The sequence below is a fragment of the Erigeron canadensis genome, chromosome 5 (genome assembly GCF_010389155.1).
Source record: "Erigeron canadensis isolate Cc75 chromosome 5, C_canadensis_v1, whole genome shotgun sequence".
Classification (NCBI taxonomy): Eukaryota; Viridiplantae; Streptophyta; class Magnoliopsida; order Asterales; family Asteraceae; genus Erigeron; species Erigeron canadensis.
Genome location: NC_057765.1, coordinates 22,685,196 through 22,746,117, shown reverse-complemented (window position 1 = coordinate 22,746,117; position 60,922 = coordinate 22,685,196). Strand labels below are relative to the sequence as shown.

The window sequence follows — 60,922 nt, the reverse complement described above, 5'->3', positions numbered from 1 at the left end:
GATTCAATCAATAAAAAATAGGAAAATGATAATGACAGCCCTAAGGGTTGTCATTAACAGTTTATTACATGCATAAAAAGTAGTACTTTATATATCAATAACCGCCCCCCTGAATTTTCGTAAGACAAAGTACAAATTTTAATGCATCAAATTAACTCATACTGACAGCCCTAAGGGCTGTCATTAACAAAACTCTAAAAAATATATTATATTGATTATTTCTATAGAGCGTTATTGTGTTTTGTTAATCTTGATTTACAACTTGGGACTAACAGTTAGCCTAGAAGTTTTTATAGGGTAGTACATATAGCCATAAACAGTTGATCAAAGTTTAAATAATTCAGAGGTAAATTTGCCCATTTGAAAATTGAAATAACAACCTTTTTATGGGTAAATAAAGAATGTAAACTGAAAAAGTCAATTGGCATCTAGCTCATTGTCAACATATTGTTGCAACTCATATCCATGAACATAAGTGTTTGTCACAAGTTCCTTATGTCTCCCTTATAAGAATTGAATAAAGAGGTGCTCATTATTTTTACAAATTTATACAATTAAGCTAATGGATCTAGCTAGCTAGGTTTTTATTCTAGAAAAATCTATTAAGTGGAGTTTGATTGAGTGTTTGAAATTATTATATTTGAAGATTTATTTTGATTACATTCAAATCAAGAATATAATATGACAAATGATGTTAAATCATTAAGAAAGTTAGTCATTTGAAATAAAACTATATATATACTTGGATTTTGTATAAACGAGAGAATTGTACCCATGCATTGCGACGGTATTGATGATGTAATGGCGACGGCGGGAACGGGTGGTGGTGGTGAGCGGCGGTGGCGGCGGCGGCGTCAGTGAATAGTAGAATTTATTGATGTAATGTAGCTATGATGTATGGTACATCATGCATTCTATTAGGAAAAAAAATATGAAAAGTGTTAAAAAGTAATTAAGGTCATTTTGGAAATAATGAAAAAATGCTTAAGGTGCGTTTAGTTCAAGAAAACTCCCTTGTTTTCCATTTTCAGTTTTTGTTTTCACTTTTCTATTTTCTAAACCTAAAATTAGAAAACAAGTGAATTTGAATATGTTTTCTAGTTTTCTAAAATGGAAAAATGAAAACTCCATCTTTTATTTTGAACGCGTTTTCAAAATTTCCAAGGGTTTTTTAAAAATGAAAAACCTTTTCATTTTCTAGAAAACTAGAAATGGAAAACTTAAAAACATATTTCTCCAACTAAACACGCCTTTAATTTTTTAATTCAATATGCTTTATAAGGGATTATAGATATAAATTAGTTAAACCACGTTTACAAAAATTTGGTTTTAATTCCACTAGCTGTAAAAATGTATAAGAATTATTCATGAAAACTAATATCAATATTAAATAATTAATTAATGAAAATGTAGAAAAACTGTTGTTGATTGGGAAATGATTACTTTGACCTTTGTATCATAGTTCAGGGTTTACATGCATCATGCAATTTGTACTCTTTAATCATTAATGTATCATGCAACTACTCTATATCCATTTATTAAGCACTATACTAGTAATTTCCTTTTCCTATATTCGAATTTTGAGATCCAAAAACTCAACATGTTCAACACAAGATACCTAATAAACAGAAACTAATTAACAGAGATCCATAGATACACATAACCATCTTTCTTGTATATATATATATAACATTAAGATTTTGTGACATTCAACGAATCAACATAAAGATCATAATACCTAAAGATAACCATCCGCGGTACGCGTGCTAACACAATTATTATTTTTTGAGACATTAATTCAACTTCTTGAGTTTACTCTGAAAAAAAAAAATTTAACGGCACAGCTAGTTGCTGGTTTGTTTTCTAGCTATTTCAGTGTAAGGTCCTGTTCCTTTTTTACTTAATGGACTTAATAATTGAGAGCTTTAATGTATTCAGTCAATTTTTTTTTTTTTTTTTAGTTTAATAAACAAAAATTACCGTCAATTAACTATTTTTTACTTAATACATACAAACATTATTTATACATTCAGTCACTTAATACATAAAACTAACTCACTATAATAACCAAAACCATATATAATACCTACCTTGTGATTCAGCCATTCAGGATTTCAATAAATACCTTTGGGTTCACAGAGCAATGAGAAAAAATGATGATTACAAAAGGGTTTGAAAGGAATGAAGCCTGGTCCGATGCCATCACCCTTTTATACATACGCAAATTAATTAAGGTAATAAGAAAAGGTAAATGCACCGAGCCAGCCAACATCCCTCACAAACCACTACTTGTCTTGATCCATCCATCCATGTACTCTTTAATTATTTCTTTCCTCTCGTACGTCTCCCTTCAAACACTAAGACACACATATATACAATATGTGTATGTATGTATATGTAGATGTATAGCTAGAGAGAGAGGGAGATTTGATGTGGGATGGAAAGTATGATATGATATTGAAAACCTTAGGCCAGAGGCAATTGATATATAGATAGAGTTTTGAGAGTTAGCTAGGGTTGGAGTGACACCCCTAAGTAAAACTCATCATCAAATTTTATGTTCTCTCCCACTTGCACCCTAAAAGGATGGACGTGATACTCACTCTCCTTAAATTTTTTTTAGTTATTTTGTTAATCTATTTATTTATTTAACAACATGTTAGTGAGTACGCATAGCTTGAATCACGCATGTTTGGAATCAGGGACAGCTCCACAATGGGGACAGTGTGGACAACTGCCCCCATTCCAATTTTGGTACAATGTAATTTTTTAAAGATATATTTGTAATTTTGTTCTTAAAAATATAAATAAACAGAAATACATACAAATGTCACCATCGTTGTTATACGCATCTTCTTTGGAAGTATATTACTTATGTTAGAAGCATTAGTTTTGAGATAAAATCCTCTATTGATAAAGTAAAAATCTTGAGTTATTTTGATTTTTAATAGAGTTTAAAAAGAGAAGTTGAAAAAAGTGTTGATTTTTAATAGAGTTTAAAAATAGAAGTTGAAAAAAGTGTTTTATTTGTTTGAGTTAATGTATCATACATTGATAAATAATATAGCTGTATGTAAAAATGATATTTTATTTTCTAATTATTATATAATAGTAATCACAATAGTTAGGTAAAAATTTATGTAGAGACTAAATTGCATATCATTGATTTCGATAAACTTATTTTGTGTTATTTAATATAATGCAACCCCTCCTTCTGCACATTTGCCAAAATTACAAAGATCAATGTTCAAGTTCCCATAACTTGTACTCACACGAAATTATTTTAAGAGTCTATATTTTCTAATTCTCATGTGAGGGTCAATTTTATTTATTTTTTTAAATTTTCCTTCAAAAATGACTCTAATAAATATAACAAGAGACTTTTAAATTTGCACCCTTACAAAATAAGTTCTGGTTCCGTCCCTGCTTGGGATGAAACTCCCAACCCCATTTCCCGTAATCCATTTCTATAAATTGTAGAAAGTGAGTGTGAGTCCCTACACAATATGTTAGTCGAATATAACAAGATAATACAAGTATATCAAGTAACCCGACTAGCAAGTAATTCTGATCTGAATAAAGACTAGTTCAGAATTATGATCCAGATATGGATATGAACACAAAGTAAATACGAGAAACAAGTGCTTGAAACTATATAAATAATATGTATAATCAAGTATTAGGCAAAGAGTCACAATGTATTTTATCAATGTATTTTATTCATTGATATAAATAAAATACAAAGGTTGTTGCGGAACAAAGATAATCACACTTGTGAAAATATTTAAACAACCTTGAAATACAAATGATTTATCAACTAGGAAATACTCGTAAGAATTACTTAGAGTATATCTCACAAGTTGCAATGCCAAAGTTCCAAGCATTTTGCAAGTTATGAGAAGCCTTGTATTTATAGGCAAAGTCCATGATGACGTGGACTTGGCCGTACAATACATGGCTAGGAAACATTTAAGGAAATAAACAATATTCCTTAAATCGTGTGTGTAACACCCGTGATTTTAAAATTTGGATTTTCAAAAATTTTAGCCTAACGGCGTTTAGAAATGCGGAAAACAGAATCATTAAAACACAACTAACCTTTAACGGATAGTTCATTTATAAAAGTGGTGTTACAACATACATATCATTAAAATAGTATAAGATAATCCAGATTTGGCACCAACATAAATGCCAACATAAACAATACATAAGTCATATTAAAAGTAGTCAATCATCATTAAGGCTAACATAATTGACTAGGCGGGGAAACTAAATGTCTTCTTCATAGCAACTATCCGCCTCACCAAGCTAAGTCTTTCACTAGCTCAACCTGCTTAACCTAAGGGAACAACGTTTTTCAAAAGAGCAAGTGTTAGCTTTAAAAGCTAATTAAGATAACATGAGTTATAAAAACATTGTCAATTCATTTTATATTAACAAAAACATTTCATAGTTGTTAATATCACATAACCATTACAACACTTTAAGATCACCACATTACTATGGTGTCTTTCACAACATACTTTAGCATATCATCATCATTATAGTAACATGCATATATTATTACATTAGGATCCATCAAAATCCTAATTGTGCCTAACCTCATAAAGCTTTACTTTTCGTCTTTCTTTTACTTTCTTTCTTTACTTTCTTTATTTCTTTACTTTTCTTTTGCCTAGACGTTGGTTATGTGACATTAGCCACACATACTTATAGATGTGGGGTTGTGTGTAGGCGGCCATAAGACCTTAGATGGGATCCTCACACCCGAATTGATGGGTAAACCTTACGGTGGTTCATCGTCGTCGTTGAAGAAAGACAAAGTCAATCCAACTGAGTATACTATTTGAACTTTGCGCATGTAGTACGTGGTTAGTTACTCAGTCCGGATACACTCAAACATAATTATGCCACGGGGAGATATCTAGATTCCCACACCACGTGACCACGTACACACTAGCTCCGAAGAACTAGCATGGGTTAAGCTTAACACAACTTTACTTATGCTCGAGACTTCTTTAATTATTATATTAGCTTAGGCTACACTTTAACCTAAACTAATCATATATATATTTCTTTACTTTATATTAGCTTAGGCTACACTTTCACCTAAACTAATCACATACATCTTTCTTTACTTTAGGGTCCTTAATCGTGCACGTGTCATGGCAAACTTATAAAAGTCTAGTGATTAGATGTTCAAGCCATGCAAGAAAGCATATGACATACATACATCATCATATCGTCATCACATTTTTATATTCATATCAACGTATCATTCATAACATCATATTGTTATTTCAAAATAACATCATAGTGTTATACCATAGTAACATAATATCGTCATGTTATATTAGCATCATATCTTTATAGTAACATAACATCTTATCGTATCATATCATCTTATCCTTGCATTCATAAACATTTCATATTATCACATACTTCATTCCATCATATCATCATACATGTTTCATTTCATCATAGCATGCATAAGATTACCATTCATCATCAATGGTAACCATATCAATCCCATAGTAACCTCTCAATCATTCCCGAATACATAAAAATATACAAACATTCATTTAGGAGAAGTTAACTTATGAAAACTATGTTTTGTTGTCCCTCATGTGATAAAAAAATGTTATCTTACCTCAATGGAGTACTCAACAATCACAAATGTGTTTACCGTGCTTGACAAGTGTTCCCAAAAACCTATGATAAAAGAAGGATGGAAATATAAGTCAACTAGACACTTAAACACGCTTAGAAACTTTCTTTAGGCTGATCTTGTCGAGCCCAGGGGTGGTCTCGTCTATTTCAAGCTCCAGAATGCATCAAAGGTGAGACCTGACCACGATCTTGTCGAGCGCACTAGTGGTCTTGTCGAGTTCAATTTCCAGAATCACACCCTTCATTTGCAGGCGACTTTTCGACCTCTAGACGACCAAATGAGTCAAACCTTAGTTCTTATGAAATGTAGAGAATTCAAAGACCTTTCCATAAATATAAAGTTTGTATCTTGAAGTTCTCTAATAAAGTTTGGAAATCGACACTTTTCGGACATCTATGGACAAAATCACCAGAAACTTTGTTCATATCGATTCAAGGGGACACATAGAAATTTTCAAAAATATAAGATTCATTTTTAATTGAAAGAGATATGATTTTTGCAATATTACTAAATTTTCAAATCTAGTAAACCCTTAGTTTTGTAAGCAATTTCGACCATCACATATATACCATGACCTCTACAGTTCATATACACCAAATTATGACTTAGTTATCCTTATGAAATCATAAATTGATTCATGAAACCATTATATTCATTTTACAATCAATTTGACACCCGAATGACCTAAATCGACTCACAAACGCAATCGAATCCAAATCAAACCTTAAGACCAAATGTGACACTCATATGAAATACATAATGTCATCAAAATATCATCAACATCACGTTTATACCTGTAGGAAATCAAAAAACCTCAATTGATCGAAATAAGGGTTACTGAACGACCTGTAATCACCGATTCTATCAATAAAACATATTCAGTTGATCAAGACCATATATGAACGAATTGAATAGATGAATATAACCAAAAACCAGTAGGGGATTACCATACTTACCTTAAAGATGATTAGAGATTCGATCTACAAGCGTTTAATCACTCGGATTCAACCTGAAATCAAAAGAATTGAGCAAGGAAGACAAAGGGAGGCACACCTTCAATTACACACACTTAATTCTGAAAAAATTTAGGGATTAGGGCTGCCTAATCCCCCTCAAAACCGTCCACTCCCTTTCACAATTACCAAAGTGCCCTTAACTTAAATCTAACGACCGTTAAGGCTCAAACTAACGATCCGGGAACTCAAATGACCAATGGAGCACCTTAATTAGTATTCGACAACTATAATAACATCTTATGACCATTAGTAACTAGTTCAAGTATTACATTTATCATTCAAACATCAATAGTTAATTACTTAGGCATTTAAGCAACTAGCGGTGTCAAAGTCAACTAACGGTCAAAGTCAAAGCAATGATAGAAAAGTTTAGGATGTTACAGTGTGTTTTAAGGTTAAGTGTGAAAGTCATTTGATGTGACAATTCACACTTTATTCCCAACCGTTTGACTTAACCAAAAAGCTTTCTAGAAACAATGTTATTGACTGGATAAAGCTTGGTAAAGTAAAAAGGCTTTCTTAGTAATCAGTGCAAAGTGGGGTAAGTACTTTACACTGAGCAGCTTTAGATCTTCAATCAGATAGAATCTACTCAGAATCTGCTTCTCAGAAGATTCTCTTCTTCAGTCTTCGACTTCAGAATAAATGTCTTCAGTTTGGGCTGATCTCGATCTGAAGTGAAGCTTCAGAGAACTAATTCTAAGAGGGTCCTCAGAATTTCTGTACAAGTATTTTCTCTGAACTTTAGGTATTTCTGAACAAATTACACTTGATCGATTTTCGGCCTAACAGTGACATTTTGAACTCTGGTGGATATCCACCAATAAGGTATCTAAAGCCGAGATAAAAATCCCTTTGATCCCAAGTATATAAACAAAATCATTTATATATAGTGATTAACGCTATAACAATAAATTATAAATATAACGAAATCTCAAAAAATCAAATCCAGTAACTAAAAAACAAATTCTTATAAAAGCAATTTCTAACAAGTTAGATAATAAACATCTTTATATATAAAAACTTTTAAAACTATACCCTTAAATCACAAACACACACAAAATTATTAGTTTAGATATATAAGGAAATCAACCTTCTATCTATAAAATACAATTTACCTATTACTGATAGCCTAGTAAAATTAATGATATATATAGTTTTGGAAAATGATAATGGTTGTCACTAACACTTATTACATGTGTAAAAACTTATACATTATATATTAAAAACCGTCTCCTGATTTCCAAACAGCAAGATACAAATTTTAATGCACCAAATTAGTTTTTATTGACAACTCTAAGGGTTGTCACTGACAAAACCCTATAGTTTTCTTATCATGATGAGCACATAGATTACTTATTCAGATAAGTAAGTTAATTTGCTCGTCTATAGTTAGAAAAACAATCAAATTGAAAAGGAAATATAAATCTATTAACTTGTTAATTCCACAAATGTTTGTTTGTGAAAAAATAATATATGTATTCAGTAGTAATATTGATACTTCAATGGATAACTTGTTAGAATATGATCACGTAAAATGAACATATGTCCAGAAAGTATTTAAGCCTACCGGGTCACACCTCAACATGAATGTAACTATAAATGTAATTTATTAATTAATTTGATCATGAAAAACTAACGGAGGTCCGTTAAAAGAGTTAATAGTTAACGGTACTTAACTAACGGACTTAACGAAGAAGAGTTGGAATTAGGAAATAATTAGGAAAACCCCTCTAGAATGTTCTAGGGGGGAACGGTCGACCAAGGGTTTCAAAACCCTAAACTTGGTCATCAAGTCTCCTAAACACTATATACAGAGACCTAACCTAATTGTTTTCTACACACACAATTCATTAGGTTTTCTAAAACCCTAAAAATCTCTTCTTCTTTCTCTCTTCTTTGGTTCGATCGACATCAACAAGAAAAAGGGTGGGGTTTTTGTTTGGGTCGAATTAAAGAGCTAGTAACAAAGGGTTGTTCGGTTCGTGATCAAGTACTAGCATACATACATTCCAACGTTGTATGTGCAATCGTAGAGAGGTTTAATTCAAACCTTCATATAAAGGTTTCTTGCTTTATTCTCTCCAATTTAAGGTACACGTTTTCTATCTTAGTTAATTAATTAAACTACATAGATCTTGTCTTCCGTTGCGTGCTTTATGATTCGATTTGATAATAGTTATAAAACCAACAGTGGTATCACGAGCCTACTATGTATGTTTTTTGATTACCAATAAATCAAAACTTGAAGGGGGGTTAGGGTTCTTGATTTTTAAAAATTTCGAATATATATATATATAGTTAAATTGATTTTGTAATTTAATTACATTATTTAAATTAAAAAAAGGTTTTATTTAAATATATATATATATATATGGTTCGAATTTCCAGAAAAATACAAAAAATTTGTTTTTTAGGGTTCCTAATCTAAGTTTTGATTAATTGCATGTTTATGTGATAAATTACATGTGTTTATGTGTGTACCTTTATTTTTAATTGTTAAAAAGAAATAAAAATCATGAATTTTTCATACAAATCATTCATGATTCTTACCTAAATATATTGATATGAAATCTTGGATCATTAGGGTTAATTATGCTAGATAATTGGATAATTAATTGTGTGACTATGTGAATTTTTCGTGTAAATTTTCTGTTTTGCGACTGTTTACTAAAAAATTCATATCTTTTAATCCGTAATGAGTTAGAGATCGTGCTTTGAACTGGAGATGCTCAACAAATAGGGCTAAAACTTTGTAGTTCTGGTCGAAGTCTGAATCGGACCAGAAACAGGTCTAAACAGGTTGTGAAGCTACTGGAATTTCCAGTGAGCAACTATGTGCTTATGTGATAATTGTTTGATTTGTATATGCTTAAGGCTTACGCAATCAAGGCGACTTGATGTATGTGGTCCTCTTCTTTGAAGGGGGAGCCTATTTAGACATAATTAAACCATAGTGATATATTTAGGTGGCCTACCATAACTCGTTGCATGCTTAATAGTTAATAGTTTATGATTTTGCATATTTATTGTGATATAAATTGTGATGTAAAATTGTTTTTAAGAAAATATAAACTTGACTAAGCAATATCGAAATAGAGATTTTTTAATAAAATTGGAGTCTTACAAACTTGAGATACACCGGCTCACCCATTTGAACAAACTCTAAGAGAAGTATAAGTCGGAGTGCGTTAGCCTTCTAAAAGGGCGGTTTTTTAATTGCGTTCATCGCAAACCTTTGCCCTTGCGCTCTTTGTGCGTTCAAATGGAGCTACCGAGCTCTCTTGTGTTGTTAAGACTATACAAATGATTTTATTAAATATTATGTTTAGAAGATATGCATGAATCTTCGAAACATAACTTTTTGATCACATATCAAATTGAATGACCGAATAAACTTAAGTCATTTGTCATCCAATTTTGGGATCGTTATTTTACTCACTGGTACACAGTGGTGAAATGGCGATTGCATGGCGAAACCATTCACTGGTACACAGTGGTGGTCAATTTTGCACGTTCTTAGTTGGACGACTTAAAGCGAGTTAAGCGGTGAGACCTTGACCCGTGGCAAAAGATGGGACAAAACATGACTACAAAAGATCACTTGATGAATCGAGTGTCTTACGTAGGCCCCATACTTTCTAGGAATTGCACTTGTAATGCAATTATTGTTCGTCACTTACCTTTTGAGTGCAATTATTTTTAGCAGATCAACTGATGAAATGGTTGCATGTCAATTGGATCCTGGCCTTAATGAAATTAATTGTTTATTTTATAAACATTGGATAATTAATTTCTTAAGGACTTATTATCGAAAATACTGATTTTTGAACTTAATCTGTTTTGTAGATGGCAATGAATCCCTCCGCAAACACCAATGCTTTTTGGCAAATGTTTGAAAGAGAAAAGCTTAATGGATCGAATTTCAATGACTGGTATCGTCAACTACGAATTGTTCTGCGAGTTAAGGAACACATGGATGTCATTGAAAGACAATGGCCTAATGAACCGGCTGCTACTGCTATAGCAGCTGAAAAAGCTGACTATAGAGTTCAGTACACTAGATTTAATGAAGGTTGTTGTTTAATGCTTGCGAGCATGTCTCCCGAGCTGCAAAAACAATTCGAACTTTACACTCCATATGATATGATCAGAGAGCTAAAGTCTTTATATGAGAAACAAGCCGGGGTGGAACTTTTCGACAATGTCGTAGAACTCCATGATATGAAACTTGAATCTGGAAAGTCGGTTAGCAGTCATGTGCTCAAGATGAAGAGCATTTTTGACAAAATGGAATCAATAGAGTATGCTTATCATAAAGATCTTAAAGTTGGCATGATTCTCAAATCTCTTCCTAAGGAATTTGAGAGTTTTGTGCAAAACTATAACATGCACTCTATGAAAAAGACTGTTAATGAACTCCATGCTATGCTCAATGAATTTGAGAAAACGATTCCAAAGAAGGCCAATGACTCAAATGTTCTTATGATCAAAGGGGGTCGAATCCAGAAAGCTAAAAGATCGCACCAAGCTAAAGGAAAGTCTGATGGTAAAGGCAAGGGTAAGCAAGTTGCAAATCCTTCCAAGCCAAAGAAGACTCCTCCGGCTAAGAAAGAGCATTCGGCTAAAGACCAGAGTTGTCATCATTGTAATGAAGTCGGGCACTAGAAGAGGAACTGTCCTAAGTATCTTGTCGAGTTGAATGTGAAGAAAAAGAATACTAGCGGCGCTAGTACTTCATGTATCTTAACCATTGAGTTATTTTCCTTAACTAAACGTAAATCGTGGGTTTATGACACTGGCTGTGGAACTCATATCTGTAATGAATTACAGGGGCTTAGGAAAAGGAGGAAACTGAAGCCCGGAGCTTTGCAGTTGATAGTGGGCAATGGTCTACCAGCACCTGTTGAAGCAATTGGAGAATTTCATTTAGTTCTTCCTTCCGGTTTAATTATTGTTCTAGACAATTGTCATTATGCACCTTCTATTACTAGAGGTGTTATTTCAGTTTCTTTGTTGAAAGACAACGGATTCATTAATGTTTTTAATGATATTGGTATTTCAGTTTCTAAAAATAATGTTCATTATTTTGATGTTATTGCTTATGATGGTATTTATGAAATTGATATGCGTGATTGTGTTTCAAATAATTCAATATATAATGTTAGCAAAAGAGCCAAAACGGACTTGGACTCTACTTATTTTTGGCACTGTCGTCTTGCACACATTGGCAAAAATCGCATTGAAAGACTTCAACGTGAAGGGATCTTAAAATTAAATGATGAATCATTTGATAAATGTGAGTCATGTGTTTCTCGCAAGATGACACGAAAACCCTTTAAGCATTCGCCAGAAAGGGCCAAAGATCTTCTTGGACTCATTCATACCAATGTCTGTGGCCCATTTAGACATGTGTAAAGGAAAGGAGCTAGCTACTTCATAACTTTTACGGATGATTTCAGTCGTTATGGTTATGTTTACTTGCTTAAACATAAACATGAAGTCTTTGAAACATTCAAAGAGTTTAAAAATGAAGTAGAAAATCAACTCGGTAAAACCATCAAGATTCTTCGTTCGGATCGAGGTGGTGAATACTTAAGCCAAGAGTTTAAGGATTATCTAAAAGCATGTGGAATTGTCCAACAGCTTACTCCTCCATATACTCCTCAGCATAATGGAGTGTCTGAAAGGAGAAATCGATCCTTGCTAGACATGGTAAGATCAATGATGACCCGTACAACTCTCCCATTTTCGTTTTGGGATTATGCTCTAGAGACTGTTGTACGCATTCTCAATATGGTTCCAACCAAGAAGATTGACAAGACACCGTACGAATTATGGCATGGAGATGTCCCTAATTTGTCTTACTTAAGAGTCTGGAGATGTGAGGCACTTGTGAAGCGCGATACGCCTGACAAACTTGAACCCATAACTACTAAGTGCGTCTTTGTCGGATACCCTAAGGAAACGATGGGTTACGACTTCTATGATCCCGCCAAAAACACTGTTTGTGTTGCTCGATATGCTGAATTCTTTGAAAAGAAATTAGTTCAAGAGAACAGTGGGAGGGTTGGAGAACTTGATGAGATTCAAGAAGAAGATGTGTCACCTTCTAAAGATACTAGCAATCATCAACTTGGGGGGGGAGGGGAAATGTTCAAAGTGATGAACCTCAAGTCGATGATAATGAAGCAATTCCACTTCGTAGGTCCGAAAGGACAAGACGTCCTACCGAAAGACTATGTCTGATGGTAGAAGAAGATGTTGTTGGAGATCTCAATGAGCTTCCGAATTTCAAAGCTGCATTATCAGATCCGAAATCTGACAAATGGCTTGAAGCTACGAAGGTGGAAATGAAATCCATGAAAGACAATCAAGTCTGGAGCTTGGTTGATCTTCCACAAAATGCTCAAACTATTGGGTGTAAGTGGATCTTCAAAAAGAAGACGGACATGGATGGAAATGTACACACCTATAAAGCTCGTCTCGTGGCGAAAGGTTATACGGTGTTGATTATGATGAAACCTTTTCTCCAGTCGCGGACATTAGAGCTATTAGGATTCTCTTAGCCATAGCAGCGTACTATGACTTTGAGATATGGCAAATGGATGTTAAGACTGCCTTCTTAAATGGTTACTTGGATGAAGAAGTCTATATGGATCAACCGGAAGGTTTTATTGATCCAAAACATCCCAACAAAGTATGTAAGCTTCAAAGGTCCATTTATGGACTAAAGCAAGCATCAAGAAGTTGGAATAAACGGTTTGATGAAGAAATCAAAAAGTTTGGTTTTGTTCAAAATCCCGATGAGCCATGTGTATATCGCAAAGCTAGTAGGAGTAATGTTACTTTCCTTGTCTTATATGTCGATGACATATTAATCATAGGAAAATACATTCCAATATTGCAAGATGTTAAATCCCATATTGGAAAGTGTTTTGCTATGAAAGATTTAGGAGAAGCGGCATTTATTCTTGGAATCAAGATCTACTGAGATAGATCAAGGTGATTAATTGGACTAAGTCAAAGTGCTTATATTGATAAGATCTTGAAGCGATTCAAGATGGAGAACTCTAAGCGTGGGTCTATACCTTTGTAAGAAGGACTTAATTTATCTATCAAACAAGGTGCTACTACACCTAGTGAGGTGGGGCGTATGAGTAGAATTCCTTATGCTTCGGTTGTGGGATCTATTATGTATGCGGTTAGATGCACTAGACCTGAAGTGGTGTTCGCGCAAAACATCGTAAGCCGATATCAACAGAATCCTGGTGAAAGCCATTGGATTGCTGTTAAAAATATTCTGAAGTACCTACGAGCTACTAAAGATATATTTTAGGTGTATGGAGGAAATCCAGATTTAGAGCTCAAAGTGACTGGATACTGTGATGCTGGATTTCAAACTGATAAAGATGACATGAAGTCTCAATCAGGATTCGTCTTCGTTCTTAATGGAGGAGCTGTGGACTGGAAAAGCAAGAAGCAAACCACAGTTGCCATGTCTGCAATAGAGTCTGAGTACATTGCCGCCTCTGAAGCCGCAACGGAAGCCGTCTGGATAAGGAAGTTCATTAGCGGGCTAAACGTGATCCCCTCAAATGACTTACCCACTGATTTGTACTAGTGATAATACTGGTGCATTAATCATTGCCAACGAACCCGGAGTTCAGAAAGGTGCCAGACATTATGCTAGACGATATCACTATGTTCGTGAGCAGATCGAACTAGGGGAAATCAAATTACTCAAAGTTCACACAGATTTTAACTTAGCTGATCCTTTCACAAAAGCTTTGTCTAGGCCCAAGCTTGAAAGGCATGCCGAGGGCATAGGACTTAAATTAGCTAGTTATTTCATGTAAATCTGTTGTTCGGTATTTGGATAAGGGATGTTAAACAATTTATATTTTCCATAATGAAATAAAGTACTTGATATGTTTGATTTCATTCAATATTAAATTGTGTCATATATTTGTATGTTTAATCCTTGAATATTTTATTTAATATTTTATATATATTATTAAATATTCTAAATTGTCCATTGTCGATTAATTATATGGGAATATAATTGAACTAAGACAAATGTGAGTGATTGGTTATATTCTTGGAATATGTAATGGATGGTTCCCACCAAACTCATATGGTATTCATAGCGGATGCATATCGGACTACCCCACTAACGAATTATTGCTTTATGGATCGTCGTCATTAAGTGAAATTCATAAATGGTTACTTTTATTGATCCTTTGACTTGAGATGCAAGTAGGTCAACATGTATGAATCGCACTTACTAGATGTAGTTCTAACTCACCTGAATAAGGGGTACATAAAGGGCTATTTTCAGAAAGTGTCGTGAAGTATGATGACTGACACGTGTAGTCAATACAGGATTTGTTCCTTCAAATTAAAAGTTGAAGCATAATACCATTGGCGCCCTCATTTGACTAATTAAGATGTTTGCATGGCCGTGCCCAAATAAATCCAGATGGTTCTCGATTATATTCGGTAATCATTAATTAGTTATTGAATGAGAAACATAATCGTTAAATTATGAAATGACCTTGATCCATATTCATATTTAACAAGGTATCTGAACACAGGGATAATAAATGCCTTAACCGTTTAAACATGCTTTAAGAAACTATACTTAAATTTTTTCATGAGCATTGGCGTGTCGCTAACCAATGTTATTACCTTCATTCATTACGAGCTCAAGTGGGAGCTGTTAGAATATGATCACGTAAAATGAACGTATGTCCGGAAAGTATTTAAGCCTACGGGGTCACACCTCAACGTGAATGTAACTATAATTAATTAATAAATTAAATGTAATTTATTAATTAATTTGATCACGAAAAACTAACGAAGGTCCGTTAAAAGAGTTAATAGTTAATGGTACTTAACTAAACGGACTTAACGAAGAATAGTTGGAATTAGGAAATAATTAGGAAAACCCCTCTAGAATGTTCTAGGGGGAGGGGGGAGGGGAACGGTTGACCAAGGGTTTCAAAACCCTAAACTTGGTCATCAAGTTTCCTAAACACTATATATAGAGACCTAACCTAATTGTTTTCTACACACACAATTCATTAGGTTTTCTAAAACCCTAAAAATCTCTTCTTCTTTCTTTCTTCTTTGGTTCGATCGACATCAACAAGAAAAAGGGTTTGGGGGTTTTTGTTTGGGTCGAATTAAAGAGCTAGTAACAAAGGGTTGTTCGGTTCGTGATCAAGTACTAGCATACATACATTTCAACGTTGTGTGTGCAATCATAGAGAGGTTTAATTCAAACCTTCATATAAATGTTTCTTGCTTTATTCTCTCCAATTTAAGGTACACGTTTTCTATCTTGGTTAATTAGTTAAACTACATAGATCTTGTCTTCCGTTGCGTGCTTTGTGATTTAATTTGATAATAGTTATAAAATCAACATAACTTGTCAACTTTACCTAGGTCATAATGTAGATCTTTTTTAGGATTCTATGAAAGCTAATTAGCTATGGCTCAACTTTGAAGATTATATGTGCATAAAAACAATGTTAGAGGTATAGTAGCTAGGATCACACTATTTTTGAAATAAAATTTAAATCCTAAATTATTAAGTTTTGCGTTAAATTAGTAGATCAACAATATATGCATTAAATCATTGAAGTACTACTGCATGTTGGGCAAACCATATATAATGCATGTATTTAGTGCAACATATATGCAACATTATTCAAACTATTCTGTTTGCAATATATATGGCACTATTTATTATAATTTACTTGTCTGTTTTTGACATAAATTCTAAAAATTAATTTTTAAAGCAGCGTAAAACAAGCTCACTGAGATCATCAAAAAGCATATCTAATTTACAATTATTTTTATTTTAAAAAAAAAATAACATCAATATATTTTGTTAAAATTTATTAATACTAATATTTGTTCAACTAACACAACAAATCTCAGTGATATCTCAATCCTCCTATGAAAGTTTTGGGCCTGGGGAAACTTAGGTTCGAATCGTGAGGGGCAAGATTTATTTTTATTAATTGCAGTGTCGTTTTGCAGATTAATAAAAAGTTTTTCTTCCTTTGTAGTACTCTGAAAATTCGAATGACATCCTGTCTGAAAGACGTAGGGGCCAATAAGTGAGACGAACACACTCTAAACATTCGAAGGTTAAAAAAAAACCACTATACATACTATATATGATGGATTAAATTGTTATAATGCCTTCTAGATAAAGGGCTAAAAGCGCAGATATAAAATTTAAATTTAAAATCATTACTCGTACAATTTATGTGTCTTTATTATATTTAAAAGTGTTTATTCTATTTGAAACAAATAATTTATAGGAAATGGAATGTTTGTTTTGTTTTACCCGGGGGTAACCCGGTAATTTCGGGTATGTCAGCGGGAGCGGGGGATCCGGGAATGACGCCCGCCCGTTTTTATAGCCCGAAAATAACCAAATTCACTTGAAACCTACACGCTTCAACTTGACGTTTAAACCACGCGCTGTGCTCTTCAAAATTTTAAAAGAGGAATGATCTAACGTCTAAGAGTGATTAGGTGTGATCTTAGGGTTGTTATATGGCCACGTTAGAATCCGAAGTAAATGAAGGTGGATACAAACACCCAACTACTTCCAGAAAAAGGTGGGGCCCATATTCATAGGAAAGACAACATCGAGCACTGGGCTGGGCCCATGATATGGAAAGGGCAATGATGTCTTAATGATATATATTCATACAATACACCCATATAACTTATTGCAGTCACAGTGAAAACAACTAAAATGGCATATATACCCTTTTACTGATTCAAAGTATATAACATGTTTTTTTTAAATATTTAATCGGGACACTGAATAAAGCTGAAATCTTACATGTAACCGAAATAATAAAATGTTGACCATGAAGCATTATAAGTATTAAAAAAAAATACTACATGACTTGTCATTCTTTAAGATTAAACTTATTGTCTTAGACAAAACCAAAAATACTTTTGACTAATTTGGCTGATCGTATATAGCATAATCAATTGTTAAAAACAATAGGTTAAAGTAAGAAATTGGATTCAAATTGTAGATGTCAAATATTTATGCATTTACAAAGTTTCAATATAACATACTCGATCCTTATTAGGTTAGTTTTAACTTCTAATTTAATTTTAAATAAAGAAGAAATGATCCGTACTACAGACTTTATCTAAGCTCTGTCATTTTAAAAAAAGTTACAAATTAAACTTTTGAATTTAATAAACATACATAGCCCCCTCTGAATTTTACATAACCTCCCCTTAAAATTTACATAATCCTCCATGCTTTACCTAAGATAGGTACTGCATGTTTTACCTAACCTTTTCCCTTAAACAAAACGAGTATTGTATGTTATTGATTTAAAAAAAAAGTGATGTACTTAATGCAAAAGTTAAGGGTAGGGTATTGTAAAGATATTATAAGTATTTCAGATATTTATACTATATTATAAAGCAAATAGTTTCTCTCTAAATTTTAAGTTTCAACATTTACTTCCTCAAAATGTCTTGTTATCTATTCTATATTTACCTAAAATAGTTATAATAGTCTTTCTCTCTGCTCAAATCTCAACCACTCATTTTTTTCTATCTTCTCCATAAATAATTTTATTCCTCTAATTTATTCAAAATCTTTTATCTTAAAAGCCGTACATCTATAAATTATAAAAATTATATGGGTATTCTTAAAATTTCACGATTTTTCATTACAAATGTCATTCGATAAACTTTTGATGAATTTTTAAATCTGATGGCGGAGCCCGTCAGGTAGGTCACCCCATCACCGCCATTACATCACCACCCCGCTATCACCTCCTTCACTGCTGCAACACGCGAATACCTTTCTCTCGTAATGTTTAAAGTGCACATGTTTAATATAGTTTTTAAGAAAAAGAATCAAAGAAATAGCATATGCAAAAGATTAAGTACCAACATTTTCAATTTCAAATTATTCGTTCGTACTCAATATATTTTTAATTAGCTGTCTGAAAATAAATATTCATCAAAGGTTATGCTATGTGTGCCAACAATTCATGCTTTGACATATTTATGACTACTTACGTACTAGAAAACAATCAAACAGTTAATCCTATTTATCACTAGATATAAAAATTGTAAGACGTAAACAGTTTCGATTTGATATATAGTTAGTCCTAATTAAAGATTAAGTACCTTTTTAAACTGATCAACTTCAAATATCTAGTTTTACAACAATGTTAGATACCATATAAAAGTCAATATTTAAGATTTTAAACACGAAATATGAACAATTACTCGCTTTCTATATATATATATATATATGTTAACTAGTGTTCAGACCCGTCCAATGGACGGGTAGTTGATAAACGCCTAATTAGTCTAACTTTAAGATATGAAAGTGACATGTTTTGTGAAGATTAATAGACAATTAGGATGTGTTTATGTTTGTTTAAGTGTTTCAGGTCATAAGTTGCGATTTGTAGTTAAAAGGATCAAGAACGGGTCAAAGAAAGTCAAATCTGGAAAAATGCTTTTCTGAGCCACCATAAGCTACGCCAGTTTTGGAGTTGGTTACGCCAGTCCAAAAAGTGCATCTGAGAATTATGGTTTTAATTCAATTTTCAGATTATATTTGATACACACACGACTTTGGGAGGTTACCATTCATATATTTTCACACACAAGAATCAGTTTCTAACCTTCTCCACACCCCAATTTCATCATCAATTCAAATTCCATGGAGATTCAAGCTTTAATTGAAGAATCAATTATGAAGATTATAGGCTAGGGTTTCTATCAATCATTCTCATGTGAACAATTATGTAAAACTTTTATGTTCAACCTTTCTCATATTCAAGTTGGATTAGATGTTTAATTCTTAATTGTGTTTTGCATCTAATGTTGTTTGGATTTTAATGAATGATTACTTGTTTATGACTTTGAATGAAATTCATTCATCTTTTGGTTTTAAATTATTGTTAATCATGGATTATTGAAAGAATCTCTCATGAACTTGTAATTCTATTTTAATGAATTGAAAATCTAGTTGTGTAAATTCCCCGGTTTTTGTTATCGTGAATCATCACAACCGATATTTTAGTTCTTAACTTCATTCAATCCAAACGTTATAACGAATCATGTCTATGTGATTTCCAACGAATATAAGTTAGGTTACATATTTAAAAACATACTTGGGAGCATGAGAATGGTCTACTTTGTTTAATTGAATTATTTTGTTAAGTTTATGATTAATTTCAGTTTTAATCAAAACAATCAATCAATTGGTTTTTATATTCATGTCTAGTTTAATCAATTTTGTAACTTGTTTAACACTTTCCCATGATTCCCTGAGGATACGATACTCGACTTACCCATACTAGTTATATGTATTTAGTTTATATTTTTGATCGGTTCAACAACAACGATCAGTAGTCTCAAAATATATTAATCAAAGCTAAAAAATTGGAATTTAAATATATTAAATAGATTCCGAAATCAACTTAGAAATTTGCTAGCTGAATAGCCACTCCATCGATTAAAATACTTATAAAATTTTCCGCTCATTTAACATTGACCGAGCCATGTATGGTAGTTCCCTGTAAATAGCAAAAACAAAAACATGGAAAAAATTAATATAGGTTACAAATACAAAATTTAATATATAGTATTTAAATTAGTTAAGTCATATATCACAACTTAATCAATACGAAAGCTAAAAAAAACATATGAAAATTAACTTCAGATTCAAGTTTACCTTTTTTTTTCCCAACTTTAGTTAAATACAAAATTTATAGTTTCTTGTATTCTAAAAGTGTAAACTATATAATTTGAAAAATAAATGTCAATTCATCAACAAATACCATTTGGACGTGTTGATTTTCTTAGAGTTGTTCCACTCAGAAGCAGTTCACACATGCACAACACGGAGTTGTAAATGAAGGTTAACATGTGTTGGCTTAAGATCTTCAAGATGAACTAATGTGGTCATATTTTTTGTTGTTGAAGAAGAAGCCATAACGAACCTATAATGGACAACAAACTAAATTAAAATAAATAATAATAACAATAACATAAGAATTTAATGTTAAAAAATAATAATAATGATTAATTATGTGCAAAGTACATAAAAAGAAAACTCTTTTTGTAGTTGATCGTAGCTTCTTTTTTGTTGTTGTCGTCCATGAGTTATATTATAGATTAACAATAAAACCGAAAAGTGTAAATTAATTATTTTTAAAATTGGGTGAAATTGTAAATTGGTGATGAAAAACTAAAAAGTGTAAATTAATTAATTTTAAGTGTGAATTGGTGATGAAAACCAAAAAGTATAATTAATTATTTTTAAATTGGCTTAAAGTGTAAATTGGTGATGAAAAATCAAAAAGTGTAAGTTAATTATTTTTAAATTGGGTTAAAGTGTAAATTGATGATGGGAAACCAAAAATTGTAAATTAATTATTATACATTGGGGTTAAAGTGTAAATTGGTGATGAAAAACCAAAAAATGTTAATTAATTCAGATTAATATTAAAAAATTAGATGATTAATAAGGAGGGAGGATTAGGCTAAAGGAGGGGGATTAGAGGTGCCAAGTGTACCCCCAACCCCCTCTTTTAGTTATATTATAAATTTCTTTTAAACATTTATCTTGGAAACATAAATTGATTTAAAATATATTAAAAAATGATTAATCAACGTAACTCATATGTCTAAAAATCAACCTAAAACATTAAAAATTTGACATGTGCATTCCACTAATTTTCTTTTCTAATCTTGGTCCCTGATTTTTTCATATGTCATTATCTTATTATTAGACATATCTTTAGATATACTAATTAGTCATTATCCAAATATATTTGTATAACAGAAATATTAGAAAAAAGATATTGAATGGTGGCCTGTTACTTTTTTTACATCAAAGAAAGGTACCAAAGAAGTACTAAAAAAGCGAACATACTTAAATGAAAAGTGTTGCATAATAATTATAATCATAACTGTTATTGATTTATGAGTTTTGGATTTAATTTCCTTCAATATCCAAAAAGGATCAACTATTTTATATCCCTTTAACATTCAACATAACCACATCATCACCTACCCAAAGTTACTCGATCTTCTTCACCTATCATTGCAGCTTTAATTGTGTACCTATCTCGAATCACTTTCATACGATCACTAATTACTTTTATCTTCTAAATTACAGTTACAAACTTACAATCTATGTTTTTCTTCTCCCCTAAAAATGCTAGACGTACAAATATTCACTAACTACTTTTATCTTCTTAATTACAGTTACCATCTATGTTTTTCTTCTCCCCTAAAAATGCTAGACGTACAAATATTTTTATTATCGGAAAATTTTCTTGATTTCTTTCTCTCTTTTACCCCATTAAACATAGATATCAAGTTATCAACTATCTTGTAATATCGAGCCGAATCGAGCTTGAGCTCAACATAGCTTAAAGGAGCCCAGTTGCCGCTCCCATAGACTCAAACGTCAAACCACAAACTAAGCCTTAAAGGAAATAAGTAATATTAAAAAGCTTGGACCAATCAATCTATAGGCCCATGATCTCATATACATACATCTTAATAAACAACTGACATTTAAAAGTTACAAACTACTTTTATTTTTCTTTATATATATATTTTATCTTTATTAATAACATGAATCTTAATCTATTATCTTTTAAAAATAATTTAGGATATATGTATGTGGGGCATTTTTTTTTTTTTTTTACCAAATGCCAATGTCTTAACTAAATGTCATTGGCTCATAATTTGAATTACATACCTTTGAGTTACACGGAGTTAAACTATTAGACATCTTTATCCCACCAACTGAAACTCCGTGTATTCATGCCACATCAACAATATATTAGCTTGTCAAATTGAAATATTTTTACCATTAACCCCAACATTGTAATATCAGTTTATTGGTGTCATATCATCATTTAACATTAATATTAAAACCTCGTTTACATTAATATTAAAACCTCATTTTATTAAATTAAATAACAAATTTATAAAAACTACTCTGTAACTTTTAACACCATAAAATCAATATATAGTAACTTAAAATTCAGAGGTGAAAATGGAAATTTATTTCAGTTACAAATATGGCAAAGCTTCAGGGAAATTTATTTCAGTTACAATGACCTACGCTGATATATGTTCACCATCCATACAAACCATTGAATTGAAAATAAGCTTTTCCTTTTCTTGAAGGGTTTAATCACTGAATGACTAACGTACTTTTACTTTTATACATGATTGCCCATTAAACTGGAATATTAATGTGTATTACCAACATACTTTATTTATACATGGTTGACTAAATCTTCAAATGTTCTTTATCGGTGCTTCTCTCTCATATTCATATATTCATACTTGCCTCTCTCTCATCATCATAAAACCCAGATCAGAAAAATAAACAAAAATCAAATCTTTAGGATTTAAAAAAACCCATTGATATATACATCTAGATCCATGATTAATCTTAGAAATAAACAATAAAAAAGTCTTATCATCTATATTCTATATCTCCCACTTGCATCTGTACATTAGAATATCATCTATATCCATCTAGTTATTTTTTCCACCATCCATACATCTATCATCTGTACATTATATGTGTATGTACTGCGTTTGTATCCATCCATGTCTATTTGATCATATATAATCTATATTTGTACATCTATCCATCCTCAAATCCTTTCCACCATCAGACCCCACCAACACCATTAAGCCGTCCAAGAGACCGGACCACCGCCATCATTATTATTTCCTGATTATTTCAATATCATATATATACGCATCTATATATGTAACTTAGACATATAACATCATTACCTATTTTTAGGTTTTTGACAGAAGATATATACATATGAAAGATGGTGTATATGGATATACATCGGAAAAGTGGTCCACTGGCCAAGGGAGAAATAAGCAGCAGGTCATCACGCCACTTCTATTTAATAGGCTGTTTGTTTGGTTTGTTTTTTTTTTTGTTTAGAAGAAAAGAGTGTTATATTTATGATAAGTTTGATTGTTGTTTGTATTTGGTGAATGTAATTCAAGGGGAAAAATTGATCATTTGTTTTTAGGTTATTTTTCCTAATCTGGTGGGGTTTCTGTTCTTCTTCTTTTTTTATTTTTTAATCTTTTTAGGTCAACAAGATCTGGATTTTTTGTTTAAGATCTGGTTCCTGGGTTTTATGATGATGAGAGAGAGAGGCAAGTATGAATAATTGAATGTGAGAGAGAAGCAGCAATGAAGAACATTTGAAGATTTAGTCAACCATGTACAAATTCAAAAAGTTTGTTGGTAATAAACATTAATATTTCAGTTTAATGGACAACCATGTACAAGAGTGAAAGTACGTTAGTCATCCAGTGATTAAGTCCTTTTTCTAAACATGCCGACAATCGCTGATATTAAAGGCCCAATCGTTGATATTCATCAAAGTGGTGGGTCAACACCTTGGAGGAAAACGCCGACAAATACGCCGATCTCATTAAATCAATACACCGAACTGCTAGCCTTTTGGACCGAATACGCCGATCAATACACCGCCATCAAAGATGGTCTTAGAACAAAAGGCTGCTAGAGAGATTAGTACCGATGACACCATTAGAAACTTTGCTAGAGGCTTGAACAATGCCGCAATGGAATATTCAATTAAATCGAACATCAAGTAGTCAAATTTGTCTTGAAGATCAAACTCTACATATAAACGACTGACATATAACCAAAAAACCTTAGGATTTATTACCCACAGTCAAATTCTACTTTGGGGTTTCTAGGTCAAACCGCATGTTCTAATAATTGTGTTTCATTCATTTTAAGGACTACTAAATGTCTAAAATTGATTGTAACATATCAAAGACGATAAAACAACAGAATGATTGACTAACAATGATCAAGAAAAAAAAACAAAAACTGGTCGAAATGATATTTTAATTGGGTTGTTATAACCATACTCTATAATTAATTTAACAAACGATCAAGAAGGCAAACATGTAATTTGACCGAGAAAATACCACAAAATATAACTTTTAAGTTGGGAGGGGGCGGCGCCAAACCAATTCCCTCTGAACACAAACATTACACTAACAATTTCAACCTTCTTACAGGAAAGCATCCTTTTCCAGCAGTTTTAAAACCTCGCTCTGGTTGTTAAGTTTTGCAACGTCAATAGGCGTTTTCCCGTCCATGTTTTGTAGTGTTCTGCACAAAACCCAACAAAACACATATTCAAATATTCTCCTTTTCTCTAACCTTTGTAAGAAAAAATACGTAGAGGTGGCGACTTCAACCCATACTTGTAAATGAGTCAATTTGGGTTATGTATTTATCTCTTAACTGCTCAAAGCAATAAAATAAAAGTTAAAAATTAGCTTAGAAGAAACAGCTCATTCAGTTGAAAATCAAGTGTATCTTCATGAACAGGAACTCTTAGATCAATTGCTAGTTAAATAGTACCGTTATCAAAATATATGATTTTGTAAACATATGATCATATCTGACGGTAATTACTTATTCTGAAAAATGATATCTTGGACACAAGTTTTTAGGCTAACCTGACAGTCTGACACAACACATATCAACCTCTAAAATACTTATCAATGTTGATGCGTTTCCCAACCCGCCCAAAATGCAATCTCTAGTTGTGACAATCATGCTTCAAATTTAACCAGTGGAATTAGAAGAACGATCTTAGGGATACAAAACAATGAAACTATGGTTCAAAAGCTTACACAGCAGCACCATTATCGAGCAGCAGTGCTACACATTCTTTCCTACCATAACCAGCAGCATAATGCAGGGCTGTGTTCTTGTTCTTATCTAAAGCATCAACCTTAGCTCCAGCCTCAAGGAGGACTTGAGCACATTTCACCTGGACCAACATAAACACATGTGAGCTTGTGGAATAAGCCAACACAAAAAGTGAACCTTTTTTATGCTTACTAAGTTATGAACAAAAATTTTACATGAGCAAGTTTCCAAAATGAATGTCTGCAATCACGACTAAATAAAGTCACCAAAGGGAATATATTGGTGGCCAATTCTCATACCCCTCGTGTACTATTATCTACACTGACAGTAAAGATGCCCAGAATTTTTGTTCAGGCAATTTTACATTAGCGGCAATGATCCTAAATCAAAGGAAAATTATCATGGAGCTATGAAAAACGAGTACAGAGAATTTTATTCTTAGATACTAAGTCTTACCTCCCCATATCCACATGCAAAGTGCAAAGCTGTCCTTCCCTCTGCATCTTCTTCATCTTTATCGGCACCAGACTCTAATGCCTTCTTCAAGCCCTATTTATCATGGATTGTTAAGCCGTTTCCTTAACAATGAAATTAAGAATGCAGAATGCAATAGCAGGTTGAATAGATAGTTTGTAACTTCCAAGACTTACCTTCATCCAACTTTTTGGTAGAAAATTTAAAGAATATGGGTCACTACCATAACATAGATAAATTTTGTTGCTAAACAAAAAAAAAAAATGAAATCATAACAGATACTAAGCTAAGAAAAACAAGAGTTTAAAATAAATATTAATATGGCCCACTGTTTGGAGGGGTGACTAATAACGATTGGTATGTTTTAATTGGTTTCAGAACATTTTGAATTTGGTTTAGGTCAAAACATGTCATGTCGCCTTGACCCAAAACATTTTGGCCAAATTTTATAAAATAATGGCGATGCTAATTAAACTACAAAAGTTTATATTACTTCAATGACAATCTAAAATATGAATAAGATAACACAAGATATTTTATGCATTGAAGCATTTTTTGTTCCACCCATTTGACACATTAGAGATAAAATATTAACTCAAACTCATCCATTCATAAGTAAATGAGTCAATACTGTCACCTCTATATATGATGTTCCAGTATAGCATCCAAAAAAATTGATGTTTTAAACCAAGTACCTCCAAATCACCGACGCTAGCAGTTTGATGAACAATAGACTCATCCTCATTTACTTCTTCATCAGCTTCATCTGCTCCCGAATTTCCAGCAAAGGCTGTAGGGTCTCCTGTAACTGGGATGCCCATTGCTTCACCCAGTTTTTGTAGAACATCTTTGTCATTCCAGTACCTAAAATTTAGCACAAACAGAAAATGTTGACTAAAAATGACACTGACAGAATTGATAAACAGTTACATCTCAGGTATATAAATTAAGATGATAATAAAAATAATAAGATGATAATCCTCAAATCAGTCATGGTAAATCTACAAGGTGGAGAAACTATTAACGATGAAAATGCTGACGAAAACTAAACTACCATTTGAAGTCTTATAATACCGTTCTTTAAAATCACAATTGACATGAAACAGAAAAAAAGCAATGTGATTACGTTAGAAAGAACCTGCACACTAAACCATGAACTTTAGATGTTTCGAGAATAAGATGCAGATGTTTTGAGTGTTAGGTTTCACAAGTCCAATTATGCTCTCTCCAAAAGCACTCAATCGCGATGTATTGTATCAGTACCGAATCCTCTGATCCTCTCATTTGTACATGGCAATTTCGATACATTTAACTATGAACGGGGTCAATATTGAGTTTTGTTTGATCTTTTTATCTAAAGTCAAAGCAAGGCAAAGAGGTTCAGTCAACAGTGGCCTAAAGTGTATATTAAATGCATAAAACCTTGTAAATCATTTTATACAACAAACTAGATTAGTTAGTGATAATAATTGGTACACTAGCTATTCATAAAAAAATTAAATCGAATGAAAAATGCTTTAGCCAGCCTGACCAGACCGATACGAACACTACTAGTGTTGAATTGCAACCCAATCCTCCTACTTTGCCACCTTTAGTTTCATCCTTGAACTGTGAGAATTGAGGAGTCCTATAGCCAATTTTCAGGCATAGTCTTACTAAGGATAATTGACCCCTTGGCCCTTTGCAGTCTCCATTTTCTATTATGTATAATTTTTTATTTATTTATTTATTTTTTTGAACGACTTCACCATTATTTTGATAAATACGCTTATCAAGTTGGAATAGTAAATTTTATTCAACATACACAACCTTCGAATTAATGAATTATAAATGATTCTAACAGGAATGAATATGTATGCCAGCCATGATATGCAAGCTTATACCTCATCATTGCAGTCGGGCCACCGGTTTCTATATCTTCTAAAATATGTTTCAAAGAAGGATCTTCTTTAATGCGTGCCATGCGTTCTTCAAGCTGGTCCTTTTGAATTGGATTTGATAAGGCCTCAAGCATCTGAGACATTGATGGATCCTGCCACATATACACATATGTGATACTTAGCAGTGAACTATCACTTATATGAGAAACGATATCACGAGCTTAGGGCATATAATTACCTGCATCAAGGCACTGCCAAGGCGTTCAGCCATGCTCATAAACTGAGGGTTTTGCATAACCTGTTGCATGGTGGAATAGTATTGCTGTGTATCAAACTGGGGAACACCACCATCTTCAGTACCATGAAAGGTCTTCTGAAGTTGCTCTGCCATTTGGTTGAACGATGGATCTTTTGCTATTTGTTCAGCTAGTTCCTTTACACTTGGGTCCTAAAAGTAACAAGAAGGAAGAAAAAGAATATGGTAGTGTAAGCTTCTAAATGAATCAGAACACACGATACATGATAGATAAAGGTGGCAGACTCGACCATCTTATTGTTAATGGGTCAAATTGTGATACTCACTATCTGTAAGGGACAGACAAGTAGATAAAAAACAATAGCTTCAAAGGAAACAGGTCAAACATATTGAAAGTCACTAGAGTGAGACTTTTTATGCATGAACTCTCTCGATCATTATCACCAAAAAGTAAATAATGTTGATATCATTTTGCACAGTGATTCCTTAGACACAAACACAAATACACACACACACACGCATATGCAAATAAAACCCTTAAAAATTTACACGAAATATTAATTGCCAATCCGACCCATTTCATCTTTACAAAAAAACTACCTGTTTTACTTGACTTGTTACACACCATCATCTTCCCAGAAAGATAACAAAACTACTTAGGTACGCAAGAATGTGTTTTGGCTATAATTTAAAAAAATTATACAATCAAAATGATTCCAAAACTAGTAACATTATAAGAAACTGTGCCGGTCTGTGCATGCCAATGCATACTCAAGTAAATTAGCCGAAGGCAGGTAGTTTTGAAATAATGAGAGAAAAAGAGGGAGTGGATTACATTAAGTAGACCAGCCATAGATGAGAAGTCAAAAGGATTTGCAGAGAATCCAGCTCCTGGAATAGGTGGTATGGCAGGTGTCGTTCCAACTGCGGCATCTGAGGAGCCTGATTCTGTGGAAGTTTTTTTCACCACTGGATCAGTCGTTTCTTCTAAAAAATAAAAGCACGGTAAGGACTTTCCAAAATAATCAAACGATATATTTTCAACATAAACACAAGCAATTCACAAGAATCCAAAAATATATATATATAAGATAGATATATAAGCTTCACAAGGGTTCACATTTAACAAATCACCCAACACACATATGTCATAGCTTTAATTAACAAGATCAAAAGGTGACAAAAACAAAACAAAACATGGCAGTAGCGACGTCATTGTTTATTTGTGAGAAAGTGCCACTTCAATTAATTATTTTTAGGTATAACTGCATCAAAATGTAATAAACTTTTTTTGTATCAGACTTTCAAACCACTATTGTATGTTACAAACTTTAATTCCTATCGATTTGTATGGTATTACCTCGTTATCCACTAACCAGTTCTTATATTTTTGCTGACATGACATCCTCACACAATCAAAACAAGTACCACGTCAGCATTTTTACATGTTACACTACAATAGCAAAAATCAAAACTTTTTAGGAACCACTAGCAAAACATGAGAAATTAGTGTATATATATACATTTTAGGAGGGGCTTATGAACAATAAAGCAAGCAGGGTGTTGCCCAGCCTGCTTGCTTTTTTTTTTCTTTTTAAAATTCGTTTTTTAATTATCATTAATAACAGGTTGCTGCATATCTAGATCTAAGCGTGCATACTTGATTTTTTTTTCCCCCTCTTTTGGTCATGCTTTTACCTAACATTGATTTTTTATTCATTTGGTAGTATATTCATTGGTAATCTTTTTTATAAAGAGTGTTTTACATAAAAAAAAAAAAAAAACTAGTATTTGTTATCTTCAGTCAACGTTCACGTAATCCACGTCTAATAGTCATATCTACCTATAAGACTGCCTGTTTGATTTTTTTTTTTTTTTTGTTAATACTTTTCCTTAACGTTCACCTTTGATTAATTCTTTATTCATTGATTAGTATATTAATTAATTTTTACGGAAACTTTTAAGGGTTCTAAATTAAAAACAACTGATATTTGCATAACCAATGACCGGTAATCACATAACACTATGATGTAGTATTACTTTTAAATAGTCTTTTGAACCACTTTCTATTCTCCGTGTTGTAGTTTTTTAGTTCTATGATACGCTTTTGTAATGTATGTTTATCTTTACGCATGTATCACCGATCGTATACACATTGCAAGTTTTACGTATCGTTATTTTTCCCGGGGCAACGCCTGGATTAAAAAACTAGTTTAATATGTTCTAACACACATATTTCATTTCAATTTTTACTATAGTTCAAGCACCGGATTTTCAAAAAACCTGGAATATTTGAACTAATTATTATTTTATACAGTTAGGTTGATAAATTTTAAAATATTTAATCACCAAACTACCACTTTTAACAATATAATCTTAAACTTTGACACAATAATCGCTTTAACTTTTTAACTTAATTTTTTTAATAAGAAAATCTTTAATGTTAGTTGACTTATTGCTATCATCACTTTAACTTTTATTCGAAATGGTAAAAATTCTAAACTTTAGAGTTTTTACCACTTAAACGTCTAACAAATCAAACGGGTTTGTTAGTTATTATGGGTCGAATATTGTCTACCCCTAGTTATGGCACTAACTTGGCTAAACAATTATTGTTTCAAAGTTTAGGATTATATCTTAAGTGGTTGAAATGATTATCTTATCAAGGTTATATGATTAAAACGTTATTAACCCTATATTACATGTATATAACACATAAAACCTCCTTCCGTATAAATTAATAAATAAAATAAAATAAAGAGACAGACACATACCAGGGGCGGTCGTGGGCTTAGATTCTGAGACTTTTTCGTTCACCTATAAAAAACAAAATTTAAATCATCAAATTAAAAAATAATAAAAGTGGTGTGTAAAATATATATACGTAAGTGTAAGTACGTATTGAGTGGAGACTGGAAATAAAAAGAAAAAGAAAAAAAAAAAAAAATTGAATGAAGGAAGGACCTGAGACATGAGGAGATTTTTGGGGGAGGTTGGTTTGGTTATTGGAAGTGAGGAAGAGATGATGGAAAGACACAGGGGGATTGGGGGAGAGAGTGGGCCACAGACCAATCTTCGAAAATCTTGTTAAAACTTGAATGAACGGCTTAAAGCCCTCTGTTTTGGATTTTTATTGAATAATAGAAGATGGATGGATCCATTTTTATCCCCTTTTTGATCTAATAAAGCAACTCCAACTGGAATTGAAAACTACAGTAAAAAATTTGATAAGAAGAGAAAGAGAAATAAAATGTTAGATTTATAAATAAATAAACTAGATTATTTATTTATTTTCGTGTAATATGCAGGTTAAATATATTAAAGTTTTCGTTATAACTTATACTAAATACCAAATTGATAGTTATATATAAGATACGATGAGATTGATGATATATTTTTTTAACTGCTAGTCAATAATTATCATTCAAGACACCACAGTGACATTCAATTATGAAAAATATGTAAAGCCCGAACCACACATGTCTGTAATGAACCTACCATCCAATAATATATTTTTGCGAATCTAGAAAATGAGATTCGAACCCTGATGGATTCTCCAAGTTCTATGACCTTACTAATGAGCTATCAACCCATTAGCTATTTATGTTAATAGAATATGTATGTTAATTATATATTTCATAAAATAATACTCCGTATAAAATAATGAAATATTTATATGTTAAAGATAATTAATTACATGTTAAATTTATATAATACTAGTTAATCAGTCCGGCTTCAACCCGGACATTTTTAATAAAATTTTAAAAGCAATAAAAATCTAAAAAAATGTATATAACTTTTGTTATTGATATATTATAACTCGACTTGAAGATATTAAATTGATTAACACAATAATTATATATATTATTACCTATTGCATTAATAAAACATAAAAAGACATTTATGATATTATATAAACAAGTATTTATTTTGTTTTCTAATAAAAGAATAAATTTGTAGACATTATAAATAAAATAAAACATTTTGAAAATATTTAATTGACTATTTATCTTTAAAATTTTATTAATTAAATATGACATCATAAATAAAATAAAAACATTTTAAAAAAATTTATAGACATGCCACATCATAATTGCTTCTAAAAATAGTGTAAAAAACAATCCTTCTTTATTATATATATATAAAATAAAAGATCGTACTATAACAAACATAGATAAAGATGTTGAAAAATGGTGATATTGTCATTTTTTAAAATTATTTATTTCTTTAAATATTCTAACCACCATGTAGATATTAATATATTTTTTTAAATATCATAAGATACCAATGATGTATAGCTAAATACTTATAACCAATTCTCACTCGTTTATCTTTTTATATTTATTACGTTAGATGATAAAAATTCTATATGAAGTCATAACGTGATAACAATCTACGACATAAAACAAAAGGAAATGTTATAGATAAATAAAAAAAAATGATTTAAAAAATAATAATTTAAAATTTAAAATTATTTTTCATATTTATATCATCACAAAAATTACTTTTTATCATTATAAAATGTATGAATTAGTTTTCATAATTAATGATTTATTAAATTAGAAGTAAAAATATAAAAGTTTAAAAAAAGTATATGATCTCAGCATTTTGATCTAATCACTCTAATTATAATTTAAGTTTGATCCAAATATCCAAATTTTTTCATTTTGAAATTAAGGTTTCTCTTTTATATGTATATAGTGCCTAAAAAAATAAAAATTTCTAAAAATGATAACATCAGCATTTTTAACTCTGTCACCACAATTAGGTACCCATCGACTCACCCCGTATTAGCCATATGATGCCGGTACAATACCCCCATCTTAATCCTCGCATGATAAGGGCACCCCAAATGATCAAGCTCACATATTTAAATTTCACATGTGAATCTAAGCTTAATTAGTAACTGGTACCTTAAAATAATTATTTTATGTATCAAGTGGGTCGAACTTAAGACTTTAAGGTCATTGAATATTTTCCTTACCACTAGGCTAACTCCTTATTGGTTAATTATAATATTATAAAAATTTAACATGTCATTAATTATCACTAATATATAAAACTTTTACCAGGTAGTATCTACATTCAACTATATACCATTATTTTACAAAAGATATAATTAACATACGTATCAAACTAATAATTTTTGATGCAAAATATTTTTTAAGATAATACTATCATAAAATCTTAACATGAAAAAACCGTGTATTTTTTTGTTAAAAAGATATATAACTGTGATTTTTTAAAAAAATAGTAAGGAGAGAATGATTTGATTGAAAATGATTAATTAAAATATATTTTGTATATATAATAATTTTTGAAAGAGTTTTAAAGATAATATATATCTTTAAAATTAAAATAAAAAATTGTTTCGATAGAAAGATATTCATGATAAAGTTTTAAATATACTTGTATTTAATAAACAAAAAAAAAAAATCTAAAAAAAAAGGAGAAAGCACTTAGTAATTAAGCACTTTTTTCAGTATTCCTATAATACCACTTAAACATAATTTTTTTTCCTCAAAAAACCCCTATTTAAACATAAAACTCTTATATACCCTTATTTCCCCATTCTCTCTAATCATAATACACTTCCATCAAACTTTTATCACCCTCTGTCGTCGTCGTCCTCCACCGCTGCAACGCGCGGGCACTATACTTTAATTATAAGATAGATAACTATTAATTATATTGTAACTTATAACGACTAACTTATTTAACCAACGTATTATTCAGGATGATCATTCACATTGCCTCAAATATTTTCATTATTTCGGTTTCCATCTGCAGGTTTTAGCTCACACATCCAGTTTTGAAGAGAGAAAAAAATATCTTTTTCTTTTGGATAAGTTTTTGAAACTTGTTTCAAATCGAACACCAGAATTATCATATGAAATAAATCCTAATAACTCAAAATCCTCCCAACGTGAATGCTACAAGAAGCCCAGAAAGTAGTCAACTTGCCACAGACATAGATACAAAGAAAACAACAGACATTAATAATCCATAACTTAAATAGTACTTCAATGCCCAATGAATAAACATAATACAAATAAACAAAAATTGGTTCTTAGCAACCAGAAATTATAGAAACTGACACCCAAATATATATAGCTGCACACATGAAGCTTTTATTGATAAACTAGACAGTCATCTAATACAGATCAAATCTTTCGAGCAGGGACCGATAGAAGATATTCCACATAAGATGCATAACACAAAAACTAACCTCCATATCAGAAAATGATATCTTCATCTTTGTGGGTAGCTGCCAGCATGTTATGAGCGGCGTTCATGGAGATTCCTTTTTGTAGAGAGAGATTTTCAGCAACTTGATCTTCAGCAAACTGCTTAGCAGAAAGCATTTGCCTTTCGATCTCTCTCTTTTTGAAAGCTTGAATCTTCTTCAACCTAAAGAAATCTTCTCTTTCTAATTCATCGAGCTCCCCTTTGATGTAACTTATGGTGTTTTCTAACCTTGGTTTGACCACACTCTCTAAGGCGTTGACCCTACGGTTTGTAGTCTTGATTGCTTCATCAAGAGTTAAGAAAGATGTTTGAAGAGACGCAAGTTCAACAAGAACTTCAATTGCTTTCACGTATGCAGCTTTACATCCTTGCACTTGCTGCCCACCTCTTGCTAAACCAGTCAAGTCATTTTTTGTCTCGGCTTCAGCGAAATGTTCAAACTTGGGGAGTTTTACACCTGCAACGTTTTCTGTGCGTGACCTGACTTTGAGAGATGCAGTTTTGACATTTTCGAGGATAATATATTTGATGTTGTCACCAGCTACATATTTTGCTTCGGTTAAAGCAAAAGATGAAGATTGCATAATGGTTCCCATTGATTCTTTCGTGGCAACAATTTTCTTGAGAATGGCTCGGAACTGAACAGTTAAAGCATCGCTCTTTTTCTTTAGAAGAGCATGGCCTCTAGTTGCACCAACAAGACGAGCCTTGATAACTCCAAGCACAGTAACAGTTGGAACAACATTCAAACGCTGGCCCTGGCCAGACATCTTGTTAAATAAGTAAACCTGTAAAAGAAAAGAACAATAAAAAAGCAAACACAAGTTAATACGACAATACAGCATAGAAATGTAATAACAAGTGTGCTCGTTTGAAGAGTTAGTGTGCGTTTGGATGAGTGTTTTAAAGATGGTTATGCAATTTAGACAAATAAAAAAAAGATAATCGGCTGTAACTGAAACATATTGTAGGAGGTAGTGTTTGAATGTGCTATTTCTTCTAAAACTTGAATATATCAGATAATTGGTTGTTTAAGTGCCTATTGATACAGTACATTAATTAGAAAATCATACATATAATGACCAAAATAACATTATTCTCACAAAGAGATTGACACAAGATATGAGTACTAGTCTGTCAAACTAAGTTAGATGCAGTGGTAATCTGATAACTTTCATCATAGCCTGGGACTCGTAGCAATTAACAAAGCTACCATGAAACTGATGATACCCAAAATTGATCACTTGACCCCCATGTAGTCAAGTAATCAAGAGGCAGAAGTTTATCTAAGCATTAAAAACCTGATCATCAGAACAGGACTTCCAAATTGCAAATCCCAACTCTCCCTTAACACACTAGAATCTATGACATCAATTTTCTGTGGACATGAAGATGAATATGTCAACACACCATCATTTTTTTTTTTAACCGGCAAACTATCCTACTCCTACTCAAAAATTACACGGATGCCTAAAACGCAACCCAGGACTTCCAAACCCACAAATGGGAGAAATGGGACTCTAACCCGGGTAGAATACCCAAGATCAAAGACCTTAGAAATGTGCCACCAACCCCAATGGCAATACACCATCATTTTTAGACCATCAACAAGGGATGAAAAATCAGAAACCATTCAATGAAAAAGTTGACCACTGGCACGGACCATCGTTGAAGCGTATCTAATTAACCAATATTTCTTAGAATACTTTCACTTAAACCCAAAAGACATGATCATTGGTCATATCACCCACTTCCTATCGAGTTATAAGACTAACTGTTTTAAAGACGACTTACCACTGCTACGAGACAGGAGTTCACAGGCAGCCAGGTATAGATTTTACCCTAATTCCATACGTATAAATATCTGTCATCTAAATGTAAACTGTAACCTCGTACCAATAAAGTATATCTCAACAGTACGACCATAAATTAAGCCAATTACACTGATCAGTCCAGTCTCGTAACTTAGGTGTGTTCTTTCTTGTGCCATAGACTCATAGAGCACCGTTTATTGTTATCCACCATTAACACCAATCCAAACTGGTGGTTGAACGAGGGATTGCACTCACTCGGTTCAGCACCCTTTTTAATATATGGAGGGATATAATTCTGTTAGAACTACCTAATTGTACCAACATCCATAGTCTTTGAACGACGATACAGTTCCACGCAGGTCGTTTGCGTGGGTGGTCACTAATTCCAAAAGCGAGATAAGAAAACAAGAGCTTTATGCTACCCAACACCACCTTCGGTGCCTCGCGCAATTAACATCGTCTTGTCTATCCTTCTTAAAACACTTCGGAATTCTAATAACACCAGTGTTAAACAATTAGATCCTTATTTTTCCCTTCAATGCTCCTATAGTCGAACTAACCGATATAGTCAAAAAAGCCTAAATTAACAAACAATGCACTTGCTTTAACATCATATGATCCTACCGTTTACGGTCAAAAAAAGATGAGATTTTTAATGATGGTTACCCAATTTTGACTAATCAAAAAAAGATAATCCGCTGCAACTGACACAAATTGTAGGAGGTAGTGTTTGGATGTGCTATTCCTTCTTTAAGTTAAAATATATCAAATAATGTGTAATTTAAGTGCCTGAATGATACATTAATTAGAAAATCATATATATAATGACCAAAATAACAGTATTGTGATCATAGTTGTCAAAAGCGATGGCGAACTCAAAGCGCAAATACCCTAAATGGGGCGAAGGCGAGAGGCGCAAAAAAAGCGCACGCCCGGAAAAAAAAAGCGCAATAAAGTAAAAACCAAACCAAATGCCATTCAAATTAGCAAATTCCATCTAAATAATACACAATGCATTAAGCCAAAATTTCAGTTGAAAAAATCTGAGTAAGAAAAAATAATTTTAAGAAAAAAAGAAGAAAACTTGCCTGAAGTTGAAGGGAGATTATGTTAATGAAGGATGATCTGATGATAATAATGATGGTATATTCTAATTGATGTTGATATTTGAAACAAATATATACACGTGATTTTCTCTCTGACATGTTATTAAATCGTTTCTTGGAAAACCATTGGGTTTTATGGAAAATAGTGAATTTGCCGCCTAATTTGTTGGTGGGCCTAGGCCTAGGGTTTCAGGCGGTAAAGTGTTGCCTCGCCATCGCATTGCGCCTAGGCGGGCTGGGCGCACGCCTTTAACAATACTGATTGTGATTGAAAATATTGACACGAGATGTGAGTAATAGTCTCTCAAACTAAGTTTAGTGCAGTGGTAATCCGATAACTGTTTATAACTAATACTGATTATTTGACCCCTACCTAAGCAAGTAATCCAAAGGCATAATATATTTATCTATGCATTAAAAACCTAATCATCAGAAAAGGACTTCCAAAATACAAATCTCAACTCTTCCTTAATATAATAAGATCTATGACATCAGTTCCCTGCAGACATGGAGATGAATATGTGGATACAACATCATCTTTGGACCATCACCAAGAGATAAAAAAAAATAAGAAACCATCCTATGATATAATTGACCATCATTGAAGCGTTGCTAACCTAACCATTATTACTTAAACAAACTTTCACTTAAACCAAAATGAGTAATAACATGATCATTGGTCATATCACCCACTTCCTATCAAATTACACGACTAACTGTTTCAAAGACTATTTAACGACTGCTACGAGACAGGAGTCTAAAGGTAGCCAAGTACAAAATTATCCTACTTTCATACCTATAAATATATCCATCATCTAATTGTAAGCTGTAACCTCGTATAGTCGTATCAATAAAGTATATACCTCCAGCACTGCCACAATTTGAGCCAATCACACTGATCAGTCCAGTCTCGTAACTCATGTGTGTTCTTTCTTGTGCCATACAGCAACGTTTCTTGTTATCCACCATTAAAACTAACCCAGTCTCCTGGTTGAACAAGGGATTACACTCACTCTATTCACCACCCCATTAAAACTACCTAATCAAACCAACATCCCTGTTCTTTGAAGAAGTGTACAGAGCCACACAGGTCGTTTGCTTGGGTGGTCACTAATTCCAAAAGGGTGGTGATATTCGTACCACAAAAATTGATAGATTTACCACAACTGTGGATTAAACACTTGTACAATATGCCATATAATTTGTACTCCGTGGTAAATTTATTAATTTTTGTGGCACTACTAATATCACCACTCATTCCAAAAGTGAGATAGAAACACAATAGCTCTATACTACCCAACACCACCTTTGGTGCCTCGAGCACAATCAATATCGTCTCGTCTCGTCTTGTCTATCCTTCTTAACGCTTCGGAATTTCAATAATTAGATCCTCACTATTCCCTTCAAAACTCCTATTATCGAACTAACCGATATAGCCAAAAAAAAAGAGTCTAAATTAATAAACAATGCACTTGCTTTAACACTATATGATCCTACAGTTTACGACCGATATAACGCAGATCCTACACTCTAAAACACCTAAATCATTTAGGTTTTAAAATTATACTGCTAATTTTAGATTAAGCTCATATATATTAATCAGCGAAATTAGTAAGATCTATACATACAGTTAGTAGCGAAAGTACACTAAAATTTCAAATAATATTATCAGGATAGACACACACAGATATTTATGAAATTGAGATTATATCAAGTACAAATCGGTAATATATATAGATATAGATATAGATATATATAGATCTGTAAAAGAGGAATGAAGATTACTTGAAAAAGAAGAAGTGATCAGCAACTGTTGTTGATGGAGAAGTATATTTGATGATTATGATGATCGATGTGTTTTGGGAATATGTTTTTTTCGATTTTGGATTTTTTGTTAAAAGTTATGAGATACAATTGAAAATGATATTTTATATAGTTGACTGGCCACGTCTGTAAAAAACTTAACATTTCACGTGTTAGTTTTTTTTCGCATAAAGTTAGACCTAATTTGTATACTTAAAAATCAACATAATCATATAATGATTACAAATGAAAAAATCAAGAAGTAAAATTAGTTAATGAAATCCACATGTCAAATATTTAAAGTTTTAAGTTGATTTTTAGACATATAAATTAGGCTGATTAATCATTTTCATTTTCTTTAATAGCCTACTAATTTATGCCTGTATAATGTGACAACAATGATAGTGGTGACAGGGTGGCGTACAGTGGTAGCGGCAAAGACGACGGTGATGGCGATCAGGTGATGTAATGGCGACGGTGACGGCTACGATTGGTGATGGTGGCAACGAGCACGAATAGTGCATGTTATCAATGTAATGTGATTTTCATTAATTATTTAATGTTGAAAGTTAATAGTTAAAAATAATATTTTTTTAATAATATATAATAGATCTAGATGTAAATACTTTAGCTATAGATATAGATATGTGGACACAAGTTTGTTTTTTAACTTGATTGAATTGATAAGGTGATTTAGTTACGAGTAATAAATAAATTCGTGTTTATTAAAGAAAACGAATCTGAGGTAAAAAAAATATTAAAACATGTTACAAAATCTAAGATTGTTAAAAAAAGAAAAATTTCTTTCTGGATATTGAAAGAAAAACAAACTCTTCAAAGTTTGAAAACTGTTGAGTCCTGGATTCGCTGACAAGACTTAGCTCGTTGACGTGTGTCGTCAGCGAGTGTTTAGCGAGTCCAATGACTCTCTTCAGCGGGTTGTATGCTGCCCAAATTGTTGGTCAAGGCGGGAAGATTTCAAACCGGATGAAGACAAGAGTCACATGGTGGTTGTTCCAACTGTAAAATACCTTGTATAGCAAAGGTACAAGTTGGGACCAAAACAAGGGTTTCTCTCTCATACCTGTTTTGGTAAAGAAGACAAGGGCTCTTGCATGGAAGTACAAGGAGCCAATGGGATGTCGACAACCACCATTTATCACCATCAAAAGAAGGTTGTGTTGCCCTAATTCCTTCTCTATAAAAGGCAACACAACCGCATTGTATCAAGTGTGTTTGTCACCTCAAAAGTGTGTGTCACTTGTAATTGTTTAAGTTTTTAGTGTGTCTAGACTTAGCAATTACTTTGTTCATTTGTATTCTTGTAAGTCAAGTTTGTAATATCGACCATGTATTCATCGTTTAATCAATGATACATATGATTATACTTGCATAGATTTATTACATTTGAACTTGTCATTGTTCTTGTTGTTTTCCTTCTTATTTACTTTCTTGTCTAGCTTAATTATAACATAAGTTGTGCATTCGTGGACTGTCAAGTGGTATCAGAGCCAGGTTTTCAAGAAAAGATAAGAACAAAAATAAATGTAAACACAAGAAGGCAAACAGATCTTGTTCCAATGATTTAGGAACGGTGGCTCTGATACCACTTGACAGTCCACGAATGCACAACTTATGTTATTCCATCCCTCCAAAATATGAGCCCAAAGATTTTGGGTCTTGGAAGGAGAGGATGCTTCTTTACATCGTGGGTGTGGAACCTTATTTAATAACCATTCTCACTGAAGGTCCCTTTATACCTACATATGTCCAAAGGACTCCAGGTGCTACACCTGATGCTCCTGAAATTGTGACTTATCTGGTAAAGCCAGAAGTCCAATGGACTGATGAGGAGCGTAAGCTAGTCAATCTTGACTCAAGGATTAAAAACATGATCATCACCACCCTTCCTACTGAAATGATGAAGCTCGTCATCAAATATCCTTTTTCAAAGGAAGTATGGGATAGACTGGTCAGCATCTATGAAAGATCTGTTGACCTCATAAAGACTAAGAAAATAGACCTAAAGCGGGCCTATGAAAACTTCTTCTCTCTTCCTGATGAAAGTCTCGAGAGCACCTATACTCGTTTCAAAGGGTTGCTCAATGACATGACAAATGTTGGCATTACTCATGATAACTTTGAAGTATGCCACAAATTCATCGTTTCTCTTCCTCTCAAGTGGCAAAACTTGAGACAAATTCTTTGAGGAACTGTTTGGCACTCTTCAATTCGAAGAGAAGGCCTTGGTTCAAAATATTCGAGCCTCTGCTGAATCTAGAAGACATGCTGGCTCTTTTTCCTTTACCAGCACTTCTTCTTACCCTATTTCTGACCCTCTTGCTCTTATCTTTGCTGAGCCAATCAACTCCTATGATGCTGCCAGCACCTCAAATCTCCCTGATCCTATTCAAACTCTTGTTGACGAGCTTGATGCTGATGAAAAACAAGAGATGTTTAGTGACTTCATGGAATTTGCTCTCCTTACTAGAAAGAAATATTCCAGAAAGTGGAACAACCGTAAGTCGGTTGCTCCTTACAAGCCTCCTGTTGATAAATCACAGGAAGAATGCTGGAGGTGTGGCAGAAAAGGCCATTACCAAAAGGAGTGCAGGGTCTCTATTCCCACCCCTGCTGCTCCTAAAGCTAACCTCTCTAAGTCTGCTGATGAATACAGGAACAAGTACTATCAGCTAAAGGCTAAGATGGCTGAAGCTGAGGAGGCTATAGCACATGCCAAAGGGCTAGTCGCTGAAGAACATGACTGGGCTGACTCCGATGAGTCAGATGATGAAGATTATGTGGACACTATGTGCCTGATGGCACTCGCTGATGGTGAGGCGCTGACAAAAGGTCAAGTCTCCTCAAGTCATTGGGTAAATGTCTGTTAGAAATCTAAAATGGTGTTAAAATGTAATTATTTTAATAATGGAAGGAGTATTAGTGAAAGTTAGTCAAGTGTATAAATACTCCTCTCCATACCCAAAATTGTAAGCCTTTTTCCCCATTTCCATAATTAACCCCAATCATTCCACTCTAATTTCTCTCTCATCTCCATCCCTAACCTCCCAAACACACACAAACACCTTTTCACACACTAACCTAAATTGAGCTTAATTGTGCATAAATTTAAAGCTTTTCATGTGGTATCAGAGCAAAACACCATTCTGATATTGATCCATAACTGAATTCAATCGCAAATTCATCAAAAATCAAAACCATTTTTATTCGTAAAAATGATCTTTATTGTTTTCTTCATTTTTCACTATTCAAATCACATAAAATCACAATTATTTGTTCATCAATAGATTCGTGATAGTTAATAACATAATCCTGTCAAGTTTCAAGTTCTAATTCGATCTAAATCTCGAGTTTGAATTTTTAGCATATTGAGCGCAAATTTTGGGATTCGAATCTGTTGTGTTTTGTGTTGAATTTTGTTCGTAGATGTGTAGCTGAAGTGAAAACAAGCAGTTTGCAATTGATTTCAAGTTCTAACTCCTTGTAATTCAAAAGTTATTGAAGCTTTTTGAAGTCGGTAATGGAGTTTGTGTTTAAAACTGTTTTGATGATGAAGAAGATGACCTCAGAACGATTTTGGCTCAGACGATCTCTTCAAGATCGTCTCAGTCTTTGAAGATTCATTTTTCATTCTAGTGCCTTGTGGCTTGTAGGACGATCTTCTCTAGATCGTTCTGACAAGTGTGATTGTGTGTGGTGAAGTGTTTGTTGTGGCTAATTAATCCGTAAGGATTGGTTTGGTCAATTCAAACACTTGGAAAGTTTTACACTTGAAAGTTTGTGACAGAAGCTAGGACGATCTCAACAAGATCGTCTCAGCTCCTGGAACTTAGGACGATCCTGTCAAGATCATCTCAGTTCCTTTGAAAGTTAGTGTGTTTTGGTTGAACATTTGAAGTTGTTGTGATTGGGAACCATACACTCTGGGTAACTGGACCTTTACGGACCGGTTTTGCTCAAAAAATTATCTTTCCTTCCAATTCTAAACGAAACTCTGCCCAAATTTTCCAAAATTTTCTATACTTAGAAATTTTTTTTTTCACTCAGATTCCAAGACGATCTCTTTTAGACCATCTCATTTTTTCAACCTCTTTATTCCAGGACGATCTCTTTCAGATCGTCCCAATTCCAAAAATTTCCAAATTTCATTTTTAATTCTTCATTTCAATTTAAAACACAATATCATTTCGATTCTTTCCCCACCTTTGCTCAACAAAATGTCAATCGAAATTACAAAAGATTTTATTCATTCCTTGCTCATGTGGTGCTCATTATTTTTCTACGAATTGTATTGTGGCTGAATATGAAAGAAAAGAAGCTAACTTGAAAAAGCTTCTTGATATTTTGGAACAACACCACAATTTCCAATTTGAAGTTCAACATCTCAAAGAAGAAAACAAAGAGCTCAAACATGCAAATGATCTAAAATTGTCCAACATGAAAAGTGTTAAAAAAGAACAAGATCTTTTGCAGTCCAAGATTTCAAGTCTATCAAAGGAATTGGAAACTTCCAACAAGAAGCTGAATAATAATATCTTGGAGAGCAAATCAAGAGAACTTATTTTGCAAGAAAAGATTTCAAGTCTTCAACTTCAGTTGCAAAATGAGACATCCATTTTCTTAACCATGGAGAGAAAGTTCATTGATGAGATGAACAAAGTTGAGAAGGAGAGACAAGATGTTTGCAACAAAATCAAGACTCTTGAATAGAAATGTTTGCAATCTCAATCAAATGAAACATCTTTACAAAGGAGAATCTCTGAACTTGAGATTGAATTGCAAACACAATCAACATCTTGTGATACTCAAAGTGATGATGGTTCAGTTTACCATGATACTAGTTCAATATTTCCAATTGAAATTGATGCTTCAAAGAAAGCTTACACTGAGTCCATCCCAAAGAGCTCCAAAGTCAATGTTTCATCAACCCCTGTCCGAAAGATGTCTCAGTTTACTAATTACTCATTGGACAGAGTAAGAAGTATTCAAAGCCATCTACCGTTGATGGAACATAATCTTCAATACCATTCCTATCATTTGAAGACAACTCTTAGTTCATCTCCCAAGCAAAAGCTCAGTTGACAAATCCTAAGCTAAAGTCAGTTTATAAGCCCAAGTCAACTGAGTCAAGGACATTCAAATATTCACTTTGGAAGTTATTTGATCTTGCCCCAAAACCAGTTGCAGTGCAAAAAGTGAATGTCTTTGCATCTTCAATGCGTCCACAAAAACTCAACTTTTCAACAACCTCGAGTTTTCATCCACCATGGACTGCAGATTTTATTCGTCGAATCGATGACACATACATTTGGAATGTCAAGACAAAAACCGTTGGGCCTACACAAAAATGGGTCCCAAAGGTTGTTTGTAAGTGATTCGATGAATTTGGCTTGTACACATGTCAGTGTATAACCCGGGCTGAAGATGATGTTTATTCAAACTACACTTCATAAATTGATGGTACCCCAGATTCGATTTCAAAACGACATGATGAACATGAAGACTCATATTCATCATGAGGGGAAGAAAGAGGATAATGAAGTTGAACAAGTCTTTATGCTTTATGCTTTCTTGGGGAGAAAGAAGAATTCATCAGTTGAGGGGAAGAAAGATAAATGGTTGACTAAAGTGATTCCCAATTTTTTTTGAAGATAGTTATCTTCCCAAATTTTTTTTGAAGATAGTTATCGCCAATGTGGTGGGTACGCCGCGGGTACACCCTATACATAAGCGTTGGTGGTACGAAAATATGATTGTTTGATCGAGGGGAAGTTTGTGATGAAAAAGATGTTTGTCCAAATGCTTCAAGAGTAAGATTCATCAATTAAAGGGAAGTGTGACAAAGTTAAGATTGTCAAGAAGAGGCTTTCATGTTCAAATCTAAAGAGCCAAACTCAAGTTTCCGCAATGCTTATACTCTGAGAAGTTCAAGACTTAAAGATACATCTTTAAGGTAAGTGTGAAGATTAAAGACGTAAATTCAAGTTTGAGGGAAGATCTTGAAGACAATGAGAAAGCTTCAAAGACCTTCATCAACAAGTTCGTATTTGTAGATAATGTTGTGGATGAATTACATTTCAACACCAAGGGGAAGAATGTTAGAAATCTAAAATGGTGTTAAAATGTAATTTTTTTAATAATGGAAGGAGTATTAGTGAAAGTTAGTCAAGTGTATAAATACTCCTATCCATACCCAAAATTGTAAGCCTTTTTCCCCATTTCCATAATTAATCCTAATCATTCCACTCTAATTTCTCTCTCATCTCCATCCCTAACCTCCCAAACACACACAAACACCTTTTCATACACTAACCTAAATTGAGCTTAATTGTGCATAAATTCTCTAGTTTACAATGTCACTGTAAAAAAGGTACATTCTCTTCTCTCCTCTTCAGAAGATGATAAGACCAAAATTATTGAGTCTTTATCATGTGATCTTCAGTATGTAGAAACTTTATGTGCTGAGCTTCAAGCTAAACTTAACTCTGCTGGTAATGAATTAAGTGATAAAAATGAAAAACTCTTGAAATTGAAAAATGTTCATGTAGAACTTCAATCTCATGAGTTAATGACTCAAAAACTTCAACTTGAAAATGAAAAACTCAAGGCTGAAGTTTCTAATCTGAAGAAGATTGTGACCTCTTGGTCAAAAGCTTCTAGGTTTCATCATCAATGTCTAAGTGAACAAGTTCCTGCTCAGGTTCAAGCAGTGATTGGTGGCAACTTTGATGCTGTTGCTTAACTCGCTAACATGTTTCATGATGATGTTAAACCTGAAATTTCTATTCCTCCTTCCTCCTTTATCTCTCCTGAAGAGATAAAAAAGTGGTACTTTGTCAAAGGACAAAGTGACTACCACTCTAAAATGAATGCTGGTGCTACCATTTCTTCCTCCACCAGCGAATCCTCTACCCCTACTGAGGTAAAAGGTGCTAATTATTCAACTAGCACCAATAACATGTTTTCTCATCTCCCTATTGTTGAAATGATGCCACATGAAGGTAGAATCCAATACTCTCCTCCAAGAACGTTTAAAGGGGACATCTCTAGTGATGGTTATAAACCCATTACTCCTCAGCAGCTTCCTAACAAATCTACTGAACCCTTTAAGAGAAGCACAAATTCTGTGTCTTATGACTACAACACTCCTTTGAGAGTAAATTCAGTCAGTCAGCAACCTTCATGTGCTCCATCAACTTCTTCATCTCAAGAGCCTGCTCATGTTAGTCATAAGGATGACCAACATGACCGTCTAATGAAAAGACATGTCAGGTTCGCTGATGATAGATTCCAGCAAGTACTTCCATCTAGGGATTTACCTGCTGATGGTCTATCTAATCAGCAGACCCCTCAAAACTTGTCTGTACCAACTAGGTCCACTCCTAGGTGTAACACTCCTCAAAGAGGAAGGTTCCCTTCTCTAAACAGGTGCACTACTCCTCAGCGAGGACACTTGCCACATCAGCAAGTGAGACCTGTTACTCCTCAGCGAGGACACTTGCCACATCAGCAAGTGAGACCTGTTACTCCTCAAAGAGGACACTTGCCACATCAGCAAGTGAGACCCTCAACCCCACAGCGAGGACAAATGCCTAATCAGCATTCTCAATCCTCTATGTCAAACAGGGAGTATCTGCCTCATAGGCAAATGAGGTCAGCAACTCCCAATCATCAACCTAGGCCAACTACTCCTAGAAGAATGCATCAACCTCAACCTCAATCTTAGCAGGGTCCCTTCTCTTCTTCCTACCCTGCTGGAAGTCAAGCATGGACAACCATTCAAGAATCTCAAAATCCTTATGGTCAAAATGGTCAATCCATACTTGGTCCTGTTCCTCAGATGCCTCCACCTAGACCTAAACAAAGGAACAAATCTAAGTCTAAGCAAAAAGGCAAGGCAACTTCCTCTAATCCTTAGATCAATGAGCTTACTCAGCAAGTCAATGATCTTTCATCTCAGCTGAGAGACTTTCTCATTCTGAACAAAAAAGGCACTTCCTCTATTAAAAAATGCTATCTATGTAGCAGCAGAGGACATGTTGCCTCTGAATGTGAAAATGTAAGCTCAAGGAATGCTCCAGAGGTTGCTACGCAACCAAGTTCTTCTATGTCTGCTGGAGCATCTTCCTCGTTTACTAGGGTCAGTGAAAATCCTTCTTCTGAACCTAGATCAAGTGAACCCTCTTGTGTCTCTGAACAAAATGTTGCTGAGTATATCTCTTCCCAGCACATTGAAATTCCTCATTCCCAAAGGGTCATTTCAAATGCATGGGGACATCCAGCTATGCTGATTGAATACAGTGCTCCTGACGTAGTCAACAGCTATGTGTATCTTCAAAGCAATGAGACTAACATCATGCCTTTCGAAGAAAATGATCACACCTTTGGAAATGTCAATGTAGGTAACTTCCCCACTCTTGAGGATGCTCTCTCAACAGAGCCAACATCTACCTCCAATGAACCTACCTCTAACCCTGCTGACAGGGTCATTGATGAGTTCCAAAGTGAAGCCTAAATCCTTCTATTATATCCATGCAGGGCTCGCTGGGAAAAAGGAGTGTGGTATTTGGACAACGACTGTTCAAAACACATGACTGGCTCTATGTCCCTGCTGGATAACTATACAGAGGCACCTGGTCCTACTGTAGTGTTCGGTGATAACTCCACTGGACAAACTGAAGGGTATGGTCTTCTTTCAAATGGTCTTATCAAATTTTCAAAGGTTGCTTATGTAAATGGATTAAAACATAATCTCATAAGCATTAGTCAACTTTGTGATGCTGACTACAAAGTGATTCTTGATAAGCATCAAGGCACTGTTGTAAATATTAACAAGGAAGTCGTCTTGGTAGCACCAATAAAAAGAGATGTATATCTTGTAGACTTCACTCCTATCAAAATTGATAGTGAGACTTGTTTCTTTGCAAAGTCAGCATCTGAACTAAATTGGTTATGGCACAAGCATATGTCGCATGTGAACTTCAAAACCATTAACTCACTGGCCAAGAAGCACCTTGTTCGTGGCCTTTCTCCTCTTTCTTTTGAAAAAGATAGACTCTGTGGTGCTTGTGAAAAAGGTAAAAGACATAGAGCTACTTTCAAATCAAAACAAACCAACTCTGTCAAGGGCTGTTTTCATCTTCTACATATGGACCTCTTTGGTCCAGTAAATGTCCAAAGTCTAAAGGGTAGCAAATACAGTTTAGTTATCATGGATGAATATTCACGATATACTTGGACTATCTTTCTTCATTCCAAGAGTGATGCTGCTGAAGAAATAATAAAATTCAACAAGAAAATGGAAAATCTCAACAACATAAGGGTTAAAGAACTCAAAAGTGACTATGGCACTGAGTTTAGAAACCACACTCTTGAATCTTTTTGTGTTGATCAAGGGATCTTACAAAACTTCTCTTCTACTAGAACCCCTGAGCAAAATGGTGTTGCTGAAAGGATAAATAGAACTCTCATTAAGGCAGCACGTACCATGCTTAAGGAGTCCTCCTTGCCCAGCAGGTTTTGGGCAGAAGCTGTCAGCACTGCCTGCCATACTCAAAATCGTTGTCTTATTGTCAAAAGATATGACAAGACAGCATATTAAATTTTGAGAGGCAAGAAACCTCTAATCAAATACTTCAATGTATTTGGTTGTCCTGTCTTCATTCTTAATAATAAGGATCATCTTGGCAAGTTTGATCCTAAAGCTGATGATGGAAACTTTGTTGGATATTCTGCCATTAGCAAAGCTTTCAGAGTATTTAATACTCGTCTTCAAAAAGTGGATGAGTCAATTCATGTCACCTTTGATGAAAGCTTGTCAGCTCTTAAAGATATCCAATCCTCTTCTACGGAAGTCATATTCAATGAGCTCACTGATCCTCCTATCGAGGATACTGACTCATTTGTTGATGCCTCTTGCTCGCTACCTCCTGTTAATCAGCAACCTACAGAGGAAAGCTTAGCTGAAGCTGAACGTGAGCAAGTTGCTGCTCATATCTACACGATTGAGCCAGTTGAGCCTATTTTAAGGTCAATCCATGATGCATCAGCCAAACCTAGATCTCTGGCTGATGATGTGCTAAATGATGACTTTGCTGAAGAAGAGTTTCATGATGCTTCAGCTAATGCTGAAGAGTTGGAGTCTGCTGATGACCCCAACACAACAGATGACTCAATCTAGTCAAATGGCTCCTCTGATCAAAGTCCTATTGAACAAACTCTAACTATTGATCTCTCTTCTTATAGTTCTCCTGCTGAACCAATTCCCAGTCTTCCGCTGCCCCTTTACTTGGTTCATCAAGTGTTCCAGCACTTAAATGGACATCTAGTCATCCTGCCCATCAAGTAATTGGTGATCTTCAGCAGGGTATTATGACTCGATCAGCGACCAGAAATTCATGTCTCTATGTTAATTTCTTGTCAATGATCACTCCTAAATATATTGGAGAGGCTATAGTTGACCCATCTTGGGTTGCTGCCATGCAAGAGGAACTAACTCAATTCCAAAGACAGCATGTCTGGTTTTTGGTCCCTCTACCTCCTGGCAAAGAACCCATTGGAACTAAATGGGTGTATAGAAATATAATGGACGAAGATGGTGTAGTTATTCGTAACAAGGCTAGGTTGGTTGCACAAGGTTACCTTCAAGAAGAAGGTGTTGACTATGACGAAACCTTTGCTCCAGTGGCCCGACTAGAAGCTATACGCTTATTCTTGGCACATGCTGCTTATCGAAACTTCACAGTATATCAAATGGATGTAAAGAGTGCCTTCCTATATGGAAAACTCGAAGAAGAAGTTTATGTGGAGCAGCCACCTGGTTTTGAAGATCCAGCCAAGCCACACCATGTGTATCGTCTTTACAAGACCTTATATGGTCTTAAATAAGCTCCCAGAGCTTGGTATGACACTCTTTCTGAATTCCTTCTTACAAATGAGTTTCAGCGTGGATCCATTGATAGCACCCTCTTTATATATAGAGAGGGTGTCCATGTCCTATATGTCCTATCTTTGGTTCTTCCAGCAAGAAACTTTGTAAGAAGTTCAGCGCACTGATGTCCTCTCACTTTGAGATGAGCATGATGGGTGAGCTAACATTCTTCCTTGGTTTACAAATTCGTTAACTCTCTGATTGAATTTTTATAAACCAAGAAAAATACATTAGGGACATGCTGGCCAAGTTTGATATGAAAAATATCACTCCTAAGCCCACTCCTATGTCTCCTTCAAATAATCTACATGCTGACCCAGACGGAAAGCATATGAACCCCACTCGCTATCGTGGGATGATTGGCTCGCTGATGTATCTCACAGCGAGTCGTCCTGATATCACGTTTGCTACTTGCCTTTGTGCAAGATATCAAGCGTCCCCCAGGGAGTCTCACTTACTTGCTATCAAGCGAATCTTCAAATATCTCAAAGGGACTTCTTTCTTGGGTCTTTGGTATCCTAAAGATTCAAACTTTGACTTAATTGCATACTCTGACTCTGACTATGATGGGTTCATGTTAGATAGGAAAAGTACCAGTGGTGGATGTCAACTATTGGGGGGAAGGTTGACTAGTTGGTCTAGTAAGAAACACCATACAGTTTCCATCTCCACTGCTAAAGCAGAGTATGTATCAGCAGCAAGTTGTTGCGCTCAAGTTCTCTGGATGAAAAATCAACTCGCTGACTATGACTTAGATTTCTCTAAGATCCCCATCATGTGTGACAATACAAGCGCTATTGCCATTACACATAATCTTGTTCAGCATTCCAAAACAAAACACATAGATATTAGGTATCACTTCATTTGTGACCATGTCATGAAGGGGGATGTTGAAATCTACTTCATCCCCACTGATGATCAACTTGCTGACATTTTCACCAAACCTTTAGATGAAAAAAGATTCAAGGATCTAGTCAGCAGGTTGGAAATGCTGAATGGTGACTCTGCCACTTAGCTTACATATCTCTTGTAAGTTAACTCTTGACCCTTATCAAGATTACCTCAGCGAGTTCAAGTGTGTCTTACTTGCGAAACAGAAAAGCAATAGAGAGCTAAAAGTCTCTATCTAGTCCAGCAGCAAACGGCTGCAGGTAAAGACAACTAAAATCAGTTAATCCCTGATGCTTTGCGAAAAAGCATAATAAAAGCAATAGGGTGCTGAAAGTCTCTATCTAGTCCAGCAGCAAACAACTGCTGGTAAAGACTTCTAAAATCCGTTGATCCCTAATGCTTTGGGAAAAAGCATAACAAAAGTAATAGGGTGCTGAAAGTCCCTATCTAGTCCAGCAGCAAACGGCTGCTGGTAAAGACAACTAAAATCCGTTGATCCTTGATGCTTTGGGAAAAAGCATAACAAAAGTAATAGGGTGCTGAAAGTCCCTATCTAGTCCAGCAGCAAACGGCTGCTGGTAAAGACATCTAAAATCCGTTGATGGCTGAAAATTTGCCAAAAATTGTATAAAGTTAGTCAACGACTACCTCTCTCTTTCCTTGAGTTGCTGACTAAAAACTTGGTAACCATTTTTTTTAACAAAAGAGTGACTCTTCAGTGGATACCTCTAATAATCCTAGTGTATTCCACTACGTATTTTTGTTAATATTTTATTATATATCTCAAACAGTTACCTCGATTTTCTCCCAAATGGGCAACTTTTACAATGTACGCGCCGTATGTACTCAAGTACAGTTAAAATCGTGGTTAAAGTGGTCACATCATACAACCCACATACGTACATATATACAGTTTTCTTTAAATAAAATAACATTTCATATGCTACGTATGAAAGAGAGTATGTGTGACGACTCACTTTTTGCAGTTATAGGGCCCATATCCATGCCATATATATACAAATCTCTTCCTCTTATCCATCTTTTACGTTCATTTCTTTCTCTCAAACTTTCAAAATCTCTCAAACTCTCTCAAAATATTCTTCTCAAATTCTCATTCATATCATCCTCTTCATCTTTACTCTCATCTATAATGGCTTCCCCATTTGAAAACGTTCCTGAACAACAACACAACTCTCTGAAAATTTCTCCTATCTTACATCCAAAGTGTATGACAATGAAGGCATTTATCCTTCTAATCAAGTATCTTTCCAAGCATCTAAACTGGTCATCAAGGCCAATAATTGTATTGGATCTACTAAAATCCCGTCTAAAATCAAGGGATAGTTTTCCATGCTCGACTTTATAATGGGATGCCCAGCTAAAAAGGCAATTTATAGTGATCACAAGGAAATAGCTGTGTTAGAAATTCAAAAATAGTGATAAATTGTAATTTAAGTTAGTGGACTTACTTGTTGTTAAGTCATAGTTAAATGATTTCTAAGGATGAGGGACTAGATGTAATAATTAGCATAAATGTATAGTTAGACTATAAATACTCCCTCACACCTTAGAAATCATAAGCCTTCCATCCATTTCCTTCATTCCTGTAACATTTATACACATTTAATACCAATTTCTCCCTCTCTCTCAAAAACACACACTAAAACACCAAGAACACACACACATCCAAATCCACCATTGAATCTGTGAATCCAGGGCTGAAATCGTGTTATCTACATGTGGTATCAGAGCAAAACATCATTCTAATACGATCCATAACTGAATTCGATCTCAAATTCATCAAAAATCAAATTCGAAAACCGTTCTTCTATCCGTCCATTGTTTCATCATTTTTCACCGCTCAAATCACATAAAATCATAGATTTTTGTTCACCAATAGATTCCTGATAGTTTAAAACATAATACTGTCAAGTTTCAAGTTCAAATTCAATCTACAACTTGAGATTGAATTTTTTAGTTTTTGGCGCTAGAATTTGGGATTTGATTCTGTTGTTTTTTGCTGAATTTTGTTTAAGGATTTGTTGCGGAGGTGAAAACAAACATTATGCAAGTTATTTCAAGTCATAACTCCCAGAAATTTGAAAGATATTGAAGTTTTTAGAAGTCATAAATGGAGTTTTTGAAAATACCAGTTTTTATGATGAAGAAGATGATACTAGGACGATTCTCACTAGAACGATCTTCATCAGATCGTCTCAGTGCTTGATATTCACTTTTCATACTTTAAGCTTTGTGGCTTGTAGGACGATCTCCTCAAGATTGTTCTGGCAAGTGGTTGTGGTGTGAAGTACTTGTTTGTGGCTAATTAATCCGAAAGGATTGGTTTGGTCAATTCAAATACTTAAAAAGTATTTGATACTTGAAATTTTTGTGATAGAAAGCTAGGACGATCTTCTCAAGATCTTCTCAGCTCACTGATTTTAGGACGATCCTGACAAGATCGTCCCAGTTTCTTTGAAAAGTTGTTGTGGTTTGGTTGATCATTTGAAGTCGTTGTGATTGGGAATCACACACTTCCTGGGTAACTAATCTCATTGATTGGTTTTGCTCAAATTTCTTTCAATCCATTTCATACTGAAACTCTGTCCAATTTTTACGAAAATACTTAGAAAATTTCTTCAAGTAATCAACTCTAGGACGATCTTCCTCCAAGACCGTCTCATTTCCAGAATTCCAAAACGATTCTCTCAAGATCGTTTCATTTCATTTCATTTCATTTCTTAAATTCAATTCCAAAACTTACTTCAATTTCAATTTCATTCCATACTTAGCCAAATTTCTTTCAAAGTTTCCAAGACGATCTCATTCAAAATCGTTTCAACTGTCTTTCACTCAAGATGATCTTCATCTTAGAACGATCTTCTAGGACGATCTTTCCCTAGATCGTTTCATTTCCAATTTTATTCAACTCTTATTTCATTTCAAGTTTCAAATCAAATCTCTTTCAAATGGCTTCTCATGAAGCATTGGCATTGGGTTCAGATACAAGACCTCCAGTTCTCGACCGTGGTTCCTATGGACTATGGAAGAAAAGATTTATGGACTATGTGGAATGACAACCAAATGGTCACCTGCTTAAAGATTCCATTCTTAATGGACTTGCAGTTCATCGCCATCCCATTACTGGTGCAATACTCACTCTTGATCTTTTAAATGTTGGACAAAAAGATAGAACAACTGCAGATAACAGAGCTAGATCATGCTTATACAAAGCACTACCAGATGAAATCTATGGCTCTGTTGATTCTTATGATACAGCCAAGGAAATATGGGATGAGGTGGCAAGACAAAGGGAAGGATCTGACGTGACCTCAACAATAAGATTGACAAATGTGTTGTCTGAGTTTGACAACTTCAGCAAATTGCCAAATGAATTTCTAGAGGCTATCTACTGTAGGTTCTGCAATGTCATAAATGAACTTAGGAAGAACAATGTGAAGAAATCAGAGATTGAGTTAAACATCAAATTCATCAAAGCTCTTGGTCCAGAATGGGAAGATTTTGGAACACAGATTAAGCAACATCAAAATCTGACCAAGTTCACCATCCATAATCTTCATGAATCCTTCAAACTCAATGAACATCAAGTTCTAAACAAAGCTTCATCAAGCAAAATGCCAGAAGTTGTATCTTTTGATCCTTTGGCATTGATTGTTGAAAAGAAGGTTTCTGAAGCTCTTAAAAGGCAAATGGTAGTTGTTTCTTCATCTGATGAGGAGGGAGATGATTTGATGGCTACAAGAGATGGTGTTTCAGATGAACTATATCAAGCTCTTGCCGCGGTAACTAAGTATTTCAAGAAGAAATTCTACAAAGTGAGGCCAACAAACAACAATCTCCGCACTTCTTCTACAAGTGCATTTCCAAAGAAGGAACACTATCATTCAAAGAGTTATGAGCAAGGTGAAGGAAGTGGATCAAAGCATGGTGAGAAGAAGGAAGGATTTGAGAAACAAGTTGTTGAGAAGGGTAAAACATCAGATAAAAAGTGCTACAATTGTGGAAAACCAGGTCATTTTGCTATTGATTGCAAGCAACCTCAGAAGCGGAACTATGAGTATTACAAGCAGAAGATGTTGTTAGCCAAACAAGTGGAAGCCGGTCATGCATTGCTTGCTGAAGATGACAAATGGCTATTACTTCCTGATGATAAAAGATGAAGATCTCTCTGCTAATGTTTGCTTTATGGCGAGGTTGGCCAAGGACAACGTTTTTGAAGCAGATTAAGGATGATGAGGTAAATCTCGACTCTACTTTTTCATCAATTAAGGATAAAGAGTCATGTAGATTAGCTTTGCCAAACTTGACAACTCATATTAAGTCTTTAACCAACAAAAACAAAAAGTTGCAAAATTGTATTTCATTGTCTAAAAGTGAATTTTCAAAACTTCTTGAAGAACATTCAAAATTACTTTTTGAACATGATGCTATTAAACAAGACTTTCAATCATATAAAGACCAAGTGTTGGTTAAAGAATGTGAGTTGAATGCCTCTTCTGATTCTAAGTTATTGAATAAATGTCATAATCTTGAAAAGACCATTCATGATCTTGAAAAAGCCAATCAAGATCTTGAAATTCAAAAGACCAATGAATGGCTTCGGGCAAATGCTAGACAAATGGATGTTGATATTCTCAATAAGAAGCTTCAAGAAGCTAAATCAAACAATGTTGAACTCGAAAGGAAGATTTCTGACTTAAATCATACTTGTTTTCTTAAAGGCGTTGAGATTGATAATCTTGAAAAATAAGTTGAGGAATTTAAAAAGTATATACTTTTCTATCAAGAGAAGTTATATAAAGTTGAACAAAACCCTCTCTTGGATTTCACTGCCTATTTGAACAAGCCAAAAATTGCAAAAGATGATCTTCTTCTCGGGTTGGGATTTGAGAATATCACACCATTGCAAAAAGCCAAGGATGAAATAGAACCTTTGTATGATGAAAAATTTCCTCGACTTGGTATGGTACAACAATTTATCTGTCCATTGGATAACGAATTTGAGACCGATGAAGTTGAGAAACCAAAAGATGAATTTTTGGTTAATTATGATGCTCTAAATGCTTCCTACGAAACAAAAGAGTCTTCAATTTTTAAATTGGAAGAAATTGCATCGAATTTTCAAAACCAAGAATCTGTCAGTCCTCCACCTAAACCAACTAAAATGTATATTCCATCAACATTTTTGGAAAAACAAATAGAAGGTTTACAACAAAAGATGGATTCTCAACAAAAAGTCATTGATCATCTCAAGTCTCAAAGTCCAAATGCAGAGGATAAATTGGTTGTTGTACATGCTAAGAAAGTTTGTGAGAATGCTTCTACTCAAACTGACCTAATTGATTTAGTAGACCATTCAACCCAAACTACTTGTGTTTTATCTACAAATTCCTCCACTCAGACCTTGACTGATTCTCTTGAATGTACTTATCAAGATACAGCTACCTCTATAGCTGATGATTATGTGTAATCAGATTTATCTTATGACGAACTTGCGCATATTTTAGTTTTGGTATGGTACTTTTATAGGTTTTTCACATGCAATACTCTTGATGAGTTAGTTGTTCACCCTAAGCTTAGTACTAGTATAGGTGTTGATACTTCTACTCAATTTTCTTGTGAGACCAAAGATGTGTCAGTTCAAGTTGACCTAATTTCCGAGACTACCAGTGATGTGAAGTTGGACACCAAGATCTCTAATTGTTCAAAACTTTTGAAAAAATCTATAACAATTCACTCTCCAGTGCAATTTAATTTTCCAAATGATTTCACTAAAGATGATTTTGATAAATTCATGGAGGGAGAACATGTTTTTGATTCAGAAACAGAGAAAAAGATTGAATCTACCAAAATCAAAATTGAAACAAAAGAGAAATCCAAACCTCAAAATCCAATTTCCAAAGCTCCAACTTCATATTATTCAAAGAAACGAGTTAATTCCAAACTCGTCAAGACTGAACCAAAGACCATCACAAAGATCATTAAGACTGAACCAAAGTGTCCTACCCCAGATAAGCATGACAAAACCAAAGAAACTGAGACCACTCCCAGAACAAAGTACACCAAAGTGAAACTTCCGAAAGACAATCCTAATGCATCTAACTCTCAATCTAGTTCTTTACCTAAGGTATCTAAGTCTAGCTCAGTTTTGCTAACTAGGGATATATCAAATGGTGCAACTAGATATAGGGATAAATATGGATGGTTTTCTCATGATAAACCAAAGAAACAAGAAGTTTCCTCACCTCCAAAAGACTCTAAAAAGATGAAAGTGTTCAAAACTCCTCGTTCTAATCTTCTTAGTGTCAATTCAACAGGTGGAAAGAGCATAAATAGTGATACTAAATGGGTAGCTAAGTCATTAGTACCTAAGATCATTAATGTTGAGAAAAAGAAGAAAAAGCGAAGGAGAAAAGCTGGTAGTAACAAGAAGAATGTTTCTGTTAATTTAAACAATTCATCTTTTAAGTCATCTTTGTTAGACAATGTTAATGGTGCCAAGGCAAGGCCTTGTGTGGTTGTAAACAATGTTGATTCCTGTTCTCATGTGGTTGGTTTGAATGCTTGTAGACATGTTACCTTTAATTCCCGTGTGAATGTTCGTACTTTTTATCCAAATGTGCTTGTTGATAATGTGCTTGTTAATGCTTATGTTGATTCTAAAGCATGTTTGTATGCATTTCCTATGTTATATACCCTATCTGTGTTAACTAACCACAAAGGACCCGTCTTCAAGTGGGTACCTAAAGTCGGTTAAATTTCTTTGATTGCAGGAAATAACCATCTGTGTTTGGATACTCGATTCCGGGTGTTCAAAACACATGACTGGCAATAAAGCATTGCTCAAGAACTTTATCGAACGATTCATGGGAACTGTTCGATTTGGGAACAACAATTTCGCTACTATCTTAGGTTATGGAGACATTGAACGCAATGGAATTGTCATCAAGAAAGTTCATTATGTTGAAGGATTATGTCATAACTTGTTCAGTGTTGGACAATTCTGTGACAACAATCTTCAAGTTCTTTTTCGACAATCTCTGTGCAAAGTCCAAACTCTAGATGGAGTTGACATTCTTTGTGGCGACCGCGATGATAATCTTTTTACCGTCAATCTCGATGATAACCAACCAACCGATAATATTTGTCTCATTTCAAAGGCTACGTCAAAGAATTCTTGGTTATGGCATAGAAGGCTTTCTCATCTAAATTTTCCAACAATCAATACTTTAGTCAACAAGCATCTTGTTGAAGGCTTACCAGACTATAAGTATGAAAGTGATCATGTCTGTCCTTCTTGTGCTGTTGGGAATATTAAGAGAGCTTATCATAAACCGAAGAAATCTCCAAATTCTTTAGCTCCTCTTCATTTGCTTCACATGGATCTTTGTGGGCCGATGAAAGTACAAAGCCGAAATGGGAAGAAATACATCTTGGTTATTGTTGATGATTATTCAAGATATACTTGGGTCAAGTTTCTTGCATCCAAAGATGAAACAACTCAGATTCTGATCGATTTCATCACTTCTACTCAAGTAAATCTTCAACTTCCAGTTCGTTACATCCGTTCGGATAACAGAACTGAGTTCAAAAATGCCGTTTTTGATGAATTTTGCAAATCAAAGGGGATTACTCACCAATTCTCTGCGGTTCGTCCCCCACAACAAAACGGTGTCGTTGAAAGGAGAAATCGAACGCTAGTAGAAGCAGCAAGGACAATGCTTGCTTATTCCAAGTTACTATCAAATATGTGGGCTGAAGCTGTTGACACTGCTTGTCACACTCAGAATCGGTCCATTGTCAATCAGTGTTTCGAGAAAACTCCTTATGAGGTTGTTAACAAACGCAAACCCAACATCAACTATTTTCATATCTTTGGGTGTGTTTGTTATACTTTGAATGACCGGGAGAACCTTGGAAAGTTTGAGAAGAAAGGTGATGAAGGTTACTTTGTTGGTTATTCCAAGACATCAATTGCCCACCGAATCTACAATCGCCGAACAAATACAATTTAAGAAACAATGAATGTTTGGTTTGATGAGATACCAGGCATGATCTTTGAACAAGAAAGTTTGCTACCAACAAGTAATGATGCAAGTGCTTCAAGTACTTCCACAAGGACTTCTACTTTAGCATCTATATTCAAGAAGTTTCCAACTCCAACAAGCGATGAATTAGACATTCTTTTTGAAGAATTCTACAATTCCAAACTGATTCATGATGAAGAACCTCGAGTCATTGTTGAACCAATTCAGACAAATAATCCAGTTCCTGACAACAATCATGAATCATCATCAAGTTCTTCTGAGTAAGGTGCTACATCTTCTAGTAGTAGTTCTTCATCTTCTTCTAATGATTCTTCTTCACCACCCTCTCCTGATAATTCTTCTCAAGTGAATGTTCAAGAACAACCTACCCAATTTACTCAAACAAGAAATCCGATGAACACTCCAAATGTGTATGTGCCACTTGACTTCGATCATCCATCCTATGAGGAAGCAGTTCTACCAAGCTATGATTCCATCTCTCAACTAAACTCAGGTTTTAATGATGATGATGTTGATATTCATCAACAAGATTCTCTTCCTGATGATCGCAAATGGTCACGTATGTTGAAAGATCATCCTACTGATCAAATTATTGGAGATCCACAAGCTGGTGTAACTACTCGTACTTCAGTAAACGTGTGTCTTGTTGCACTTTCTCTCAGCAATATTGAACCCAAAACTGTCTCTGAAGCTCTTCGTGATCCAAAATGGGTTAATGCAATGCAAGAAGAACTCGCACAGTTTGAAAGACTGAAAGTATGGAGATTAGTTCCAAATCCGAGAAAGGCTGAGCCAATCGGAACAAAGTGGATTTTCAAGAACAAAAAGGATGAGAATGGAATGGTAGTAAGGAACAAAGCTTGACTTGTTGCAAAGGGTTATTGCCAACAACCTGGTGTTGACTTCGACGAAACTTTTGCTTCAGTTGCAAGAATGGAGGCCATTCGAATTTTCTTAGCTTATGCCTCATTCCGAAACTTCACTGTGTTTCAAATGGATGTGAAGACTGCTTTCTTGAATGGTGACCTCAAAGAAAAAGTTTACGTTGAACAACCAGAAGGTTTTGTTGATCCTCAAAGACCAAACCATGTCTACAGGTTAGAAAAGGCTCTCTACGGTCTTAAGCAAGCACCCCGCGCATGGTATGATTCCTTAACTACTTTCTTACTAAGAGGTGGCTTTACCAAAGGCACAATTGACCCTACCCTGTTTATTCGCAAACAAGGTAAGCATGTTCTTCTTGTACAAATATATGTTGATGACATTATCTTTGGGTCAACCAGTCAAACATTTTGTCGAAACTTTTCATCTCTTATGGTAAATCATTTTGAAATGAGTATGATTGGGGAAATGAACTACTTTTTAGGTCTTCAAATCAAACAATTACCAAATGGTATTTTTATATCACAAGGTAAATACATAAATGATATTTTGAAAAACTTTGATATGACTTCATGTTCTTCAATTTCTACCCCAATGGCTGCTCGAACAAATATAAATGCTGACAAAAATGGGAAACCATTTGACCAAAAGAGATATAGAGGTATGATTGGTTCATTGTTGTATCTTACATCATCTCGCCTAGATATAATGTTTGCAACATGTATGTGTGCTAGGTATCAAGTTGCTCCAACTGATTTACATTTTCAAGCTGTGAAACGAATATTTCGTTATCTGAAGAGTACACCCAATTTAGGTCTCTGGTATCCAAGGGATACTGGATTCAATTTAACTGCTTATTCAGATGCAAATCATGCAGGTTGTAAGCTTGATCGCAAGAGCACTTCCGGTACTTTACAATTTTTAGGTGATAAAATTGTGAGTTGGTCTCCCAAGAAACAATATTGTGTCTCACTATCAACGGCTGAAGTTGAATATGTGGCTGCGGCTAGTTGTTGTGCTCAAGTGTTATGGATGAAGACGCAACTAACTGATTATGCTCTGAAATATGATCATATCCCTAT

General features: G+C 34.0%; 2 protein-coding genes across 4 annotated transcripts; both read right to left on the bottom strand.

Moving 5' to 3' along the window:
• Positions 1–24,629: 24,629 nt before the first annotated feature.
• On the bottom strand, positions 24,630–31,172 carry LOC122599083 (ankyrin repeat domain-containing protein 2B-like). 3 transcript variants are annotated; one of them, XM_043771540.1, is made up of 9 exons: positions 31,040–31,172; positions 30,850–30,892; positions 28,911–29,059; positions 28,058–28,267; positions 27,823–27,971; positions 26,635–26,803; positions 25,922–26,014; positions 25,447–25,586; positions 24,630–24,916 (listed from the first exon to the last, which is right to left on the bottom strand). In XM_043771540.1, exons 1-9 carry the CDS (start codon positions 31,046–31,048, stop codon positions 24,817–24,819), a joined length of 1,062 nt encoding a protein of 353 aa, XP_043627475.1. In that variant the 5' UTR covers positions 31,049–31,172; the 3' UTR covers positions 24,630–24,816. The 3 variants fall into 3 exon arrangements, with proteins under 3 accessions (XP_043627475.1, XP_043627474.1, XP_043627476.1); XM_043771539.1 differs by having other exon boundaries at positions 28,911–29,062; positions 31,040–31,171; XM_043771541.1 differs by having other exon boundaries at positions 28,911–29,023; positions 31,040–31,171.
• A 2,879-nt stretch (positions 31,173–34,051) lies between these two features.
• LOC122599501 (V-type proton ATPase subunit D) lies at positions 34,052–39,137 on the bottom strand. The gene is made up of 2 exons (XM_043772028.1): positions 39,030–39,137; positions 34,052–35,112 (listed from the first exon to the last, which is right to left on the bottom strand). Exon 2 carries the CDS (start codon positions 35,092–35,094, stop codon positions 34,312–34,314), a length of 783 nt encoding a protein of 260 aa, XP_043627963.1. The 5' UTR covers positions 35,095–35,112; positions 39,030–39,137; the 3' UTR covers positions 34,052–34,311.
• Between the last annotated feature and the right edge of the window lie 21,785 nt (positions 39,138–60,922).

What these genes read in the sequence shown, in the direction of transcription:
- LOC122599501 (XM_043772028.1), bottom strand. Translation starts at nt 35,094, where the DNA reads ATGTCTGGCCAGGGCCAGCGTTTGAATGTTGTTCCAACTGTTACTGTG.
- LOC122599083 (XM_043771539.1), bottom strand. An exon ending in TTGGCAGTGCCTTGATGCAG is followed by an intron (nt 27,972 to 28,057) that starts GTAATTATATGC and finishes TATATGTGGCAG; the next exon opens with GATCCATCAATGTCTCAGAT. An exon ending in GGCCCGACTGCAATGATGAG is followed by an intron (nt 26,804 to 27,822) that starts GTATAAGCTTGC and finishes GCTAAATTTTAG; the next exon opens with GTACTGGAATGACAAAGATG.